Source organism: Metopolophium dirhodum, chromosome 1 (genome assembly GCF_019925205.1).
Source record: "Metopolophium dirhodum isolate CAU chromosome 1, ASM1992520v1, whole genome shotgun sequence".
Taxonomy (NCBI): Eukaryota; Metazoa; Arthropoda; class Insecta; order Hemiptera; family Aphididae; genus Metopolophium; species Metopolophium dirhodum.
The window spans coordinates 42989149-43061237 of record NC_083560.1 but is presented as its reverse complement, the minus strand read 5'-3'; the positions used below and the strand labels follow the sequence as shown (position 1 = coordinate 43061237).

The 72089-nt window shown below is 28.9% G+C and overlaps 4 protein-coding genes and 2 pseudogenes across 4 annotated transcripts; 4 read left to right on the top strand and 2 right to left on the bottom strand.

The window, feature by feature from the left end:
• Positions 1 to 5386: 5386 nt before the first annotated feature.
• Positions 5387 to 6825, bottom strand: LOC132939103 (uncharacterized; annotated as a pseudogene).
• A 1507-nt stretch (positions 6826 to 8332) lies between these two features.
• Positions 8333 to 9571, top strand: LOC132939094 (E3 SUMO-protein ligase PIAS4-like; annotated as a pseudogene).
• A 16027-nt stretch (positions 9572 to 25598) lies between these two features.
• LOC132932739 (COP9 signalosome complex subunit 4-like) lies at positions 25599 to 33788 on the top strand. Its single transcript, XM_060999106.1, has 9 exons — positions 25599 to 25783; positions 27370 to 27449; positions 27572 to 27693; positions 27769 to 27905; positions 28008 to 28119; positions 29557 to 29746; positions 33087 to 33257; positions 33314 to 33514; positions 33585 to 33788. The coding sequence occupies exons 1-9, from the start codon at positions 25701 to 25703 to the stop codon at positions 33716 to 33718; spliced, it is 1230 nt and encodes a 409-aa protein (XP_060855089.1). The 5' UTR covers positions 25599 to 25700; the 3' UTR covers positions 33719 to 33788.
• A 12087-nt stretch (positions 33789 to 45875) lies between these two features.
• LOC132939085 (uncharacterized) lies at positions 45876 to 47110 on the top strand. The gene is made up of 2 exons (XM_061006107.1): positions 45876 to 46132; positions 46245 to 47110. Exons 1-2 carry the CDS (start codon positions 45876 to 45878, stop codon positions 46936 to 46938), a joined length of 951 nt encoding a protein of 316 aa, XP_060862090.1. The 3' UTR covers positions 46939 to 47110.
• Positions 47111 to 53557: 6447 nt separating this feature from the next.
• LOC132936332 (signal peptidase complex catalytic subunit SEC11A-like) lies at positions 53558 to 55620 on the top strand. The gene is made up of 5 exons (XM_061003042.1): positions 53558 to 53605; positions 53660 to 53769; positions 53930 to 54079; positions 54143 to 54314; positions 55570 to 55620. The coding sequence occupies exons 1-5, from the start codon at positions 53558 to 53560 to the stop codon at positions 55618 to 55620; spliced, it is 531 nt and encodes a 176-aa protein (XP_060859025.1).
• A 1298-nt stretch (positions 55621 to 56918) lies between these two features.
• Positions 56919 to 64694, bottom strand: LOC132936218 (COP9 signalosome complex subunit 4-like). Its single transcript, XM_061002908.1, has 9 exons — positions 64506 to 64694; positions 64264 to 64343; positions 64000 to 64121; positions 63784 to 63920; positions 63572 to 63683; positions 62567 to 62756; positions 57982 to 58152; positions 57722 to 57922; positions 56919 to 57655 (listed from the first exon to the last, which is right to left on the bottom strand). Exons 1-9 carry the CDS (start codon positions 64586 to 64588, stop codon positions 57519 to 57521), a joined length of 1233 nt encoding a protein of 410 aa, XP_060858891.1. The 5' UTR covers positions 64589 to 64694; the 3' UTR covers positions 56919 to 57518.
• Positions 64695 to 72089: the final 7395 nt, after the last annotated feature.

The following is a 72089-nucleotide window of genomic DNA, read 5'->3' as shown; positions in this document are numbered from 1 at the left end:
AACACTTTCGTCGTGACCTATGAGCCGCACCGCGTGATGACCCGAGGGCCAAGTCGGTGGAGCTCATAGGCTATGTTACGCTCAACGGCAAGCTGAATGCCGAGGATTTATTTAGGGGAAAAGATTATGTTAAATAATAATATGGGAGTTTTAGGTAATCATGTGGATTTATTTTACATGTTTATAAGTTAAATAGTAATAAGTTTTGACATTATAATAATAACAATTTCGGCATTAAGGTATAATAATAGTTTTTTGGCATCATAATAATATATAATACGGGGTTGGCACATAGCAATTATAATAATTTTCACACATTTTTTCTCGGCCCACTGGAGGTGGCATTCCATGTTATTTATGGTGTGCCCTCGCAGGGTTACCGGGGAAAATGTTATGAAAAAGGGGGGGACAGGGTGGAAAAATTAATAACATATTACGACGGTTGACTGGTGGTGACGTTGACTGGATCAGTCTGGCCCGTAGTCAGGACCCTCGTGGTTTACTTAGCCCATCATGCTGGTGATGAGTGGGTACTGGTTGTCGGACGGCGTAATGTGGACACGTGGTTGACTTAGAAAACCCAAATCAAGGGTCAGAACGTCGACCAGGTAGGTGAAGCGTCGTTGGTAAGACGTCGACCAGACCGGTGAAGCGTCGTTGAAAAAGATCGACCAGGTAGGTGGCTCGTCGTTGGTAAAAGATCAAACAGATGTGTGGCTCGTCGTTGGTAAATGATCGAACAGGTAGGTGGCTCGTCGTTGGTAAAAGATCGAATGAATTCCGCTGTAGAGACCCGACGACGGCGATGGTGCCGAGCCGGCGACGGAGCTTTTTGTTGAAGTGGGGCAGGTCAGTGTCGTATCGTAACGGGAATTTTCACAATGATCGGGGATGTTCACAGTTTTTGCTATGCCGGTGCGGTACCGCCGGACTCGACGGAGGCGCCGACAGCACCGGCGGCCGTGAGCTGCGACGCGCAGACACCGATCACTGCGGGTTGTGGGGGCCGGGGGACGATTGTTACATAATACTGCGGTAATTTCTGCATTAGCGCGCGATAACCATAACAATAGAACAATAAGGTATGCTCGTAAACGATAATATGGGTATGGGTATATTCATTATTTTTATAATAATAAGGCAAAAAATGCTGTGATGTTACAGAACCCCCCCAACAAATTGTTGAAGGTGTTCTGCAAGGATACCTGAGAACTATTTGTTGTAACGGAAGAGCGCAGAATTTGTTGGGGAAGACCATAGACTAGCAATTCGAGGGAACATAATATTTTAATTAGGGACATCATAATAATAATATCAATTACATAATAAAGTTGGGTTAGGGAGTATAAGTGGTAAGGGCACTAGCATCACAATAATAATATAATAAAACCTACACATCTGTGCGCACACAGTAAATACAATAAAAAAAACAGCACGATAGTGCGAACACGTTATAATAATAAAAACCTACCAATTATAATTTTCTGACTAGTCCAGGGAGCGATGATGATACCACTGGCCACTATATTCCTAACGGGGAATAATATAATAAAGAGAAAACTTGTTTAGGTCCCACCATGCCTTGCCATGTGTGTAAAATTAAAATGTCCAGAGTTATCTACGCAGTGCAAGGTCCATGTTATCTTGCCTGTACACAATAGTCTTATTTTTATTTTTTTGCCTTCTCTCTTCCATATTAAGTCCCCTTTAATATGGTCGTACCTGTTACAGTCGTGATCCCAGTAAAGGCATAGACTGTCTCAGAGTCCCTTCTCCCTTCCCCGATTAGGAATATAGTGGCCAGTGGTATCATCATCGCTCCCTGGACTAGTCAGAAAATTATAATTGGTAGGTTTTTATTATTATAACGTGTTCGCACTATCGTGCTGTTTTTTTTATTGTATTTACTGTGAATGCCACCTCCAGTGGGCCGAGAAAAATGTGTGAAAATTATTATAATTGCTATGTGCCAACCCGTATTATATATTATTATGATGCCAAAAAACTATTATTATACCTTAATGCCGAAATTGTTATTATTATAATGTCAAAACTTATTACTATTTAACTTATAAACATGTAAAATAAATCCACATGATTACCTAAAACTCCCATATTATTATTTAACATAATCTTTTCCCCTAAATAAATCCTCGGCATTCAGCTTGCCGTTGAGCGTAACATAGCCTATGAGCTCCACCGACTTGGCCCTCGGGTCATCACGCGGTGCGGCTCATAGGTCACGACGAAAGTGTTCCCCTTTGGTCGTGGGTGGTTTTTGGTAGTCTCACAAACTACCAGATTCTCATAAAGTGAACAGAGAATTTGATGGTTTGTGGTCGGTGAGCAGCGAGTTGTTCCTCGGTCACGTATAGAAAGTGACGTGTACATTGTATGCGGCGAGCAGCTCGCGATCGTATGTTCTGTTACTTTTTTTACAGTTTCTTAGAGTAAAATCCCAGTGGCTACTAGCCTTTGTTGGACAACTGCTCGAGTACGGCTCCTACGGCCGTATTGGAAGCGTCAGTACTTAGGCAGAGTGAGACGTTCATTAGCGAGTGAGCCAGTTCTTTCGTATCCACCAATGCGGTGCGACAAGACTCGAAAACTGTTCGCATCTCATCTGCCCGTGACAACGGTTCACCGGTCAAGTGTCTATAAAAATTTAAGGAACCCAAACATCTTTATAAACTTTATTTTGTCGCTGGCAGCGGCCATTCGTGGATTGCCGTAATGTGTACTGACGTCGAGCGGCACGTATCCTTATTTATGTTGTGGCCCTAAAAAAATAATGAGCCGACTGTGAAAACACATTTTACGGAATGGATAGCTATGCCGTAATCTTGACAACTTCCAAGGACCATGTGAACGTGTTTTCCGTGTTCATCGAGGTTGCGTGGCGCGATTAGAACGTCGTCGATGCAGGAGAACGAATAATTTAGCCCGCTTAACATATCGTTAATTACGCGTTGGAACGTCTGGACGACGTTGCGAAGGCCAAAATTAAAATAATCCGAACGGTGTTATTAAGGCTGTCTTCGGTATGTCCTGCTTGGCGATCTGATGGTATGCCCAGACCAGATCAAGCTTGGTAAATACTGTGCTCCCTGTCAGATTTGCGGTAAAGTAGTGGAGGTAACGGGTAACGATCCGCACTTGTTACTTTGTTTAGGCACCGGTAATGTCCGCAGTGGTCGAAAGGTTTTTTTTTTTGTTACAAGTAGCAATAGAAGTATAGCAATGGAACGCGTTAAGTCCTCGGGATTGGCGTTCGTCATTGCGGCGCCTGCGTTCGCACTCACGACGTTCGCATTCGCACTGTCAGCGATTGTTTTTAGGACGTTTGTACTTCCGGTACTTGCGTCAATGGTTCCAAGAGACCAATTGTCTCTCCAATTTTGCTTAACGCGTAAAAATAATTGCTGTACAGACGTAGAAGGTTTTAAAAAGGAAGGTCACCAATTTGGTTTTAGTATGAAGCAGTATCGTCGTTTTCACGGCTTTAAAGTCCTCGCAATAATGATTTACCAGGTTACCAAGTACGAATTTAAATTCTCGCAAACACAATTTAATAATAATATTTTTTGTTTATTGAATATAAACGAGTGTGCGAAAAATTAGTTAAAAAATATATTATGCACAATAATTCAGCAAATAAATTTACATGTATGACAAAAGTACCTATAGCAAAATATAAAATGTACGACACGAATATAATGGTTATCGACAAACAAGCGTCGGCACTTTACAAAGTAGGAAAAACGTGGTTTTTGCGTGTCTTTACAACTCGGCGGTGTCGATGCGAGTTTGACGACGTTCGTCCGGGTAAACAATCGTGAGTTCAGCAGCAGCTGCATCGGTTGGAGGTGACGTCGTGGAGGCGATCGGGTGGCTGGCGTCCCGATACCGCGGTTACTGCGACGATGCTGATATCGTGTTGTGGGACGCCACAGGTGATTATAGGCCATCTGTTATAGGTTATGTGTCATAGTCCATATTGCTTAACCTTTATTTTATCTTAAATCGTGTTTATAAACGTAAAGTAAACTACTTTTATAAGTATAATTTTTATTGTGTACCTACTTCCGTTTTTGAATCGTTTTAACATAAACAGTATTTACTATTTGTTTACCTAGTCCTAGTGATGGTTTGGACGAAAAACCACTTGATGATTGTTTATTGAACATGTTTCAACGTGAAATTTCACTCAATCAAGTCTTGTCGGTCGTTCATGAAAGTAAAATTGCGAAATCGATTAGGTAGACATTCAATAAATTGTAAGTATTACCTATCAGTTTAATATTATTATAATAACATAGTAAATCAACTGAGCATAGGTATTGTATAGATTATCTAACAGACCCCAACCAAAATTGTAGATTACAATGGCACGTAGATTTTTATTCGAGAAGAACCTGAACACTGAATTTTATTTCGTTTAATCCATACTTCCAGTTATTCAGGTGGGGCCAAGTGCAGATTAGTGAGACTTTTATGGTATAGGCTAATTTGTTATTAAATTTAAAGATATCAATAATTTTTACCAAAAATTAAAAAAATTGTAAGAGTATCAATACTTGTTATAAATAAACAAAAAATAATGTACATACGCAGGTATATTTATGAATAAACGTTGATCTTATTTATAGTACCTACTACAAATGAGTATGAAATGTATTATAAATAACTTAATAGCCCACACAGCACATAAATATTTTCTATGTTTCTTAAAAATATTTTGCTCTTAATAATATGCATCCTATATATGTTTTTAGATCATCGAATTATATTTTACCTATATCATAAAAATATTTTTTGGCCACCTTTTAAGTCCTACAAAATAATTATGGGTTATTTTCAAAATATCTTGGTATATCTTATAAATATTTTGTTTAAATATCTTAAATATATCTATGTAAATATTTTTTAAATACATATTTATAATATCTTATTTTCTTTTGATTTATTATTATACCATGTGATTTAAAGGAATAATATAGGTGGTGGTTGAAAATATTATTATATTATATACCAGCTGCATAATTACAGTAAATTGTAAATATATCGGCATAATCTATTGTGCTTCTTATTTTAAAAATATTTTAATACCTAATAAATTAATCATTGATTATATTGTCTGTCTTGGTGATCCTCATATTTTTTAACTATCTATATATAATAATATCTTATAGTTACTATATTTTAGTTAATAACAATATTTATTTATGAATATCACTGTTTATTCAAATATAAAATTGCATACATTCATTATAATGTAACTATATTATTATGTATAAAATAATATTTTTATACAATAACTTATTAAAAACTTAATTCAAAAATACCTAATACAAAAGTTAAACATTTTAAAAAACATATTATATTATTAGTCTTTTCTTTTTGGTTTTCCACGAGCAGTTAGCATTCGCCAAGTAAGGTTTTAATGGTTTTATTATGTCAATGTCAGTACAGCTCTTATAATTTTAGACACTTCTAACAGCAGCTAAATAAACATATAATATATAATGTTTTGTATAATCTTTAACTTATTATACATTTTAATGCTTACCAAATAAGATAAATGTATATTAAATATATATTGACATAACATCATATTTAAATACATTTTTTAATAGTAATTAATAATATCTTTTTTTTACCAATTTAATTTTATAGCCATCATCCAACAACTTTTGTTCAAAGCCATCCAATTCTCCAAAAGAGGTAAGAGGGAAATTCCAAGTTTCATCAATACAATTGGTATGTAAAACATTACCATTACTATTATATGGATAATCATTACTGGCTGCGTAGAGCATCATATTTGTTTGTCTTTCCTCAAGCCTATTCATTTTTGTTGTCATATCTTTTTAATTCATACTTAATGTTGGTAACAGATCTTATAATAGATTTATTCACTTATGATATTATTATCATTTAAATGTAAATAGAACGAGTTGGTTAACTTCTTTTTTTCTGTTAGATGAATTCTTCAAAATCAGCTGTAACAATAAATATTAAAAAAAAATTTAAAAAAAACATTAGTTAGACAACTGTTATAATATTATTATATTGTTGTTTAATTATTTTTGTTTTATTATTATAATTACATTTTTGTGTTTCATTGTCATCGACTAATACATTTGAATAAGTCATTATATCTTTTCCTGGCCACGGATGTAAATGTTTTATTAACATTTTGATGTGCCATATTGTTATTCATTATTTTATAATTCAAATCTGGATCAATATTACCTGGACATACAGTTTAAAAATGTCATTCAATTGACTTTTAATCAAAGTATTAAGAATGTGTATTCACTTAAACAAATCTAATATGCTTAAGTAATTTCTGTGATATAAGGAAATGTCAAACATCTACATTACAAAAATGTATATGTGATAGTTATACATTTAGGTATAATTTTTTATATTATTTTTAAAACTAATATACTATAGACTATAATAGATACAACAACAATAATTGACATACTATATAGTATATATGAAAAGGTTTTATATAGTACATACTCAATAATACATCTGGAGAATGATTTCTTACAAATGGTTTATATGTTTCATATGTTTAATATATCACTGATGCTACTGCTGATTTCTACAAATATATATTTCTAACATTATAAAGTTTATAAAATTAATATTTAACCATTAAAATATTTTAGCTTTATCAAGCTCTTTACCATCAGGTTTATTTTAAGTTTGATTATTATCAGCATAATATGTGTCAATACTTTTGATATTATTTACAATAGTTTCTGAAATATAGAAGAAACATTAAGATATGATAAATTATCAACCACCCATGTTTAAACTTAAAATCAAATACCTGTACAATATAGGTAAATTTTACATATATCATAATTATATTATATCGGCATCTACATTCTATATTTCAACATATTATTTACCTTTGCTATTTTTAAATAATTTTTTTACAATACAAATTTCCTGAATTTAGATTAATCAAAACTAGTTCGCTCATTAAAGATAAAAAAACTTCAGTTATATGAATATTCTCTCAACATGCTAAGCGATAAATGGTTAAAGTAAAATTTATTCAAGGAAACCAATTTGAACGATTTATTATGAATACACTTTATCAGTTTTTCAACGAAGAATTTATTCTTCTTAAGAATCTAAACGAGTATACTTCTTCTTCATAAAAAAAAATAAATGTGGAAGGGCAAACGATTTTAGTGAATGTTCCAAATACTGATTTTATACTTTGTATACCTCGGATTAATTTAACAAAAGATAATAGATGATAGAAACTATAAGTGATATAGGTATCCTGTATACCTAGATAATACATAATAATAATAACACGTAAAATTATTAAAATATCACATACCGATACGAAATCAATAAAAAACATGGAAGAATTAAAAAAAAATGTGCCTGCACTATATTATTGTATTTATTATATAAGTTATAATAATGGTGAGTATTCACGTTTTCAAAACATTTATTAATTTAATTAATACACGGGAAGGGAACGTATATATATTATAATAAGCAGACCATAATATTATATTATAGGCAATAGCATATTATGCCATATTACATTATAGATTATATACAAATATGTTATTTATGAAACTAATATAGCTGATACATATTAAGATTTTTTACAACTTAATATATGATATATTAAATATTCCACAATCACTTTCTGTAAGCATTTCACAATAAAAAATGAATCTAAAATATTGATATTATTGAGACCTAGTTGAATTTAAAATGTAAAAAATAACAATATATTTATATAAATATATATATATATATATATATTATTGGGCCGCATTGTATATGTTACCTACTAAATACCCACCTGCAGCTACAATGCCTAAATTATAGCATACATTTTTTTTTAAGTCATATATAATATGACATATATTATGCATTAAAATGTAATAAAAATATAGTTAGGATGAAATTACTAGAATAAAAATCTAGAACAGTTACGCAATTTTATAATAGACTAATGTTAAACTATATTGTTTAACACATTTTTCTTTTATGATACTTAGAAAATATATTAAATACATTTAATATACTATATTTTTGATAATAAAATCATAAAATATTTTTAAAATATAATCATCTTACAAATGTTGTGTGAGAGGTGTAGGTGTGTATATAATATGTACATGAAATTTCGAAGTAATTTTTTAAACTATTATTATATATAGGTATGTACTTGTTAAACTATAATTTGTTTTTGTTTTTTTGATTTAAGGCTAGAAGAACTTTAACAAATTTTAAAAACTGGTTATCTGGGGAAATCTGATACCAAACAATCCCCAATCATACCCAAAAAACAAAAGTTACGAAATAAGAAACTGTAGAAGTCTATAACTCAAGACCACAGAAAAACCAACAAGACAGGCGCCGGTTGTACAACATCCAAATATTTTACGAGACCATGCATTACCAATCTTCTACACCGCTTGGACCAAATCCAATAGAACCTATTGTTGAAACCACAAGTTCAGCTATACAATTTGAAAAGTTACCATTCTTTAAGACAGTAAAACAATTGACAAAGCCTATGCACCTCAAGTCTGATTCTAACAAATTGATTTGTAAATTTAAGCTACAAGATCGTGTTAAAAGTTCTATTCTTAAATCATGGAATTTTGAAAGAAATGAATATAAATTTCAAATAATTTTAAGATTGCAACAAATTGGACTTAATGAAAATGTTAAGGAACGTTTACCTTACAATATTAGAGTTTCTGTGAATGGACATCAATGTAGTTTACCTGAATTAAACGACCAACTAAACCCTGAAATCGTTCAGTGGCGAAACAATGATCCTATAGATATAACTGATCAAACAGATTTAAGAAAATATGGTTTACCGAACAAATTAGAAATTACATGGTCACAAGAACCACACAGTTATATAGGTTGTATTTATGTTGCCCAAAAATTGACTTGGAATGATCTGCTTGTAGAACTTGTAAAAAGACCCAAACGTGACTCTGATAAAATTAAAGAACTCTTTACAGAATCTATGGAAAATGATGACGATATGCTTGAAGATTTCCTGATTGCTTCTGTTCAGGATCCTTTTACTAACCTAAGAATGAATCTTCCTGCTCTGGGTGTAGACTGTAGACACTTACAATGTTTTGATGCAATACAATTCTTACAATTGAATGAACAAAAGCAAACATGGAAATGCCCAATATGTAAAAACAAAATTAAATTTGAAAACATTGTAATATGTGAATTTTTTTTAAACATACTTCAAAGTAATGATCTAACAGAAGAATGTGATAATGTTGTTTTTTTCAAAGATGGCACATGGTCTGAGAGAATAACAAATTCCAGTCAATCTACAGACAATATAGAAGACCTTACATTTTCAGATCCTGATGCTGAAGAAAATAGTAATAGGAACCTAGACAATGTTGATAGTGATGAGATTACTCTAAAACCAAAACGTTTTAAATATAATCCGCCTGAAGTAGTAGAAATAAATAACAGACTTGAAAACATGGATAAATCAAGAAAGTCTTTAATTGTTATAACGTTAGGTTAAACTAATGTATTTCAATTCTTACTGATCTTATATGGTATACAATTTGTTATGCTAATAACTAGTTTTTAAAAACATAGTACAACTGGTAATGATTTGTATTTTATCAAAACTGAGTTATTGTAAATAGTTAGTACTCTTAATAATGTATATAATAACTTTTAAATGCCATGAATAATATAATTTGAATACAGTAATTATTGTAAATAAATCATATTTTTCCATGTTAATATATTTATGCATCATTTAAAATATAAGGGTACCACATTACAACCTACTACTGAATATGATTGTGGCTGTAAATATGGTAGCTATTGAGATTCTTTCTCATCAGTATATAATAGGTTTAATTATTATTTTCAATAACATTAAAAAACAATTCATAGTTATAAGTTCCTATAAAATAACTTAAGTTAAAATGATTTTATTATAGAAACATCATTTGTATTTTAATAAAACTAATTGTATGATGACTTGTATTTACAGTATTTTTAATTTCTATATAATAATGTTGTATTGTTGCTTCACAATATAATTATTTTTAATTTATGTTACTATTTTTTATTTACCTACTTTTTATCAAATCCATTTGTGAGCCATTTTTTAATTTTTAAGTTAAAACAAATAGCTAACCCTTATTACAAGTTTAAATAGTATAGGCGGGCATTAACCTAACCTTACCCAGACAACTTAAACAAATGTTGAATCTAACTTAATTCAAAGTCAAAAGTACAAAACTACAGTTAAAAAATAAAATACTTAGGTATGATTGACGTAAATAAAATTATATATAAGTTAAACTAAATTACAACACTCTCAATGAATGCTTACTACAAACTGAAATAAAATAAAACGGCATGTAACAAAATCTTTATACCTAATTTATACATGCAATTCAATTAGAAAAGTTATCCAATAATTTTAAATAAAGCTTCAGTTAAATAAATATTTTAAAATGGCAAAATAGACAAAATAGAAAAATCAGCAAATAAAAAATTGAACAAAAAAATATTAAAAATTATTAAAAGTTTTAATCGTTACACAATATAATATTCTCAATTGTTAGTCATTAAATGAAAATTGAGCCCTTCTAGGCTCCATGCAGAATGATTTTATTGTTTCCTCTATAACCATGGATTTTTGGTTTTTATGTACCTACATCATTATGAATACTCATCCATTTAAGCGGTGCCGGTAATAATATTAAAAACTATGTTTTTAGTTTTATTAGTGAGCTAATAAAAAGGAAAAATCAAATAATTAATGCGATGCTGTATTAATACAATTATAAAAATATGAGGTTCAATTCCGAATGATCTTTCAACACTACACAGTACACATAGTAGATGGGGGCGTTATTGCTATTAAAATACAAATCTTTATTGAAGGTAAGAATGTCGTTTCTTTTAGTAAGTTTATTAAATCCATATTGTGTTTAATTTCTTTTTCTTTTAAAATATCATACCACACAAGACCATATTCTTCAACCATGTCAACTAATTCTCCCTAAAATGATTTAGTATTTTTTAGTTTAATTATAATGTATTTTTTATTAATTTGTTTTATATATTTCATATGAATTGAATACTTTCAAATTTTTCACTCTCCACTGTAAATCTATCATTTAGGGATAAAATTTATGAATCTAAATGTGTTTATATATTAAATATATATTTATTTTTCAACCGATAAAAATATAAAACAATTAATATTTAATATAAACTAAAAGATCATGGGGGAGGAAAAATAATATCTTTAATTTCATAACATCGCCTTTGCAGTTTAATATAACACTACATACGATTATTATTATTATTATTATGGTCAACTACGTGTATAGCAAATTTATTATTATCTTTGTTGATATACGGGAATGAATTAAATGTCAGCAAACATAACAAAGCTATTTCTGAGCCTTCGTAAAGGTTTATAGACTGAAAATAAGGGAAGAATTCGTGGACAAAAAATTATTATACATAACGTCATATACACATATTAATTGGTGCCGCAATCGTGTTGTAATTAGTCGGATAAAAAAAGAAAATGTGTGCAATTGTGCTTTAAGATAGGTAGTGCCCCAAGTTAGTTTAAGTAATAGATTAAGGGGATTCGATACCGTGATTTTCTGTTTTTGTCTAACACACGCATGACATAGTATTTTAGACGTGTTTTTTACCAAACATACCAATTGATCTAATGAAACGATAAAAATTCTGAAAACAGATTTGAATTTGTCGTCAAGTCTACTTGAAATTGACTTTCCCAAATTTTTGATATTAACCCCAAAATTCCTAAAAATGCTATATTAAAAACGAGTATATAAAAATTGTTGTATTTCAATTTTCTGAGAAGTTAAAATCAAAAAACAAAAAAAGTGGGGAAATTGATTTCAAGTAGTCTGACGACAAATTCAAATCTGTTTTTAGAATTCTTATCACTTCATTAGATCAATTGGTATGTTTGTCAAAAAACACATCTAAAATACTACGTCACGCTCGTGTGAGACAAAAACAGAAAATCACGGTATCGAATACCCTTAATCTATTACTTAAACTAACTTGGGCCACTACCTATGTTAATTTTTTTTAAAAATACTAGACAACTTTCTGAATGAAGTAGGTATATATTAGCATATGAAAAAAAATAAAAACATCTTGATGACCAATTAAATAAATATTATAATATTTAAATAACATTAAAAAATAAAAAAAATAATAACATATACATTTTCAGGTATTAAATCATAGGTACCTATGTAACTTATTTGTAATGACATAAGTAGCCGGGTAAGTATTATAATGCGTAAATAACATGAAAAAATTACGTTGAATAACAGAGACCCAAGTTGGACTAAATAAGTAAAACGTAATTTACAGAAATGTATGCAGGATTATAATACAGTCGAGTCGCGATAACTCGAACCTCGATAACTCGAATAACTTGACAACTCGATTTTTTTTTATTCCCTCAGAAATTCTCATAACACTCAATGTATTATGTAACGAACCCAATAATACACATAATATAATATTATTGTGATCGTTCCGCCTTCAGCTACATTTGGCAACATAAAAACTAGATAAACAATGGCACATTAATTCGACTAGATAAATCAAAGTCGTATATGCGAATAGAAAACCTATGGAAAGATACCGAGAGGGCAATGCGAATCTTGTTATCTCATTACAGTAGGTACTACAATCTCACCTTAAATTATTATAAATGTATGAATATAACAATTAAATGTTATCTTGTTATCTCATTGCAATAGGTACTACAATCTCACCTTAAATTTTAAATGCATGAATATAACAATTAAATATTGTTATGGAATATGCATATGTATATGTATATATATATATATATGTATGTAGTGCATAGTATCTAGAATGTAACGGACGGCGTAAAACATATATTGCAAACACGATAACAGGATACGATTCTCGGAATAACCAGACGTGGAAATGTATCAATGATTAATTGAACAACGTCCTGTGAAATCCGCAGATAAGTCGATAGACTAGGGGGGAAGTAGGAGAGCAGGAGGCCCTATAAAACCAGACCAGAAACGGCCTGTAGATTAGACGTGTAACACCACAGTACAGGCGAGCACCTTCACGAATGACAACGCAACAACTTGTCAATTGTACTTAGAGTATTTTCAATAAACAACTAACTTTCAACCAGTCTAAATTATTTATCAACTCTACCTGAAGAAATCCTCTACAATCGGTCTTGCTACCTGCAACTTTATGAACTAAGCAGTTAACCCAATTGCTAGTTCATAACAATTATAAGTCTTGTTAACTCGAATATAAAATTGTAATGAATATCTTAGTCGAAGTATATGATTTATATCTGTGATATATGGGTATCTGGGTATTTCGTAATATTTTGTTTTATCTACTTTAAGATAAAATGAGTAGATATAGAAACTGATTATTACCGCATACACAATAACAGTAAGTATGTATGTATGGTTAATAATGTTAGTATGTGTCTACCTGTCGTGTCGACAGTGTTGTGTCGATCGTGTCGTGTCGATTGTGCGTATTTTTGTATGTTTTTAAACATGTCTCAAAAACGAAAATTAAATCATTTAACTACAGCTGACAAAGTGCATGTGATACAATTGGTGGAAAAAGGTAACCGGAAAAAACAAGACATCGCGAAAGAATTTAATATTTCACCAAATACGCTGTCAACATTTTTAAAAAATAAGGCGGATATTTTAAAAAAATTTGAAGACAATAAAGGTGATAATAAAAGGTCAAAACAAGCCGAATATCCAAATGTAGAGTTATGTTTATTCAAATGGTTTACTCAATGTAGAGATAAAAATATACCTATAAGTGGACCAATACTAAAAGAAAAAGCAGAATATTTTGCAACTCAATTTGGTTATTCTAATTTTAAAGCAAGTCAAGGCTGGTTAGGGAATTGGAAAAATCGTCATAACATAATTTTTCATAAAATATGTGGCGAAAGTGCTTCTGTAAATGACTCTTAATGTAATGAATGGTTATGAAAGTTATCATCATCAAAGAATATTCTCCCGATGATGTATTTAATGTGGATGAGACAGCATTGATTTTTAAATGCCTACCCGATCGCACTTTTATATTGAAAGGGGAAACTTGTTCGGGTGGCAAACAAAGTAAGGAACGGATAACAATTCTTTTAGGATCAAATATGTCAGGTTCCGAAAAAATAAGGCCACTTATAATTGGGAAATCAAAAAAACCACGATGTTTTAAAGGAGTTAAGAGTTTACCATTAGATTATGAGTCAAACAAAAAGGCATGGATGACTGGTGATTTATTTAAAAGTTGGCTTGTAAAATTTGATCAAAAAATGCGACTAAATCAAAGAAATGTTTTATTATTTATTGATAACTGTACAGCTCATGGTACTATTAATTTAAAATCTGCAAAAATCGAATTTTTGCCTCCAAATACTACATCTAAGCTACAACCAATGGATCAGGAAATAATACGAAATTTCAAAACATTATACAGCAAAGAAATAAATTATTCGAAAAATTGTTTACGATATTGATGAAGGCAGACCATGCTCAATAAATTTATTACAATCTATGCGCATGTGTGAAAAAGCATGGCGTAATGTACAACCGAATACAATTATCAATTGTTTCAAAAAAGCTGGATTTTATTTTAATGAAGAGCAGTGTGGTGGTGATATATGTTTAGAAAACAATGATGATGATGATGGTGGATATGATTGGCAAATTATAGCAGATAAGCTTAATATCGATCAACAGACTACATTTCAATTACGGCAGAACTGGCTCACTCGCTAATGAACGTCCCGCTCTGCCTAAGTTAGTTATGTTTCTATACTCAAGCGTAATCGAAGTGTAATCGACTATTATAAAAACCAGCCCTTAGTCGCATAACTTAAACCAGAGGACTGGACACTTAAAGATTTTATCAGTGTAAATAAATTTAGGTTAGGTAATTTAGCTGTATAAAAAAATTAACATATTAAGAACCTCTATTTAATGCCAGGTATTATTTGTAATTAATTGTACCTATTTCGGAGTTTAGGTAATATAATATCAACTACACTAAAATTATAAAAGATATTCAATAATTTACTGACTGTTTATGGAAGTTTCACTATACCATTGAATTATAAACATTGTGAGTTGTAAAAAAACATAACTGACATATAATACGCATAGTGTATATGACTAGGAAAACATAAGCTATGGCATAATATTTGAAATATAAAAAGGTATTCCCTATACCAAATAGGTATTTTTGTTTTTTAGGAATACGAATACATTACAAACCTTTACAAACGACTTACAAACAAATGGAATAACCAAAAATTCGAAATTCCAATTTAGGGGGCTGGGAAAATGGACCTCGTATTGACGCATTTATATGTTTTTATGTAATCTTTGAGTAAAATCACCCATCACAATAACGATAGAAAATAATATTTTTGAGGGTATAACTTATCGATTTGTCTAAATATTGTCTCAAACAATTTAAACATCATTTAAATAAAATATAAAATCGATATGTCAACGCTCGAAAATATTATCTTTTATAATTTTAGGAACGGTTGATTTTACCCTAAGATTACTCAATACCGTTTTATTTATGTTGTGCGTGTGTCTGAGAGAGAAAACAAATATTGCGCTCACATTTTTTCAAGTTGCCTCATAAATGCGCGTTTTCTTTACCAAAAACTATAGTTTCTAATTCCAATAATACGTGTCGATAACTATCACTATTTTCATTCTGAAAAAAAAATATTCAGCTTCTCCGTAATATGTACGAGGGATCACCGGATCGATCGAGCCACATTTTTAATTTTTATATTTTAGATTGCAAGATCTACATGTAATTGTACAAAACTTGAAACTTAAAAATGTAATCAACTGAACAAAATTATAAAAATGTTGCTCGATCGATCCATCGTTACTTGTTGTGGAAAATTAGAATATTTTATCAGAATGCAAATCTAGGTAATCGTAGTGACGTGTTGTTGGAATTAGAGTTGTCTGATTGAGTGGAAAATAAATATTTTTTTGGCGATCACAAAATTATTATCTGACATGTGTCGATATTCTGAGTGCGTGCGTGATCCCTCAGTACCGCTACTGCAAATATCAAATAATTAACTATACCCGCTAAGCGTTTCTTGAAAAATCAGATACGGGTCACTGCTACCTACTTTCATTTCCGACAAATTTAACGACAAGAATGCATAAGAAATTGCCTATAAAATGTTCCTTAAAATACAATAGTATAATATCCATCGCCGACATGATATATTTTACTATTTTAGATTCACAATCAGGGCCGAACTTGATACAGTAAAACTCGCTTAAGACGCTCTTTAAGGGACCAGCTCTCTAGAACGTCTTAAGCGGGAAAGCGTCTTATGCGGGAATGAAACATAATGATGTGGTTGAAATATCGAGTTTATTTTTTTATTATTAAACATAATTTAATGAGAAATACACTTATAAATTAATTATAATTACAATATACATACATACTTATATTTTTGTGCTACTGAATTTAATTTTAAAAAATATTATTATTACATACATATTTTATTATTGTTTATTAAAAAAATTATCTATTTTTGATTGTTTAAGGTTCTGACAATGCGTTTCAGCAAGAAAGTTTTCAATTTTAATAAGACAACCTAACATTTCTTCGGAATGTTCAACACAGGATAATACTTGCCGAATTCCCGATAAATGTTGCAAACCAGTAGTTATTGTAGGAGTAGTTACTGGAAAGTCTTGATCTTCTTCTTCGTGATCGTCGTCTTCTTTCTCATTGTCCACTAAGTTCGTATCAGTTTTACCCGATTAGACAGAGAAAAACTGAGCTTCTTAACAGGTGATTTTTACATTGACTAGTAAAGGAAATGTCTAGAGACCGACTAAAAACAGCGTCTTATGCGGGAAAGCGTCCTAAGCGAGTTTTACTGTATATGATATTTTTCGTTTAACGTTATTTAAAATATATTTTATTGTTAGTTTTCACATAATAAATTGGAATCAAATATGAAGTTTTTTTTTTTTTAATTGATCTTGAGCCCGGCAGCTGAGGCCATTAGCTATTTTTAGTTTTACAGTAGGTTATTAAGTCGGTAGGGGGAGGAACACGTGTGTGTTGTGTTTGGCAGAATTTTTGATTGGGCACCCGTAGGTATCTGCCATTCCCGGGTGGGGGATGGCGGCACTTGTTCTCCGGACACCGTGACTTGCACGGAGAAAAATGCCGCCCGGTGGTCGAGAATCGAACTCGGACCGGCTGTGCCGAATCCGTCGCGTTAGACCGCTCGGCCACCTCGTCCCCCATGAAGTTTTTACTAAGTGTTTGTTGACAATTTTAAATTTTATGATAGTTCAATCTTTTCATTTTTAAGCATTTTAATGTTTCTTTTAATGATTATATTATTGTGTTGTTTATTTTATACCTATTCATTTTTAAGTTAAATTTGTACACTTCATTTTATAGATAGGTATTTAATACACAACTTTCTTTTCCATTTCAAATTTAACTGTAATATCATAATATGCCACAAAACAAATGTTTTGATATTACATAGAATAATCAAATGGATTTTATAGAGTATGATAAATACAGTAACTTGTAAGTTGACCAAATTCAGTTAATGTTGAAATTTTATTTTGAAACATTTTGGAGGGAGTAACATTATAATTGTGGGTGCTAATACGCCCTTAGCCCCCCAGGGGCGGACTGGGAGTTGAACGGTATTCTATAAAAATAAACAGCCCAAACCCATTTATACCTGCTTCTTTATGAATATCAACTTTTTTGGTTAGCTTATAATATATATAATATAGGTTACGTACTCGTTCGTCTAGTACCTAGTCTGTAGCACTTGTAAAAATATGTTAAATATGTTAAATTTATTGCAGCGGTTCTTAACCTTTTGTAGATCACGGTCCCCTGATGAAAAATGTATAGAAACCGCGGACCCCCTGAACAATTTTCTTTCGAATACCTATTTTTTTTACAAAACATCTCATGTTATCATAACCAAAATTATAATAATTATTTTATATAACAAATTACATAATTAGACTCATATCACTTAAAAAATAAGTACTTTCTTACTATAAACATTAACATTCAGCCCGGGATTACTTAAAATTCACGACTTTGAGAACTCAATGTAAATCATTAAGAGCCAAAAATTATTCAGATTATTTATATAGTATTCAAAAATCTATAAAATATAATCCAAAACTTTTTGGAAATTTTGCAATGATAAAAACCAAATAACTCCTTTCCGAATATAATGTAGGTGTCTTGATAATGTTCAAATTGATAATGTCCAAGATATGGTCGATTTATTTGCGAATATGTTTGTATACTCAACCTCTCCAAAATATTCCTACAAATCTCAAACCACTTAATTCATATATTTCTCTTTGTAACATTAATATTACACTCTCCGATATTTTTAAGAACTCAATACTTTATATTTAAATTTAAAATTAAATGAGAACATTTTTCTTATTGTCCAGCCATGTAAGACTTTTGTTTAAATGTATTAAAAAATATTTTTTGTTTCAAAACTTGTTTAAGATAAATTAAATTAAGTGCATATTTTATGTGTGTATTTTAGGGTTTCCTTAGGGCATAAAATTCTGAGCTTTAGTTACGATATTATGTTGTTAGTAGGTACCGACATACTTATTATAAGCGTAGCCGCGTAGGTACCTACTACCTTGTGAAAGTTAATTTTTAAAAAAACATTGATGGGGGCGTATTAGCAACAACAATTTTAAAGTTAGCCCCCTCCAAAATTTTCCAAAATAAAATTCAACAATAGCCGATATGTCTATAATGTGTTTATGTGTAGATAATAATAAATACCTAAATAATATTTCGTGTTCTTGGGTCAATGACACATCCGTCCGCCCGAACGATGACTTTTCTACAATATTTATTGGATGAATATATAAAATATTAGTTTGAATATAATCAATGAATATATCCAACTCCGATTTTACCAAACGTACAGTGATAGTGTTGATATGATAAATTAGTACCATGATGTATGTTAGATATATTATAACTGTAAATATATAAATCATTAAAGACATTTTAATAGTTTGATAATGTAAATAAATGTAGAGTTGACTATAAATATATTATATAAAATTAACATTCCGTTTAAAGATGGACTTAGATTTCTAGATAATTATATAGAGAATAAAGCAATTTATGTTTAGCGGTACTGAGGGATCACGCACGCACTCAGAATATCGACACATGTCAGATAATAATTTTGTGATCCCAAAAAAAATATTTATTTTCCACTCAATCAGACAACTCTAATTCCAACAACACGTCACTACGATTACCTAGATTTGCATTCTGATAAAATATTCTAATTTTCTACAACAAGTAACGATGGATCGATCGAGCACGTAATATTGGAATTAGAAACTATAGTTTTTGGTAAAGAAAACGCGCATTTATGAGGCAACTTGAAAAAATGTCAGCGCAATATTTGTTTTCTCTCTCAGACACACGCACATCATAAATAAAACGGTATTGAGTAATCTTAGAGTAAAATCAACCGTTCCTAAAATTATAAATATTAGATAATATTTTCGAGCGTTGGCATATCGATTTTATATTTCATTTAAATGATGTTTAAATTGTTTGAGACAATGTTTAGACAAATCGATAAGTTATACCCTCAAAAATCTTTTTTTCTATCGTTATTGTGATAGATCGCAGACCCCCTGAACAATTTTCTTTCGAATACCTATTTTTTTTACAAAACATCTCATGTTATCATAACCAAAATTATAATAATTATTTTATATAACAAATTACATAAGTAGACTCATATCACTTAAAAAATAAGTATTTTCTTCCTATAAACATTAACATTCAGCCCGGGATTACTTAAAATTCACTACTTTGAGAACTCAATGTAAATCATTAAGAGCCAAAAATTATTCAGATTATTTATATAATATTCAAAAATCTTTAAAATATAATCCCAAACTTTTTGGAAATTTTGCAATAATAAAAACCAAATAACTCATTTCCAAAGATTATGTATCTTGATAATGTTCAAATTGATAATACCTATTCAAGATATGGTCGATTTATTTGCAAATATGTTTGTCAAAAAACGCAAAATACAAACTTCTTATTCTTATTCCATAGTACAAGAAACTTATAAAACCACTACGAAAAATGTCCCACCCTCGCCAGAGCTGCGTTATTGTAGGTGGATATTTAAACTTGTGTATCTGTAGATAACTATATTGCCTCTAGGTCATATCAGTATTGTTATCGTATATCGAGATAGATTATATTGAATGTACATAATTATACAATATTAGTTTGAATATAATCAATGGCTAACTCCAATTTTACCAATCGTATGGTAATAGTGTTGATATGATAAATTAGTAGTATGATGTATTTTAGATATATTATAACTGCAAATAGATGAATCATATTAGAAATTTTAATTGTTTGATAACGTAAATAAATGTAGAGTCGCTGTGTGACTATTTATATATAATTAACATTCCGATTAGAAATTGGACTTAGGTTTCTAGATAATTATATAGAAAATAAAGCAAATAATAATTATACATCAACCCATACTAAAACTAAAAATATTTTTATATAAAAAAATTACAACATTTCAGTTCTTATAATATTTATTATATTATTTTATAATTGTAACCGTCGATTCTAAATTGGAAATTTATAAAAAAAAAAAACACTCCTATCGAGTATCGACTATATTCTAGACTGATTGAAATGTACTTATTAGTAATATATTGAAATTAATAATTAATAATACTAATATTAAACCTAAATTATGTCCTGTGGGTGGATCCGGTTATCTACTATGAAAAACATGTGAATAATGAATCGTTCTTTAGTGTGACCGCACTCCCTGAGTACATTTTTAAAATAAAACTATATTCGTAATTATACTTCTGTTAGTAACTAAATAGGAATCACGATGGTTTTTTTTTATTGTTATTTTATAAAACAGTGGGGTCCATTGGTAACCTACTGTACAGCAGAACGATATGTACTTAACTGTTTTTTTTTTAATAATGAAATTGTGCTTATGAATATTACGGGACACTTAATGCGTTTTTAATTTTTAGTTTAATTAGATAGATACTATTAATACTTGACCAAATCTAAATTTTCATATTTTCAATTATAGTCTAAAATTAATAAATTGTTTCAAAGACGTGTTCGCAACAAACCATAAACAGTTTTCTGCTCAATTCAAATCTTTTTTTCAAAATTAAAATCGGGCAGCGTAAACTACATTTAATTTTGTCAAAACTTAAGGTCTTTTGAACTAAAATTGACGGTAAATGATCGAGGCATCATAAAATTTAAAATCTACTTACTAAATAGCCTAGATATGTTTTCAAAGAATTTGTACATAATATACATTAACAATTGAAATCGGACACTGCGATTTTTAAGTATCATAGGCATGTGTAAATTTACCATCGCGTATCGGTCTATAATGTATGAGAATACGTCTGCTAATATTCACTTAAAAAAATGATAAGATTGATTGTGTAGCGTCATACATTTTGGAAAAGAGGAGATTTATTTAATAATACAAAAAAAAAAACGGTTTATTTGTATACAATGTTTTTTTTTTTTTTTGTAAATGGGTTTTTGTAAAATGTTAAATAATTTCTAAAATAAATATAAAAAAATATATAAATCAGTTTTGGTGTGGGTGAGAGTTCGAAATTTGTATGCCTTAGTATTTAAAAAATGCAACTAAAAAACTATAACGGTTGTCCAACCGGCTCTACTAACAAAATGTATATATTATGTATCATCAAAAAAAAATTATGACACAATTTTATGTATTTTAAACGTCGATTGAAAACATCGATTAATACTTGTAAATGTTATGCATAAAATATTTTAAATAAAACCTTTTTTTTAAGACGTTTTTAACACATGTTTAAAACTCATTTCAACCCTGACTATTACAATGTCGATATATTATAGTGTTATAGAAGATCATATAATAAATTATAGGGTGGTATATAATTTTATAGGTGAGTAACGATACCGAACACTAAGCAGTTTGCCCTTTTGATAAAGACGCATTCGAAGACGAAATTTGTATCACAGTATGAAGTTCACATGACACACACACACATAACTATATTGTTCATATACTATTTTATGACAAATTATCTTTTCATTTTGTACCCAGATGTTTTTATTTTTTTTTTCCAAATAAATTACATGAGTGTCTAAATAATATTATCCGTACAGACCAAACTACAATACCTATATTATATATATTATTATCATAACGCGTGTATCATATAAATATTATTATATCGCAATCATTTTGTATCGTCATTTTAAGAAAAAAAAATTGTATTAAAATTTAAAATATCTATAAATAGTTTAAAAAATTTAAAAAAATAATATCTTATGGGAAATGGTAGATAATATAAACATTTGGAAAATATTTAAAGTAACTATTGTTGATCGTTTTTGAACCACTATAAAATAAGCAAAATTCTTGACAGTAAATATTGTTGTTTAAAGCGAGAATAGCAGTTTCGTCAAAATTCAAATGTCAGACACTAAAATAAATAGTTGTGGAATTATACAATATATATTCAACTTCACAGTAATAACAACTCATGAAGAACCTTGTATTAAATCTTTCAAATCATGTTTTTTTTTAAGAGCGATAAATATTTTGTTGACATTATAATAAAAAAAAAATGTCTAATGTCTATAATTATATTATATAGGTGTTATTCTAAGAGGGTCAAAATATTTTGAGAATGTGTGTTTAATCAAACAGTGACGATTCAGCGTTTTTAGGGACCTACTACGCATCCTACTACCTACACTCTGACTAAGCTCACAGGTTTTTTATACAATACATTCATGCAATGATGGTGATTCTATAGTCCATGTGTGGCTTCAGGAACACATACAAATGTTTACTTGAGTGAGTGGTTGAGTGACTATTTACTATAGGTACAATGATTAATAAATTATTAGTGTAACATAATTAAACACAAAACAATACTAAATAAAATTTTTAAAATAAATCATTCTTAGAAGAAAACCTAGCATTTATAATGTTATTTATATTTATTCAACTAGTACATTATAATCAAAACAATATTTACAGCATGCGTGGACTTCGATTCTTGCTATTGATTTTACAATGATGTGAGTTTTTTTTTGTCTAATCTTGTGAATTTGTATTTTACATGACACAAATAATAAATAATAAGTTTAGTTTTTGTGGAAAGATCTGTGTTACAATTATGCAGACAATTAGGCATTGATGATAATACAATAAAATAACCAACAATTAATACAGTTTAATATTCCGAAAATATCGGACATTATTTACTGTTAAGAATAACTTTCTAAGATGCAAAATGGTTTTCGTCTTAAACTGGTTATGCATAAAACTCCGTTGTTCCTACAGAACGATATAAAATATCATATTATAGACTTTCACAGTTTATGCAAAACGTATTGTCCAGTAGTGAGTGGCAAATGTACTACTCTTTTTTGAGTCGTTAACAGAACCAAAAAACCTGTACTTATAAGCACAATTTTATAGTTCGTCTAATGTCTATACAGTGAAACATTATACAGTTATTTTAGGTATAAACATCCATGTGGAATTATTTCAAGACATGATATTTTGGGGTTCCTATTATTTGTATGGTACTGTTGTAACTAATGTACGATAATATCTTAATAAGTTAACAAATCTTTACATAAATAATTTGATGCCAATTGATTGCTCAATTAAAATCATTATTACTTATTTATATTTTTTTGAATTTTTTTTTTCCATAATTCATGATAAATATAAAAATATTATTTCATTAAATACTATGAAATTTTTGTAGTAGCTTTTAACCTAAAAAAATACGAAGAACTATATAAGATATAATTATTAATTGCATAATATACATAAAAATATCTTTTATTATTATGTAAATAATACAATACACATTATTATAGTAGGTAAGGTACACCTACGAATCTATGATTGAAATTTATAAGTGATTGTTATATCATTATTTTATTCGTGTAGCCCAGACAAAAATAATCACAAAATATTAAAATTATAGAAAGATAGGAAAACTTAAAAGAAATCTTGTATTACATTTTTAAATCTTAGATGTAAATAGAATGTTTCTTATAAGTTTCTAACTCAAAGTAATTTGTTTTTAAATTGTCACAATCTTAGCTTCAGTTACTCATGAACAATATTGTGGATTTATGCTTACTTTTTTTTTAATTTCCACTACCAACAACTTCAAATTTTTTAACCTATCAAAATATGTTTTGTTTTAATACTTTCTGAACAATTATTATTGTACAAATGGTACTACGAGGTTTTAAGAACTTATAGTTGTAGTATTGTGCATTAATTGTTTCTTATTGCGGCCGTATTTTGTCCTATTCGTATTCATTGAAACTAAAATATATAACCTAAACTAACCTATACCCTCCCGAGTGATTTTATGAATAAAAACAATTTCTTTTAACATTTTTGTAGATCGGTCCGTTATACTTTCGACGTACAAATCTGGCGTAAAGGGATTCGTATCCAAATAAAATAGTACAAATGTCATCAAATTCATCAAATGCAAAAACAGCAAAATAATTAATAAAAGTGTCAACATTGAATTCACTTGGACCTAATAGAAGCTACGTTTTACAGTTGTAAGTGAGCTAGAAATAATATTGTATTTTTCTACAAATCCACAGCCCTATAGTACCTAAATATTACTAAACATTATGTCTATTGAAAAACCGAACTGGACCGGGTCTCCGCAGCAGAATCGTACCAGCTGTGGACGTCGTCGGTGGTCGGTATGTACCCAGAAACCAGATAAACACGCAGCGCCTTGGCCTTTGACCGGTCGGTCGCCGCCGTAGATAAGTACAATAATATAATATTAAGTATAGTAATATAACGACTGTATAACGTTTGATATATTACACTATATTATAATATACACTGTCGTATAACAGCTTCATGGAGACGGCCGTATCGGTTAGAACCATGATAAAATTACGTGATTAATTATTAGGTATTAAACATTATTATATTTTTATCATCGACAGTACAGTTCCATCGTTCGTCTATAGGAGGAGGAGGAGGAGGAGGAGGAGTTCGGATATCGAAATCCCGATTTCCCATTCCCGGTCACGCACTCTCAGTCTCATAGTCGCACGGTTACCATACTTACTGCAGATAGTCGCCGATCACGTCAAATCATCGTTCAATCCGTTTATGTAATTTTGAATTTAATCGGTTCGTCAAATTAATTTAAGTTCTAGTCTACTTCGCCTGTTAACCTAACACCACCTGTTCACAGTACGCGTGTTTCTAGTTTGGGCGTTACCGCTGCAGTCGGGTTATCCGTCACAAACGCGCCAGCGCCCCTAAAAAAAAACATCACATCTCAACAAATTGTCACGGAAAATTTCGTAAAGTTGACGTCGTCGTCGTCAATTCGTCCAAATCTCGTGTTCTCGTCCGTTATTGCACCTTGTACGTGTTCAGATAAATTATGACGATCTCCGTCGACGAAGTCAGTTATGAGTTGCATCTCATCTTTGACTCGTCTTTGTCCGACATTCAACGAATTGAAAGGTAAGATAATATTTTTTCATACGTAGTTGGGAGTATTTGATGATTGCTCGTTTAAATCATCATGACTTCTGCAGATACACTTAAAAAAAAAATATATCTTTATGAAAAATTTTCTTATTTTGTTCTAATTCAAAAACGAATAACTATAAACAAAAAACGTGAAAAATAATATAAGGCTCCTGATATATTGTTACAATAGTAGTTGAAAAATACTAAAAATACATAGGCACAATTTTATTTTATAAGCATTTAAAGTTCAATTTTTAACAACATTTATCAAATTTAAAATTTAAAAATGTATAAAAGTGTTCAACTTTTTTAGCTAACGATTGGAGATATAAATCAAGGTTCCACGTAAGTAGGTTATTATGTAACCAAAACATCTCAAACAAATAAAAACATAGTTTTTGTTATAATTATTTTATGTTCAAATTTGGACGAAATTACATATTAATTAATAACCAAGAATAAAGATTTTAGTTATTTTTTTGTAATTTAATAATATTAATTCAACTTACCGGCTACTGTCTAATAATAAGTTATTAATAGGTAATAACAATACAATATAGGTATATATTATATTAATATCCACACTGACAAACCGTCTCCGTTCAGAATCGTTTTTCGTATACAATGATATCGTATCATTGAATTAAAATGTATTACTATCTATTATACAGTGACCCACTTATAACCTACTGTACAGCAGAGCGATATCCACTTACCCACCTTTTTTACTTAAATGTACGTAAAATTTTCTGCAAAATCATATATTTTTTGAAAACATTCAAAAATATTTTTTATAAAGATTATGTTTGGGTAGGTACAATAGGCACAATATCTCAGTATGAGATTTAGGGAGGCTGAAGCCTGAAACTATTATAAAATTGAATAAGCTTAAAAAAAAATTAGAAAATGTTTGGGAGGGCTGTTATAGTTGTTTATGGAGGCTTTGTCCCTACGTCCCTACAAGTTGCGCATATGATACGTAAGATTGTATGAGTCTCTTTGTGACAAAACTGTGTTAACACTATAATAATTGACATCTAGATTCTAGATGATACGAAAAAATGAAAATCAGTATCTACGTGTTCGTTTATCAAAGTGTTCGCAATTTCTCATATCAAGATATTCTCTATCACTTATTAATCAACCCAGTATTTTTAAAACTGAAGTTGTATTATTTCAAGATAGTTATAAAAATGGCCAAAACAAGCAATTGTGTCCACTGTCTATCGTATTAATCAATATACCTATATATTTGAATTAATAAAATAGTGTATAAATTATTTTTATCATGTTTATATACCTACTTATTTTTTAGTTTTTTGTTTCCAAAATCTTAATATGTTTTATGAATTTTCACAATTTTTCAAAATACTATAAACATTTAGCTGCATATATTTAAGCATATTTTGACAACTTTTAGTACAACAAGTACCGAAATCTAAATTCATTTATTTATGAAAACTGTAAAAACTTGGTGTTATTTATTCTTAACCCTATCCCCCATTTTATAATCATGACTACGCTACTTAATGTCAATAATGATAAATAATAATAACACTGTCGATCGACTGTTGTAGGTGTAGGAATCTGGTGAACACCATAATTACAACATGGTCGCCCAATTTGGTAGAAACGTTGAAAGAAGTCGTCGAATTCTGTAAGTGATTTACATAATATGTCGGTCTATAGCTCGTTAACACAACGTCTGAGCCGATCCAACTATTGTACCTATTCACTTTTTACTTTATCAACACAACTATTTAATGCGTTCGATTTCAGTTGCTCAGGATGACGTCCACTTGTTCGTATCCCGACAGATGCTTTCCGATTTCTGTTTGCGGATCTTACCCTGGTTGTCGGATTCACAGTCTAAAATAATGGCTCAATTCATGCGGAAAGAAGTAAAGATGACACTGCCATACTATAGATAACTGTACGTTGCAAACAAAATTATATATTATTTGATTTTATTTTAGATGCAACCGAGGGCGGTTCATTTTGAGTTTCATTTGTCCATTGTCTGTAATCATTTATCGTGCATTTACGAGAAAGAGGAAAATTGGAAAGAAGCAGCAAATTTGTTGGCCAGCATCCCAGCAGAATCGTATTACAGGTGACTATCTAAATGTTTATCTTATTGATTTATCATAGTAGGTAGGTACTTCTACTTAAAATTATTGTATTGTCGTATTACATGCTTAAAATATTTTTGAAGATTTTCAGTTGATTTTGAATTGGAATTATATATGAAAATTGCACGTTTGTACATGGAAGATGACGAGCCATTGCTAGCAGAACCTTACGTCAAAAAAGCTTCAGTGTTGCAAGTATGGTTTATACTCAATACAAATACAATTATAGTTTAATGCCCATTTCAGGTCTAAATTGCTTTAACAATAACAACAGAACGGTACAACTGTAGACTAAAATTATTAAAATTTTTTTTAAACAAAAATGATATTTTGTTCGATTCACATTATTTCAGTGATTGAACTAAGATTTAAAGATAGGTAGGTAGTTAAAACTATAAATTAAGATCAAGATAACGTTTCATTTCAATTATTATTTTGTGATATCAATATTTAATATTATTTCTGTTATATCTATAGACTGAGTACTTACTATCAAAAGCTAAAATATATTTTTTTTCATACTACACACTTTATATTAAACTTGGAGTTACCACAAATGGCTTTCCCTCCCACCCCCCCCCCCAAAAAAAAAAAATAATATGTATTTAATCCATTAAAAAAATAAACTGATGAAAATGTCAACAATTTAAATTTATATTATTATTAATCCTTGGATAATATTTCCAATAAATGGTTTATTTTTATTCTATAAACAATTATTTTTAGTCTGAGTAACTTTTTCAAAACAAGCATTAATTTTTTTTTGTAATATTATTTTCAACACCATGCACTCTACAGGCATCATTGGTATGGTTGTTATGAGCTGTAACAGTAGATGTAGCTGGGTCAATTGTCTTTTCTTTTTTTAATAGCCACTTATGAATTATTAATATTTAATATTTCAATACTTAATTTTTCAAAACCAATAATTAATAAAATATAAACGTAAATTGAGTGAGTATTAATTAAAATAAAATATTGAGTCATAGATCGTAATTAACTGATAGTTATTAGTTTTATTATAGATTTATACACTCTACATAATATTACGTAATACTATATACTGTATAATTAATCAATGGTTTCATTTAATAACAATTCTAAAAATAGTAATATTCATAAAAAATTTAAGAAAAGAAATAAAAAAATTAAATTAAATAATAATTAAATTCTTCTCTATCTATTTCCCAATAGAAATTTTTCAAATACTTAATGAAGAAAAAATTTAAAAAAAGTTACTAGTTATCACTGGCCATCACTCACTTTTTAATTTGGTATTCCACACTTAGCATTTCGTACTACACACAATGTTAGTCCCTGCATATTATACTAAAATTATATTATCATATCTGCAGACCAAAAGATGTTACATTAGTGTAAGGCGTACCCAGTAAACATTTATACGAATATAAAACGTATAATATACGTATACATTAAACTAACCCTACGTATATTATATTAACTGCTACGAAACTAATTTTAAATATAAGTACTATGCAATTTAAAATATAGGCATCTATAATATAATATAAGTATCTAAATAATGTTTTTTAGAAGAACCACTCCATTAGTTGAATACAAATAGAGAGATATAATTCTAATTAAAAAATTATTTTAAATATTATTTTTCAGTTTGAAACAACAAATAATGATCTTCATTTAAATTATAAAGTTTGTTATGCACGAATGTTGAATTTCCGTTTGAAATTTATTGAGGCAGCACTAGAATATCATGAATTGTCGAACTGCCAATCATTCGGAGAAAGTGAACGTTTGATCGCATTGAAGAATGCACTTGTCTGTACGATATTATCATTTACTGGTAAGATATAAAAGATAATTTTGATAAAATCTTGTAGGTACAAGTGTTATAAAATCATTTGTTATTAAAAATAATAAGATGTAGTTTAAAATGTATTTATTAGAAATATCTAGGTAATGACTAATTGTGTTATTGGTCAACCATATTTTTTGGGGGAACAGACTAGATAGTTTACCATAGGTTGGTGCAAACATTTTTTTTATTATTAAATACAATTATACAAATTCGTTTTTTTTTTATGAAAGTATAGGTAATTATTTGATTTGTCCCGTCTCATTAAGATATTATATACATTTTGTTATTGATTTTCGTTATTTTGCATTCTATGAACATATTGTATGTTTAATTTCTTGAATACTACGAGTCACATTTCTTATCATTTATCATATACTTTTTTTCAATGAGGGCCCATAGGTGAAATTTGTGTGGTTTGTTTTGCCTATTTTGGCCTTTATGTTGCGTGTTGCCGGTTTGAAACATTTTTGAAGTATTTTTAATTGGTCTTAAGAGGCCGCTATACCCGCATGCGTTGTCACCGTCTGACAAATGCACGACATAGCAAAAACAGTTTTTTGTGGTACAACTATGCTCCCTCTGTATTTATAGTAGAGTTACCTAAAGTTCACAACACATGCGGATGAACTTTATCTGTGCTGTAACGTTATTGTTTTTTTTGATAGCACTAAAAAATAATTTTAGATTCTGAGTGAAACGATTAATGTATTGATTTTACAATGGTGTGTCTGCCATCACCTTCTAGGACAGTAAAAATGCTTAGTTTTTCTTCAACAGTATCTTTTCTGATAGGAATGTGAATCTAGTTGGTACTTTGGGGGGGTCAAAAGTAAAAATTTCTAAGTAGTTTTCAAAAGCGCCGTGAAAAACAAAAGAAAAATATAACGAAAAACGGGAATTTTTACGCAAAATCTGTTTTCGAGAAAATTGATTTTGGTGTTTGGTGTAACTCTAAAACAAATGAACGTATATATTATATGAAATTTTCACTGGTTGTTTATATTAGCATTTACTATACACGATAAAATTTTTTTTGAACTGTTTAGGAACATTTTCTAATAATTTTTTTTCTATGCATGTCAATAAAACTTTATTCGTTTGGTAAAAAAGCTTGAAAATTTAATACAAGACTCCTACTACATTGTTACAATAATATTTGAAAAATATTAAAAATCCTTAGTCACAGTTTTTATTTATAAGCATTTAGAGTTCAAATCTTGACAAAATATGAAAAATCACGAAAATTAGCAAATTATATTAAGTTGAGAATTCATATAAATTTTCTTTTTTAATCTGAGATTTTAAAATGTAATACAAGATTATCTATAAGTTTGTCTACTTTTATCAAAAAAAAAAATGTCTACGAGAAATTCAAATTCAAACTTTATGAGCGTTTGAAATTAATATTTTTACAACATTTGACATTCACTCGATTTCTCATGTAACAATTTTCTTATTTTATTGTAATTAAAAAACGAAAGACTGTAGATACTTGTAAATTCACTGAATGTTTATATTAGCATTTTCTATACACCATACAATTTTGAAAATAATTTGACTCTTTTTGAACTGTTTACGGACATTGTCATTTTTAAATTTTTTTAGTGTTTATTCTATAAATATCAATCAAATTTTATTTATTGGATAAAATAGCGTGAAAATGTAATGCAAGACTCCTGATATATTGTTACAATAGCAGTTGAAAAATATTATAAATACATACGCACAACTTTATTTATAACCATTTAAAGTTTAAATGTTGACAAAATTTAGCAAATTTAAAATTTAATAATTATTTTGTAGTTAAAACTTTATAAAATGTTCAACTTTTATAGATAAGGATTGAAAATGTAAAACAATATTCCACGTAAATAGGTTATATATAAATTACTTTATTCACAATAATATCCTCAAATATACTTTGAATATCATAGGCTGACTGACCGTTTTCGCTCTGAATCGTTTTTCTTATATAATGATATTATATCATTGAATTCAAATTTAACACCATCCATTACAGGGTAACTCACTTGTAACCTACTGTACAGAATAGCGACATCTACGTACCCACCTTTTTAATAATTAAACGAAAAAAAAAACCTACAGTTCCTAAACTGATTGTATTTTAATTTTATTTATGCTATCCAAATAATAAAAACGGTACAACAGAGATAAAGTTCTTCCCTATGCGTTATAGAGTTTTGTTAATTATACTATAAATACAAAGGGAGCGTAATTGTCCAGCATAAAATAAGTTTTGCTACGTTGTGCATTTGTAAAATAGAGAAAACGCATGCGGTTATACCGTCCTCTTAATCTGTTTTATTTGATATTATTACTCAGGTTATTTTAAATTAACTATGAATGAGTTTATTGATGCCATTGTTTCATTATATAACCCATTTACATATTTCATCAAAGTGTATTCCTTATCTTTAGCAAACCCATCCGCCCTTTACAGTGTCCATAGCAGAAACCTCCGGGGGCCCAAATAGAAATTCAATCAAATATGCGTCCGAACTAGGACTTCTGGCTTACCTCAGCAGCATACGAAAAAAAAGTGTACTGGTATTCATGTCATTATTTTCAATAGTATTGTTACTATTTCTATCATTAAGCTTTGTAATAGCACTCAGCTAGTGAATTCATGCAATTCATAGTTTATTTATGTTGGATTTTGATGTATATTATATAATATGTTATGACTAGGGCTCGGTTGTTAATGACTAAAATTGCATTAAAATATGCATTTAAAAATGTCAAAATATGCAATTATATACCTTAAACAATATTAAATATAGGTTTGTTTTAACAAATTATATGCAAAAAAGGTTGATATTAATTTTTAAAAAAATTATGAACTCTTTTGAATTTTTTTCTAACTTTTTAATAATTAAATGTTTTACATCAGCACTGTAATGGTATAAATAATAGGTATCCAATTTGCTAACATTGGAAAAGAACTCAATGTGAGATGAAAATTATTGGAATAATGTTTATTGATTAAAAAAAGATATATATCAAGTTATTAACAATCAAGTTAGGAATTTAAAATATTCTCAAATGTATCATATTATATAAATATTAATCTATATAGGTAGATATAAGATTATTTGGATACAATAAAAGTAGGTAATTGTTTAGAATTTTAATTTACGTTAATAAGTCAACAACTGCTCTTTAGCACAATATCTGGTCTTTCTAACATTAATATTTTAATAATGGTTTTATAATATTCTGTATTATAAGACTGTCTTATAAGTTATAACACCCCTATCCAGGTTTATGTACTCCAAGTTTTTTTAACCTACGCACTTTGTGGTAGGTAACTATCGAACTCAGTTGCTGAAATTATTCTTCAATGATGAAAGATGTAAACTCTTGATAAGACTAAAAATTCTGAAAAATCTATACATGGTTCGTTTTATTAAACCTAACGAAATAAATGAAATCGAAACAATGTTGATGCCACATCAAAAAGCCAAAACAATTTATGGTAATTTTTTTCAATATTTAACATTAAATCCATTATAATATTTAAACGTCTTGTAGGCACCACTCTATTGATTGAAGCCATAGCGGAACATAACATTCAATCGATCAGAATACTTCATCAAAATATAAAAATTGAATCATTTGCCAATTTATTGGGATTTCATCCATATGAAGCTAAATTAATAGCAGCAAGAATGATATTCGAAGGGCGCATAGAAGGTTCAATTGATGAGGCAAATGGTTTAATAACATTTAATCGTAAGTCTCATTTTTGTTAATTTCATGTACCTACTGTAATTTATGTAAGTAATAATTCTTTTGTACACAGCCCAAAAACCAGACCAATTACAATCTTGGCATAAGAAAATTGAATCTATGAAAACTCAGTTAAATCGTATGAATGAACTCTTATTGGAAAACAGTTCGGTACAGAAAGTTGAGGAAGATCAAACAGATGTTTAAAAGTCGTTATTAATGTACAATTAAGGGGATTGTAAATCGGAATGGATGAATCTTTTGTCAATCAATTAAACTTTTGAAACTGATATGAATTGTTTTTTGTATGAACGTTTTTAAACCTTATGAAATTTAAAATGTAGATTATTCAAAATTTAAATTTAAAATCTTGTAATGAGCCGAATGGTCTGCGTCTAAAAAAATGCCAATATTTAACTATTAATAATTGTCTGTTTGCAATCCAATCCCTTTAAGTATATTATTTTATGTTTACAAATATAATGTTTTTATAATCAAATTGTATGACTAGAGTTTTTTTTTTATCAATTTGTATTAACGTTTAATGTTGTACAAAACGTATGCATTTAAATCATAATATTTTAACAAAATACATTCATAATATAAACGTATAATTAATAACTAACCTAAATCTTATCAGTTATTTTTAGTTTTTATTACAATCTATGCAACAACCATTAACAATTGTTGTCTTCATTTTTCAGCTGTTTACTCTATTTATTCACTTATAATTGTATTTTTATTCTATATGATGTCGATATTTCATTACTTGGCCAACCTCTCGACTACTTATTAACACTTTGGGAGCTCTTTGTATTAAATCATCAGTAGGACTCAGATTTTAAAGCACAATTTATAATAAAAAGCATATTTATTTTTAAAAAAGCATTAAAATAATCCGAAAAAATCAAAAATTAATTGGTTTATTTGGAATTAGAATGACAATGAAAAAATTTTAAATTAAGTATTAAGTATTAAAAAAAAAAACTCATATCTTTTATGCTAAATTAATATCATATGTGTATGTACCTAAAATCTACATCATAATATTATGTATATGGTATATTTCATAGGTGCACTTTGTCATTGAGTAATGGATGTTTTAATGTGTTCAATATAAATTCAATGATTATAAATCATTGTATACAATTAATGATGATTCTTAAAAGAGAGTCTGTCAGCTTGTCACTTGTTAGGTAATCTGGTCCTGGACGTAGGTCATCATCAAATCTCAGTGGATAATGTAATTTCTATCACGCAATGTTATGACAACGTTGGATAATATCAATAATGGACTTACTGGCACAACCACATAGTTGTATTCCATAGCCCATAGTTAATACCATATTCCATATTGGTATTAATTATCGCTAGTTTGCTTGTTGTCTAGTTAGTTTGTCTAGTTCGAAGTGTCTACCGATCAGCCAATAAAGTTTCCTTAATTTCTCTTTAATATGCAGTTTTTTTCTGGCGAACGTGATGTTTCCAATTTAATCGTGAATCGAGGTGCATTCCTGGTTATTTTGCATAATCGTTCTGTGGGATGATCTGATGTTGATCCAACAATACTGGGAAATATACACTTTTACACAAAGTATAAAAGGGTGTACTAATGAAATAAAACATATTTTATATCATAAAATACCATTAACACGAATGTGATTGTAAGCCGTTTACATTTTGTTATTATTAAAATAAGGAATTTACAAATACTCAGTGGAATGATAGTTTGGCGGAGTTGATACGCGTTGAAATCGATAGATTTCTTACAAGTAATAAGATCATTTCGGCGTAATTGGTAAACACCCCTCCATAATCACAACCGTGTCTCACGGGAAACGCCAGGAGGGATGGCAATAATATAATATAATCGAACGTGTCCTGACTGACTCACTGATTGATCGACGTAGATAACGCCTAAATAATAAACTATTGAGGATTGCAATTTTCCCGGTACCTATATTATAATAATCTCATAAGTCTAAGATATTTTTCGGCAAGATATTATAGACGGGAGTGGGTAGGTGTATGGTATACAGATATTCTTCACTTGGGTGCAGTACAATAACTAATAGTATATATTTTTATAAAATAACTCTTATATGTTCTCTATAAATGTTTAGGGACTGTTCGAACACTGAAGTACGCGTGATCAATTGTTCGATCAAGATTGAACATAGATACCTAGATAATCGTATTCAATAACACACAAAATACACATTGAAGAATTTTTATTAGATAAAAATAATTTAATTTATAATATAATCACTAAATTGTATATAATATATTTAATTCAATTCAATATAACACCACTCTCTTCAATGGATATACAAAAGAGAAAATAATAAGAATACATAAATACTACCTCAAGTCACGTTGTGTAAGCTGAGCGTCATTTAATTTATTACATACGTGACGTACAATAGTTATTATTTTTTATTAGTAATCACTACAACAATAATATTTATTTATTTTATTATTAATGTTATTTTACGAATAACTCAAAAACAAAAACACAAAGTCGTAATTTATTATTTTTTACACCTCATCTCGTCTCAATCGACCACGCGTGGTCTACAAACAAAAATAATGAAATAGCATAACAATATAAATAATAATATAATAATATAATACAACATAATATTATAGCGCATAGTATTGACGACTAGATGGTTTAGGAAACATCGGCTTGGCATCAGGCCGTGGTATTGGTGGCACACTCGCAATCTGAGGTGTATGTTTGGACTTCTTTTTCTTGTGCGACTTGCGTTTGCCCATCGCGTCTTGAGGGTCCTTTGACAGCCGTTTACGATCTTTAGAAGAAGAATGAGAAGGATACGTAGAAGACGTCTTAGAAGAAGACTCCTTAGGAGAAGTCGCCTTAGAAGAAGACGCTGAAGGAGACGCATAAGAAGGTTTTGAAGACGACTTTGAAGAAGACTTAGATGAAGACATGTCGTTGGTAATCTATAACACAATGATAAGACCGTAACAATTATGTTTATTTATTATAAACATCAACTTTTTTTTATTTTTGGTAAAATATTAATTATTGATGTACTTATAGGTAATAATATAACGTAACAAAAACACTCCTCCAAACCCCGTGTAGAAAACGCTAATTATAAAAAAAGGCTCTAAAAGTTATGATATCATTTTATAGCTGAGATTTTTAACTATAGGTATAATTTATGTTAAAAAAATCTGTTAAATAATTGATCTTAGTTTGGTGACTATAAAACATTTAATAAGTATTGTGGTATCACCTGTATTAGACAATACGCGGTAAACCAACTATCGCCTTACCCACGTATTCTCTAGTTAATGACACTCTCTAAAGTTAATTAGAATGGCACTGTTAACTCATTGAGGTACGATGGTATGCGCTTGTCAATTCTTAGTTCGTTCCTATCTAGTTGAAATGACTCAAAGATTACATATACCTTGGCACTATTCAGTTTAATAAAACTTCATTTACACATAGTACGTATATCCCGGCGCTGTTCCTATAAAAGGTAAGAACGTGTAACGAACTGTGACTACGTATATAATAATAATAATAATGATATATTCAATAATAGACATAAATGCTGCAGGGAGCACGTAACCCCGGGCGGCATACATCGATAAAACTAATAGTAGTAATATCAGTAATCCCGGAAAGCCTACATCGATAGGAGTACAGGACTAATAGTAATAACATCAACGGTACCGCGCAACACGTGATAAGTATATGCACGCATTATCCATATTCTAGGAAAAACGAATAATATAATAAGCGTGAAAGATCATGACTTTGTACAAAATATATACTCCTAAAATAACATAATTATACGAATGACGCCTAAAGGTGACCTCAGGAGTACGCAGAGATATACCGTTTTTATACTAAAATGCCATAGAAGGGAGCTATTAGGAATACCCGACGAGGTACGTCGATGGACAAGTGTCCATCAGACGAGCACCAGCAGAGAAACCACCAAGTCAATTATTAAGTCACATCTCGTTTACCAAAGTTATTAGTTAATTATTTTGGACTTAGAATATTTACGTTAAATTACAAATAAATATACATAACTCATACATTCAACTTGTTAATTATTTCAAAATACTTCCATTATTGAGCTGGAGTAGTTGGTTCGTTACAAAATTGGCGCTGTGGACAGGGTGTCTCAAAAGATACTAAGAAGAAAAGAAAAACAATTAAAAAAAAATTTTTTGAAAATCTTCTTAATTCAATCAAGGAGGAAAATTCTTCACTGGATCACCGTTGAGAGAATTGATCACCTTCCAGCAACTCCGAGAAAGAATCCTGTACAACTACGTAATATAGCCAACTACAATCAACCGTAACCAAATGGAAGCACCCGCTGTACCAGCTGCGTTGTTGTGAGTATGTAGCATAATTAATATCGGTGTTCGTCTCCTATGGTATAGTACTTACATACTTACACCATAGTATATAATAATAAGTGAATAAAAATTAGTCGTGTTATATTAAATAGGAATTTTAGGAACTTTGAATTTTCGTTTCAATAAAACAAATTGTGTGAAAATTTACAATTGTTTAAATAAAATAAATCAATAGTTTTTCGAAGATTAAATTAAAATTATTTTTGAATAAAATAATAATTTATTTTGAAATAACGTAAATAATTATTTTAAACAAATTAAAAGTTATTCAAACCTTTAAATTAAATAAAATAATAATTTTATTTTCAGGAATTTTATGTTTCAATCAGTTTTAATAGTTAATAGAGTAAGCTATAGATATTGTTCAGTACTTTAAGTTAATCCAAATAAAATAAAATAATAAGTTTATTTTACAATAAAATTATTCAATCATTTAAATAATTTAAAATAATAATTTAATTTAATTCAATATTTTTCATTCTAATAAAATAAAATAAAAATTTTTATTTTACAATAAAATTATTCAACAGTTAAATAAAATTAAAATACATTTTCAATCATTTGAATAAATTAAATTAATAATTTAATTTAAAATAATTTTAATCATTTAAGTAAATTAAAATAATAATTTAAATTTACAATAGATTTTCAATCGATTTAATTCAAACAATTTAACTGTTCGGAATTTTAATTTTCATATTCAAATACAAATTTTTCTGATCGATTAATTATTGAACATTTATACCAAATAGTTAAAATTATTTAAGCTGAACAATTTCTATTTTACGTATCAATTAATCGAATTCAATTGTGTTGTGCATTATAATAATTTGAGTTAAATAATAATTTTATAGATTAAATGAAATACTTAAAAAAAAAAATAGATATTGAAGTACAACGGAAATTCAAATTAATTATTTAGTGAACAAATAATGAAAGGAATTGTTTTATTTTATTAATTATTTCAGAGAATAATTATTTTGAGAAACATTTTTATTTTTATTTTACTAAATTAATTAATGTTTATGAATAAATAGTTGAATTTATTTAAGAAGTTTATTAGGTAACAATTTCCAATTTTAGAGGTAATTAATTGAAATAATTCGTGCTAGTCATTATAATAACTTTAAGAATTATTATTACATTTTATTTTAATAAAAGGGGGTTAAGTATTATTGTTGAATATATTGGGGAATATATTGAGAATTTATTTGGAATTTTTATTTAAAGGCCGTGAAGTAAGTCCTTATATTTTGTGATTTTTATTAAGACAATTGATGTCTGTAATTGGAAATTTTATTTAAAGGCCGTGTAGTAAATCCTTATATTTTATGATTTTATTAAGACAATTGATGTCTGTATTTGGAAGTTTATTTAAAGGCCGTGAAGTAAGTCCTTGTATTTTGTGAATTTATTTAGACAATTGTTGTCTGTGTTGAGATTTTATTGATTTTATAAAGGCCGTGTTGTAAGTCCTTCTGTGTTATTTGAATTTTACGACAATTGATGTCGAGTTATTTTATTGATTTTATATAGGCCGTGTTGTAAGTCCTTACGTGTTTTTGAGTTATTACGACAATTGAAGTCGATATTATTGAATTTTATAGGCCGTGCAGTAAGTCCTGATATTTGTGAATTATTTGAAGACAGTGAGTCTATATTTTGAATTTTATTTTACAAGGCCGAAATAAGTCCTTACGTGTTGAAAAGAGTAGGTTAAATTATAAAAAGAAATAAAAATAATTAATTCAATTAATACAGTTAATAAGAGTTACTATTTTTGAATAGATGTCGTATTGGCTGATTAATCTGAATTAATGCAAAAAAAATTAAGAGTAACTATTTAAATTAAAGTTAATTTTAAATCGTATTAATTAATTTAATTAAATTAATTGTAAGTTAGACAAGTTAAGTCAAAATTCTTATTAATAATTAATTTACTTTAAATAAATCATTAAATAAGTAAATTTGAGTTGAATTATTGAAGCGGTCGGGTTGATTGTGGATAACTAATAACAATTGTTGTTAATTATCTATAGTTAATCGTTTGCTGATTTGTTTATTTATTTAATAACTTAATTGTTATTATACGTACTGTAGATGTTGTTATTTGATTAAATTTCATTAGCGAGTTAATTATTACGTACGATTTAAATAATTTTATACTAGCGTGTCAATTACATTTCAATTCTGTTTTCGTTTAAGTTTGTTTAATTAAATGATTATGACTATTGATTAATGAGTCAAAAGGATAATAATACTAGTTTAACTGATAGTGAAACTGAAAGTGTACAATTAATAAATCAGGAAAGTAGAGAAGTCGTATAAATTAAATCAACGAGTTCTGAGACAATTAATAATAAAGATAGTGAATTAAGTAACCCAACATCTAGCCCTAAGGAAACCAAGAACGATACAAATAACGATATAACTATTATAGCTGATAATAAGGAACTATTAATTGACTTAAGTACAGAAGAAGGTTATCAATATTCCATAGATTTTGATAGGGAAAAATATTTAGGGGCTATCAGGGAAAAGAATTTATTGAATACAAGTATACGACCGATAATAGTCAGTGAAACTGAACTAAGACAAATAGGTACTCGTACTCAGAAAGGAATTATACACACACAGTTAGAACCAGTTAAACGAACTAGAAAAACCAAAATGCCTACCAAAATTCCGTTAGACAAAGCCACCCTTATGATCCCCACCTGTACCGGTGAAAGGGACGTGTACCAATTTATTAAAGCTTGCGATTTGGCTTGTTCAGCCGTGGAAAAAGATGACCTACCCATACTTATGACATTTATTAACACCAAGTTATTCGATCAGGCGTTAAATGTATGTCGATATAGGGACACCAGTGATTGGGAAGGTATTAAGTTAATTCTGTTAGATGCATTTGAACCACAACAATCGACATCTTCATTGCAAGTAGCATTAAATTCCGTACGAATGAGAAACAATTAGGACGTAGGTGCATACGCGCGTAGAGTAGAACAATTATATTTCAATCTATGTGTAGCAAGCACTAAGGGAAAAACTACAGACTAAGCTGATACAATTCACGATCAATTAAAAGAACAGACACTGGTAGTTTTTATTAAAGGGTTAATACCTAGCTTAAAGACCATCGTAAAATCCCAAAAACCACCCACTTTGGAGTTAGCAATCCCGGTTGCTAAGGACGAAGAGACCGAGATTAAGTCTGAGACCGATGCATATCAATATTATGGAGGCAATAGTTCAGGTAGACAAGTAAACAACTCCACCGCGAATACCAGAAATCCTAACAGGCAAAATAATAATTACAACGCTCCGAATAATAATAGATCTAATTATAACAGTATTAATTTATCTAGACAAAATTACAATCCGAGAGGAATTTTTAATCCAAATCCAAATTTTAATCGATCACAATATAATGGAAATACGAATTTTAATAGACCTGATATAAATCACGGTAATAGGAATAATGATAATAGTAGTAATCAATATCAGCCTCGAGGTAATAATAACTTTAATCGCAATAATAATTATACACGTAATTATCAGAATAATAACCACGCAATGGCCACTATACAATGTTACTAATGCGGAGGAAATCAATTCGCTCGAGACTGTGTTCAAAATCGTCATACTAATAACAATAGTAATTCGCGTCCAACTAACAACAATTTCACGCGACAGCCTACTAATTACAACGCTCCGGTAGACGTTATATGCACGTATTGTAAAAAATCTGGACATGACGTCACTAAGTGTTTCAGGAAACAGAATAATGATAGGTATAATAATAATTCGGGAAACTCGCAAAGATCGGGAGACATGAGTCGCGCTCGCCCGATAAATTTAATAGCCACAGTCGAGGAAGATTTCGACGATGTTTACACATCGTATCAGTCTTAAACAACAATCACGTCACTTGTCAGTCTGTCAATATAAGAAAAGAATTTATAGAATTACTCCTAGATACTGGAAGCGATGTTAACTTAATAAAATTTAGTGCTTTGACAGGTGACACATTAGTTCAAGAAAATGGAAAAATATATTTAAAAGGAATTAATGATAAGATAGTGTCAACAATAGGACAAATTAAGATAACTTTAAGATTTAATGATGTTAATAAAATAGTCAATAAGGTAATTAAGGATGATTTATGTTTTAAGTTGAACCCACGGACGGAAACAGTAGTCTCCGTACCAATTGCCGATCCGGCTATGGAGAATAAAAATATTATAGTATATAAACAGGAATTAATTAAGGATGTTTACTGTGCCAATGTGGTAGGAACAGTAAAATCAGGAAATGTTATAGTTAGTATACTAAATGTTTCTGAAGTAACCAAGGAAATAAATGAAAGTGTTATGAATCGAATATTATATGATGCCGTGACAAGTTATGATATACATACGGTACATACTGAAATTAACAACGATAATCGTGTAAATAGGATATTTAATTTAATACGAAGTGACCATATGAGCATTGATGAGAAACAATCCATCTTTGAAATATGTGAACAATATTCTGAAATATTCCATTTAGAAGGCGTAGGGGAAATTGAATTGCTGATAAACTATTAAATATATATATATTATTACTATAGACACATATTGTTTCATTTATTGAATTCTAATGACCCAATTACCTTAGGTAAAACAGAGGAATCTGTTATTGCACGATTCTAACATGATATGACCGACAATAGGGAATGGTTAGGCGAATGTTTTTGTGAAATATTGTTAGTTTCCATGGAGTTTATACCAGAACTATAAGACCTACTGGAATACAAAGAATAACCAGTTAATTATATTATTGATTATTCGGTATACTGGCGATTCATGGACAAGCAGGGGTTACAGATGATGCGACAAAGGATAATAGAATATTACTTAATGAAAAAACACCACTAGGAGACCTTGTGGTACAAAGCATAACTAGTATTCAGAACAACGTGATAAGGTTACCAGACATATATAAACAAAATTGTAATTTACAATACATACGTATAAAATGCAATGGAATAATTGACGGTGACAAACTATATCAGCAAAATGAGATATATCTATCCGTGTACATAGGCAAACATTGTTCAATGCACTTACTGGGAGCAGGAGTAGAAGAAAACGAAGGAACAGCTGTAATACAATTCGGGTTGACAGGAGAAAGGATAGTAATTAAACAAACACTATTTTTAGAACCCACCAGAAATCAAGAATATCAAATCAATAACCATTCAGTAAATACGGAAAATTTAGAAAAGGAGACTAAGAAACGATCGCTACCCGACATTTTAGAAACAACCACCCAGTTGAACACTGCTGAACAAACAATGAAACAACCACCGAAACAATTGAAATCAAATGCAATTATCACTACGTCTACTACAGTCACCCAGTTACAAGATGAAGAAATTACCACGGAACAATTGAGTACAACAACAACCGAATCCAATCTTGTCACCACTGTAAGTGAATCACGCGTAACTACCACAACTATAGAAGAACTCACCGAAACCAATAATCTAAGGGATGTAACCGAATCCAGTGAATCAATAAGGTCTACTACAATATGCAAGGAACTAGCTAACAAAAACGGGTCAGAATCAAAATATATACATGTGTTAAGTTTTACAATGGGGATAATAATAATTGCAATAATTATATCAGTAATTATGGTAGCACGTTATTACAAATTGGTAGAAAGAAATCGATTAAATTATTTAAATACAATGAATCTTACTTCATATAATCTTATGATGATGTAGACCTCGCAGATACCCAATCATAATTAAGAATATTCTACAATATCCAGTGCTTCGAAGTTAATGTGAATCATGGTACACGACCTTTAGTAAGACTGTAACCATGTGACACAGAAATGGAGAATGAACTGGGGAATTATAATATTAAATATAGAAAAAGAAAACGAGTATAGGTATGAGAATAATTATAAATATAGTAAAATTCGTACTCACCAGAGGTACATGTAGCTAATTAAGATAGAGCTATTGAATTAAGTATATCAAACAATTATTGGAACATAAATATATATAATAGCAATAGATATTACGATTTATTATTATTGATTTGATACATTGAAGTTGACATGAAACATGGTTACATGACCTTTAGTAAGACTGTAATCATGTAACATGAAAACGGAGATTAAAACAAACATTTAGCATAATTATAGGAAGTTCATAACAATATATATTGTTATGATGATTTTGAATTATTTTCTTATATAGGTTGTTATGCATCCCTATCATTCAAGGGCAACTACCGTACATTAATGAAGAATTTAAAAATGAGACAGCTATATTTTTCGAAAATCAGGGCGAATTAAGAATTGTAGGAGCACATTGGGAACTTGTAACTTATGTACCTTTAATTAATTACGATACACGTTATGATCAATTATCAAATGAAATTACTAATATGTCCCGCCATTGTAAAGATATAATATCTGAATAAGAAGTATGCACAAGACTCGCACATGTAGTAAAAACCTTGTTTAAGGAAATAGCGACACAACGAGAACAAATGTATGAATCCATTGATAGATATGTAGGTACTGACAACAAAATGTCTGCAGTTGACAGAAATAGGAGAGGGCTCATAAACATTATAGGTAGTGCTATGAAAACACTATTTGGAGTATGCGACGATGATTGCACCAAAGAAACTAATAATAATATTGAAAAATTGAAAATATGTTACACATTTTAAAAAGTCAGACCACTGTTGTAAAAGCAGCAGTACAAGGAATAGGGAACACAACCACTGAAATGAATAAACTACATGAGGAATTAGTAAAAAAACAAGGTGAAATTTATAAGAACTTAAAGGCAGCGGTTAATCATACATATACTATGGAAACAATGATACTTAGTAATAGGATACATAACATTTTTACTGCACTAATCACACAATTTTCTTATGAAACTACGACTATAAGTGCCATAATAACAGCTGCTAGAACAGGGATCTTACACCCAAGTTTAGTAACTCCTAGAGAGCTGGCTAGACAATTAACCCAAATCAAATTAAATTTACCCGTTAATCTAAATTTACCCATGGGGTCAAAACCAAATGAAATTTATGAATTAAGTAAGATAACTAAAATGGCCGTATATTATAGTAGAAACCAAATCGTTTTCCTAATTAAAATACCTTTAGTAATCGAACTAGAGCTAACATTATTCAAAATAATACCTATTCCACACAAATTTGATTTCCATCATAGAACCTAACCTGTAGGAATAACCAGAAATAGAAAACAGTTTACAACTTTCACTGAAACCCAATTACTAAGTTGTACAGAGACTGAAATTTTCAATATATGTCCAGAATTTCAACCCGTACAACATGAATCAATTATGCAACCTTGTGAAGTTTCATTATTCAAAAATCCGGATGAGCTACCCAGTAACTGCGAAGCAGGAATTATAATAATTACCAAAAATATTTATCATAAACTAAAGTATGCCAATACATGGATTTATACCACTACTAGTGACACATTAACTATAACGTGTCAAGGTGAACAAGAACCATACATAGTAAAATTACAAAATCAAGGGTTAATCAATTTAAAGCAGGAGTGTAGAGCTTACGCCAACGATATAGTTTTAAATCCCACCAGAGAGGTTAAGTCAAAATATTATGTAAATTTCATACCCAAATTAGGAATAGGAAGCTTGACATTAAGAATTCCACAACTCGAAGCCATAACAATACCAAAATACACACAGAAACATGATTTATTAAAATTAGATAATGTACATGAGTTAGCCCATTCTTTGAGTGACATCCAATCAATGATAGATTAGGAAACGGATAGGCAGAGTGGAAATGCAGAAGATACTAAATATTATATGTCTTATGCTTTGTTAGGATTGATTTTATTTATATTAATTTTAATATTAGTAATATATATAATGTATCGTTACACTAATGTGTTGAAAAAACCCCGTACTAGTAGGGCAATGCAAATAAATGAATCTATTAGTAAAAGTAAATTTTATACACAACAAATGTATGAAACAATAAACAAAGATAACCCACATTCATACGAGTTACAAGGACCGGTAATGCAATGTAAGTCGTATGAAGATAACGAGATAATTGAAAACAAAATTATGCTAAGTAAAGAAATAGCAGGTACAAGTAAATTAAATACAGGTACTAAATTGCCGTCAATAATAAATAATTGAAATTATTGATTTGAACAAGTATAACAAGTTATAGTGTAATTAGTAAATAATTAATTAATGTAATTAATATAAAAATGTTCATGTTATATATAGAAAAAATACTCACAAATTCGTAATCATAGATTTCGAATTCACCAACATCCACAAGACTAGTATGGTACTGATATCAGGTGCTATCTCAAATAGTCTGGACCGTTTTAAAATAAGAAAATTGGAAGGAAGACCGTTATATTTACCAAAAGACCAGGAAATAAGACCAATGAGAGACAAGGAAATATTAGTGGCCCGAACAGCCTTAGCACGAATCTTTAGGACAAAAACGGAGATGAGAGACATCTGTATAGATCAACTCAATCAAAGTTTGAAAGCACCAGTAAATAGCCTAAATGTAACATACATAAGGAACTATATAATGCGAGACAACAAGATTAATATAATAGTAGCATGGGGCGGGAGTTCGGACAAAATCATACTAAAAAGGTTAGGATTAACAGAATTTCCATTATTAAATTTGCGTTGTTACTACAAACATTTAAATCAACAATTCTATTTACAACTAGAAAGAGTAGAACCTAAGGAACTAATTTTCGAAGTAGAAGTATGGTATTATGATAAATCGGGAAGGATACTTAACCTTACCGAAGGTCATAATTTAATATGTAAAAAGAAACATAAAGTAACTCATGCCCACGATCCACGCACAGATGTCATATACACAAAATGTATTTTCGACTATGTGGTTAGGATATACAAATATGAAAATCTAATTAGTCATTTTCCTGGTTAACAAAAGGAATTATTTTACAGTTTTTAACATAAGTACATTTGAAGTTTGATTGAAGCATGGTTACTCGACCTTTAGTAAAACGGTAACCATGTGACATAAAAATGAATATTACTTATTGTTGTTATAGTAATTTAACTAAGCACACTTATTATTATATTGGTCAATAATGCTATAAGAGATTTTAAATATTATATCATATGTGAAATGTTATGATTAACAAACATTTATTGTAATTAATGAGTATCTAATCATAAACAATTTACTAATCATATATTATTGTATTAATTTATAAAAAAAAAAAAAAATTATTAAAGAAAATTTTATATTATATAAAATGAAAATTATTATACTATGAAAAATGAAAATTACTATATTATATTATAAATGAAACAGTTATATTATATAAGATGAAATATATATATATTGTTATGTAAATGAAAATTGTTATGTTATGAAAAACAAAATATTGTTATGTAATGAAAATTAATATGTTAAAAAAAAAAAAACAAAAATATGTAAAATGGAAACCATTATGTCATGAAAAGAAATTATGTAAATTGTCGTTATGACAATAATCAATAATTTATATATAATATTATTGTAAACTTATGAACTATGTAATTATGTATGTTGTCCATTGTTTTATTTAAACTTTCTTTCATGTACACATTTAAAGATTTTTGTAGTTCTACAAATTGTAGCCCTACAAAAACCTTTGAAAGGGCGATGAGGTGTAACAAGCTGTGACTACGTATATAATAATAATTATGATATATTCAATAATAGCCATAAATGCTGCAGGGAGCACGTAACCCCGGGCGGCATACATCGATAAAACTAATAGTAGTAATATCAGTAATCCCGGAAAGCCTACATCGATAGGAGTACAGGACTAATAGTAATAATATCAACGGTACCGCGCAACACGTGATAAGTATATGCACGCATTATCCATATTCTAGGAAAAACGAATAATATAATAAGCGTAAACGATCATGACTTTGTACAAAATATATACTCCTAAAATAACATAATTATACGAATGACGCCTAAAGGTGACCTCAGGAGTACGCAGAGATATACCGTTTTTATACTAAAATGCCATAGGAGGGAGCTATTAGGAATACCCGACGAGGTACGTCGATGGACAAGTGTCCATCAGACGAGCACCAGCAGAGAAACCACCAAGTCAATTATTAAGTCACATCTCGTTTACCAAAGTTATTAGTTAATTATTTTGGACTTAGAATATTTACGTTAAATTACAAATAAATATACATAACTCATACATTCAACTTGTTAATTATTTCAAAATACTTCCATTATTGAGCTGAAGTAGTTGGTTCGGTACAAACGTAAGAATGACTAAAATAATGTTTAACTCGGGTTTTCAGGTCGGAAACACTTTTATTGTATTAAAACAAACATAAATAAAACACTTAGCAAATTCAGATCGCCTAGCCCGTACTACGATCGGCGTTTCACACGCACGTCGTAGCTACGTCTTCGCCGAATCACTCAGCGACAACGAGTGGTCGTGCCTGCGAGTACGGCGGTGTTATATAGAAAATATTATTGTCGCCTCAGCACATTATTGCTTCGCTGGCTTGACCTATATCAATAATTTACAATTTAAAATATTCCCACCTATATTACATATATATTAAATAATATTATTTTGACGACTGTCTGCTATATACGACAGTATCTAATACACTACCTATGTCAATTATTGTAGACTGTATTATTAATTGTACTCATTATGCTATATTATTTTTACATTTTGAATATAAGTCACCAAGCTAAGTTCTATTATTTAGCAGACTATTTTAATATAAATGATATCTATAGTTCAAAGAATTAGTTATAAAATTATATCACAACTTTTAGAGCATTTTTTTTTTATACTTGGCATTTTTTTACACGGAATTTGGTGTAGTGTTTTGTTGAGATATCACTCATTATTAACACCTTATTATTTTATTATTTCAGGAACATATTGATTTTACAATAATTGTTTTGTTTCTTTTCTTTTTAAATTATTTCTAAACATTTTGATTTGTTTTAAATTGTTTACGGACATTTTTAGTTTAAAATTGTCCGTTAGTCTCTCTCTGAAACTCAAAAACAGCTCTACTGATTTGAATATTTTTTTTGTTCTGTTCGTAATAACGTTATAATTGTATACAATAACATTTTTGACAGCTGTATATTTTCGCCTAAAATCGACCTTTTGGTTTTCGACAAAATGACCTTTTTACCCTAACTCAAAAAAGAGTGATTTGGTTTTCACCCAAAGAAATATTATTCATGGTAAATGAAGAAAAAATTTTGAACTACTGTCCACTGATATCGTACCTAATACAAAAATGTACATAAAAATATTATTACATAACTTTAATGAAAATGCCAATAGAAAATCACCGTTTATCATGTCATGGTTGAATATAATTTTTAATGAGGTTTAAACCGAAAAATATGTTAAAACTAGTTGAAATCAGTTAAAAAATGTTTTGATTATTTCAAAAGAATCGACCAGATTGAAGTAATAAGAAATAAATTAATTTAAAATTACACAATACAAATTTAGTCTGCTCACACGGTACAAATGTATCAAATCCATGAGTTATATCTTTGGACAAATAATTAAATTAAATTTTCAATAAATATAATAAAGTTATAAATTGGACGAAAACCTAAAGGTCGATTTTGGGCGAAAACAGGTCCACCTTACCTAAATAAAATCAATATTTATTAAGCTTATAAAAATGGTGCAAAAATCAATTGTTGTCTTTAATATATACACAAGAGAATAACAAATAACAATACAAAACACGGAAATAATTTAAAGTTCCACAAGTATGAACTGAGTTTAGATTAAACGTTTTTTTTTCTTTATGGGATTTTAAAAAGCTTCTTATCGATGATTAATCGTGTCACGGTCGGCGCTACGGCACCGATCGCTTCGGCCTTCTTCGTCAACCGTGCGTCGTCCGTCGGGTGACCGAGGTGGGGGCTCCGGCTGCAGCACCGCCGCCGGACCCACATCGACGGCTGCCCGGCTGTCTCGTCTCGCACACCATAGCGCACTGATTAAGATATAAATTGTATTCGTTGTCAACCTAATAAACAACTTAATCTTTACGGCGTTTGTGTTCCACTTGTCAGTATAAAACCTACCATTGTTGGCGACAACCACCTACGACTAACTACTACCTGACGCAGATTCTGTCAATCGATTGCTGATTTAGATATTTTATTAATAATGGATCATATCTATTTGATTAACATTTATTATTCTCATATTTTAATGACACCGATTTGATAAAATATTTTAGTTTTCTTAAATCTAAATAGGTACTATATTATGATAAAATAAAATGTCCCTAATGATTTAAAATTGATTGAATTTGTATTAATAATTTATATAGATTAAATCCTATAATTTGACAAAAAAAATTGTTTGGACGATTATTTTTCCAGTCATAATTTTAATACAATAATGATTATATAGCCCTTTTGTGCAATAGCTTCGTCTAGTTTCCGTCTTCATTAAACTAAATACCTATCAATTATAATTTATAATTATTATAATTATAGATAATAATGACGAGTTACATGAAAATTAATTAATTTAATGGTTCGTTAAAATTTATTTTGACACTAAATATTTTAGTTTTCTTAAATCTAAATAGGTACTATATTATGATAAAATAAAATGTCCCTAATGATTTAAAATTGATTGAATTTGTATTAATAATTTATATAGATTAAATCCTATAATTTGACAAAAAAAATTGTTTGGACGATTATTTTTCCAGTCATAATTTTAATACAATAATGATTATATAGCCCTTTTGTGCAATAGCTTCGTCTAGTTTCCGTCTTCATTAAACTAAATACCTATCAATTATAATTTATAATTATTATAATTATAGATAATAATGACGAGTTACATGAAAATTAATTAATTTAATGGTTCGTTAAAATTTATTTTGACACTAAATTACGTTTACTAAACCATATATTATTAGCTCACTATTGATTCAATAAATGTTTAGTGATTGAATGCCACCCAGAATAAGTATAATAAAATAATTTTAATAGTTAAAATAAATAATAGATATCCATTTAATTTTATCGTAATATAGTACATATTTAGATTTAACATAACTATAGTTTATCAAACGGATGACATTTAAATATAAAAATTATAAATGTCATAAAATAGATATGATTAAATCTTAAATAGCAGAACTATACTTTACGAAACAGTTATTGATTGCACCGAACTTTTATATTTTAATTCCGCCGGAACTTTTACTAAAATATGATGACCAGAGGCTAAAAAAGTCTGTATTTACATTGATGAAACATCTAAATTTAGTCCAAAAATATTGGCGTCATTTTCAATATCATCGGAAAGAACAACTAATAGTTCTGAATCGATTCATTTAAACTCAACTCACAATTCAATATATTTTTGTTTTTGGTATTGAATTGAAAAATACAAACTAATTCATATAAGAATAAACTCGATATAAGAATAAAAAAAGCAAAAACAAAAATTATTAGATTGAAAATGTTTATAACATTAACTGTTTACTATAATTAAAATCAAATATTGATAGATTCACCAATATTAAACTGACACGGAATCACAACTAATTCAAAAAATTACAATTATATTACATTTTGTAAAATAGTGAACCCCGTCAGTATTTGAGCTATTGTACCAATGTATTGTAGTAATTGTATTTATTTTTTAATATTTTACTGTTTTCCACCATACTATGTATCTCTATCGGGCTGTATGTTATATGGAATCGATAGCCGGCCAGCCGGGGCCCATTTTATATTAAAACAGCGGAATTGATATTGTTTGAGACGTAAATAACCAGTCAATAAATACGATAGGTTGCGTTTACGATTTAACTATTTAAGATATACCCCTCAAATATTTTAAGAGTAAAACAATTTTACCTGTGAATAGGGGAAACCTGGATAAGATGGGACACCTAACTTTCATTGTAACTATTTAAGAGAGTTAATATTTTATTTTATTTAAAAAACAAAGATTTTTTTATGTAAAATTATCTGTAGTTACTAAATTTCTAATCAGTTTTGTTATATAATTATGAATTATGGGCACATACATTTTAACGAAGTATAAAAATTGATTTTCGTCCCATCATGGACCATGGCTGAGATAATATGGGATGTAGGTCATTATAATCCTTATTCGTAACAAATACAATTAATTTCATATTATGTAGGTGATTAAATGTTATTCAAGCTTAATCTTTGCTTTTGTATATTGTATAAATATATACATTAAAGACATACAATTGATGTACATAAGGTAACATTTATCAGGAAAATGTGAGGGAAAATGATAGTTATAATATTATGTTTTATTTCTAATGTCTAAATTATAATAACTTACTATAGGTATAGTTATATTTGCTAGTATAACATTTACTTTAATATACTAGCCACTAGGTATATTCATACAACAGGATAAACATAAAGCCAAATTTAAAACTTTAAGCAAAAAAAAATAATAACATATGACCTGGCTCATCTTGCCCCATTGTATTTTTTCCGTCTTACCCCAAACAGTAATATTTTAATTTAACGTGGCTATAATTCTTAAAATAAGAATAGACTCTATAAAGTAGCATTAATCGAAACCTAACAAGACTAGCAGGAGGATTAAAAGTTATACGAGAGTAATTAAGAATAAACAATTATTTAATTACTTATTTATTATTTGATGTTCGCAAAAAATATTACATCGCATATTGCCGTTAAATTCAAAGCACCCGTGCACCTGCGTGCACTCCGTATCACCTAAATTATTTGTTAATATACAATAATATTATTATAGTGTGACCAACATACTACATTTTTTATCAAACATTTTTTCAAAAATTAAATAGTTTCCGAGATACAACGATGTCTCATCTTACCTCTATTCCTCGTCTTACCCAGGTTTCCCCTATTGTCTATTAACTATTATATTAAGAAACATTTTATATTTTCGTAAAAGCAGTAATAATGTGAATACTGAATAAGTGTTTTTATAATTTGAACGAAAAACTTATGGATGTTCAGTATCAATATTAAAAAAATGCAATACTATATTTTTTTTTTTATTACCATTTTTATTGTACACATATCTTAAACTGTGGTTGCGTGTTGCGTACAAGCATGTTGGACGCAACCTACATGACAAAGTATTAGAAATGTGTTATTGTCAACAATATTATGATTTATGGAATGCAAGTAGGTAACTTAGTGAAATAGTAACAAGCAGCCCGAGTGCAGACGTCTGATTCCGACTCCCCGAATCCCGGGCTGTGAAAGTGAGAACTACTGTAGTTATATATCTACTACGTGAACATTAATAACATCGAAACGAGATAACGTGATATATTCGACACAATTTCGAAGCTAACTTCAAGCTATTAAATAATCTAAGAGTGGCGTGGTTACGCGGTGTTCAACTAATATTTTAAATTAATTGTCTGTTCGTTCTGTATACACTATACAGAATTCTTTTTCATATTTTAAATTATATTATTTTGTATTTTAAGTTTCTTTACCAACAGTCACGATGATTGACGGATTTCTAGATGATTTGCAACGCATGAATAAAAGACAAGTAATGGAAAACAATTATGTTATATTATTTATTTTAAATATCTCATGATTTTAGTTTCTTTATCAAGTATTGTATTTTGGAATGATTATTTCATCTACAACAATGATATGGAAAGGTTCGAAGGTTTTAACTGGTTGCGAGAGTCCAATTGTTATTGTTTCAAGGTAAAATAGACATAATTTTTTCAAACATTTAAGATTTTTATTTAACATTATCTTAAAAAATAATTACTTTATTAAAGATTTTAAATATTGTTAGTTATTTCTCGTTTTTAGTAACATGAATTTAAAAACCTCGTCTTTAAACATAATTAATATTTTACAGTGGTAGTATGGAACCAGCCTTTCATCGTGGTGATATATTATTCCTAACAAACTATGAAGAAGAACCAGTCAGAGTTGGTGAAATAGTCGTATTTAAAATTAAAGGACGTGATGTTCCTATAGTGCACAGAGTTTTAAAACTACACGAGAAGTTGGTTTGATTTAAAAATTGTTATTTAAAAATATATTGTTATATCAATGTTTTTTTTTCTAGAAGCAATGGCACAGTTAAATTTTTGACCAAAGGTGACAACAATAGTGTAGATGATAGAGGATTGTATGCTCCTGGCCAACAGTGGCTAGAAAAATCCGATATTGTAGGCAGAGCTAGAGGATTTTTACCATATGTTGGAATGGTTAAAATTTTAATGCATCCTATAGTCAAAGTATGTATTGGGTTTTATTTAATTTAAATTAATTGTAAATTTATTGATTTTTTAACAATTCTATTAAACGATGCATGAATTCATAATTTTCTATTTGATGATATTGTTAAAAAAAAAACTAAGATCTCCTTTACTATATAATAGGTTTTGTGTATACCTCCTTGTTAAGTAAATCACCATAGTGGACTTGTTAAATTTGAATTTATGATAAATCATTGAAAACCAATTCTGAGCAGGATATTTTATATCATTAATAGATAATTAATTATTTTAACATGGTAGGTTAAATTAATTTTTTCCAAAAGATTAGCATATATTATTAACTTATATGTCATTACTGAGTAATGATGTACCTACTAAGTAATGGTAAGAATAAGTAAATAAATATGGAAATAGCTTGAAATTAGATTAATTATTTTGAAAATGTAATTTAAAATAACAGTTTCAAATCACTACACTCAATTATTAATGGATGACAGTAAAATTACTTAAATTGTTGGAGAAAACGTTGTTTCTTTTTTATTTAAATATATAATTTTGTCAACATTTGAACGTCAAATGTCTAAAAAAAAATTGTTCATATATACTTTTGATATTATAAGAATGCTGTAAGAACAACTTTTGAGGAAAATTGTATTCAATTTCAAGCCTTAGTTAATAAAATAAAACTGCACATTTTATGAGTTCTTAGTGCTAAAAACAAAATGTTTTAAATTGTATCATGTTTAGAAAATGTTAATATAAATATTTTGTGAATAGTTCAACAAAATTTATTTGTCAAATATGGTGTTGAGAATTGTGTAAATTACCAATTGTTTATGTTAGTTTTTAATCATCTTGAAAATCTCAAGTATGAAAATTATTGGATTTTGTTACTGGTAAATCAAATAACTATAGTCCGTTCACCGAGAGAATGTTACTTGGCCGTGCATCCAAATGAATGCGCTCTACCGTCTTGAGATCTAATTTCACGAACTAAGTAAGACTGCCGTGAACCATCACACGCCGTCGTTAACCATTGCGTGATCATCACTGATCGCCCGATGGTGAGAGATGCGCAGACTACGACGAGTTTTGATCGCCGCCGAGAGGCGTTTTCTCGGTGACCGGACTAGAAGTATTTCCTACTAAATTGATCACTATATTATAATCATCTGATTAAGAATAGTTAGAATATAGGCATATTATAATGAATTAATAAATGCACATAATTGTTTATTTTTTATATATCACTTAATTAAGTTTTGTTTTTCAGTTTGCTGTTTTAGTATATCTTGGACTAAATGTACTTGTTCATCGTGAATAAACCTTAAATCAATTTGAGCTGAGCCAAAGAAAATTTGGAACTTTTTAAATTGTTAATTTAATTTTGTGTTGTGTGTTAAATATTGATTAAGGGCTGCTAAGCTTTTCTTATTCTTAAATATTTTGTGTTATTCAATTATTAAAAGCAAATTATGACATTTTTTTTCAATCAAGCCAAATTTAGAAAAACTTTGTATAAATTTTGAAATATATTATTATTTAAATTTCACATGAATTTCAAATATTAAAATTAAAATAATTTATTGTTGTACATAATTATTTTTATAAATTGCAATTGATTATTAGGAAACATTAAATATTTTCATTTTTAAACTACTATGTTAACATGTATAATTTTACTATAGTATTAATATTAAATTATAATTATCATTAATATTTTAAAAATAGTCCTCTATTCGTTCAAAATAGATTAGTCATAACTAATAATAAATACTACATGTATTATAATAATAAGTAATATAAATATTGTATTTATTTAACTATTTTAATTTTCTGTTACTGTACATTATTTATTTCGAAACAATTATTGGTATTTGATGCGTTCAACTCTAAAGAATTAATTTTATCAACGACAAGGTTGTTATTCTTAAATTTGTATCTATTTTTAAAAATTTTCTCCTGCCTTATGTTTTTAAATAATAAATCATTAATGTTTGATCATTTATTTTTATTATTGAAATTGTTTTTATTTTATTTATTTTTGATTAATATTGTCTTATTAGTTGAAAACCCTTTGTATTAAATACTCCTAAGTGATAGATAACTGATCAAATGATTATGCTGTGTAAATTATAAGCTAATTGTTTAACACTGTAAGGCTTAGAGGAATTATAGTAAGCTGCAGTTTTCCTAAAGAGTAGAAATAAGGTTAGGGACCCCATTCTCAATTTAGCAAAGAAAATGGGAACAATGATAAGTTTTAATGACTTGTTTGAATAGAAATTAATCTTTCATCACTGTGTTTTGCTTAATTTCCTCACTACACTGTTTGGATCTCTCCACACAAATTATACATTTTACCGATTTTCCAAATATAATAAACAATTTAAAGTTTGGCTTTACCTGAACTCTTTGTGGTTATTAGTCATCATACTAACCTACTTATATTGTTTTTCTATTTGAATGGGTTGGCCAAGTGAAGAGAGATTGACATAATATAGATTATAGGTGAATAAATAGGGTACAGAAACCACGATGGTTGTGTCATAGACTGTAATAAAAATAACTTAAAAGATTTATGTTAATTATTATTTATACCTTTAATATTATGACCAATAATGTTAAAATTTAACAACTTAAATACATACATTTTTTAAAACATTGAATGTCAATAAAAATTGATAAAAATTAAACTTCAGATACAACATTTCATAATAAAAATATTATACATATATATAATTCTATATAAATATAAATAAATCAATGTACTTAGGTGGATTGCAAACAGACAATCTTTTAGGGTTAAATATTGGAATTTTTTAAGTGTGTGCATGAGGGTCTTGTAAATGTATGTGTAGTAACCATTAGTGTGTGTGACTGTAATATAAAATTAATAACAGAGTGTTCTAGCACGCATACATACAAGTCACCAACTTCATGTCTTGCGTGTGAATAATAATGGATGTATTATGCTCATATATATGTACTTTTAGTCAATCCTACCGATAGACGTCTTCAAACTGATTGGAATTCGTTAATATATATAGTTGAGCTCAAATAGGCTGCATTTAAGATTTGCATTTTAATTTAAATTTTTAAGTCAACATTTTAAATTTCAAGAGTATAATGTTCATGGGTATGATTGACCAAAGATTTGTTCGTTTTGATTTAAATAAATGACCGTTTGCAAACCTCTTAATTGTATTCCAACAATGACATTTAAACATCTGTATGATCTTTCTTATCTTTCTGTAATGAACTGTTTGTCAATAAGATTTCATTCATACGATTAAACTGATTGTTCAAGGATTCAATAATTTCAGTCCAAGATTCTAACAATTCGTTTGGGTTTCGGACTGTGTACAAAAAGTTATCATTGTAACAAATTATAGAAAATAAAATAGCATAAAAATAAGACTTACGTTTAAATGTTATAAAACCGTTTTTCTGATTAATTGAACCTTCTATGCGTCCTTCGGATATCATTCTTCCTACCATTAATTCGGCTTTACATGGTTCAAATCCCAACAAGCGGGCAAGTGACTCAATTTTGATATTTTCATAAAGTTTTTCGATTGATTGAATATTATGTTGCGCTATAGCTTCAACCAATATAGATGTGCCTACAAAATGTTTAAATATTATATAAATGCATTTAATATGTGCTATTGTAAAAAATTACCATAATTTGTTTCGGCCTTCTGATGTGGCAACAACAAATTTGCTATCTCATCAATTTCATGAGATTTAATAATACGAACCGAACACAGTTTTTCAAGAGTTGATGATCTGATAAAGATTTTACATCTTTCATCATCAAACAATGATTTTAACAACTGAGTTCGAATGTCGCCTGTGTTAGATCATAAATAAAAAAATTGTAGGATATTAACTGGTTAAGGGACATATAATACAGAATGTTATAAAACCATTGTTAAAATATAAATGTTAAAAAAAGGACTATTTGTAATAGGTATTTGAAATGAGTAAGTATTATTTAACTAAAAAAACTAAATCTAATATTGTTTTTATTGTTTGTATATAAATCAAAATTTTAAATATGAACAGTGAAACCCCCAATAACAGACACCTCTTATAAGTAGCGGAACCAACTACACAACCTACAAACTGAGAAATCTGAATAGCAAACAAAATATTAGCGACAAAGAGTGTCAGGTATTTAGAGGTTTCATTGTAATATCAAACTGCTTTTAGAATATATTTTGTGTGTTCTAGGTCAAGGAATTGCGCACATAGTCAATGCATTAGAAATAAAGTAGTATAATAAGTAGCCCATGATTATAAAACCAGAAACTCATTATAACATTTTTACATTTAAGCCTGATGGAATTTACTTTTAATTCAAGGCCAAAATAGTTTTCTATTCGTCAGGTGTTAAAAAACGCTGATTTAAGTATTTTACAGTAGGTATAATATTTAAATTCAAATGTTGTTGATATTATAAGATTAAATACTACAGTATCTTTAATTATTCAACTACTTGAACATATATTATTGTAAACAGTGGTGTACCAAAAATGTTGATTAAGGGGGTTCGAATCTGGACCACACCATAGAAATTTCAGAGTTAAATTTGTTTTCCCAAATAAAAGTTTTAAAAATATTATTTGATGTTTTAAAAATAGTTGGGCAACCAAAAAAAAAAATTATAATAATAAAACAAATCACAAAAATTATGAGTACCAAATAAAAATGATTTTAGATATATCTTCCTCAGGGTGTCTAGCAGAATAAACAGAGGGCAGTCCCCTAGAAATCTAATAAAATATAATGATATATATTAAATATTACAATAATAAAGCTTCAATATTTTAAAATTATTATATTAATAACTTTAAATCTAATAATAGGTCAAAAAACTTATTAGTATTAAAAACAACAGTTAAATGGATTATTCTAAACATACAATTTGCAATTATCTGCATTAGTAAGACAGACACAACACGTCATGTTGGTTGTCTTCTTGAACATGTTTTAATATAATATTTTAAGACCTAGCATACATAATTGAATAGATAGATGTCTTAACTTGGCCCAAAGCATTCAAGTTGGAAATTGTTCGAACAAAGTTGGTTGCAGCTGCAAGTAACTGGCTCTTGACTGCTCTGGATCTAGCATATTTCAACGATTTGTTAATAGTGTTTTTAAGAATCTAATTAAGAAAAAACGTATTATAGTATATTTTGATGACATTGCTATAGCAACAGCGACCATTGACTAACACTTGAGTATTCTTTCTGACGCTTTGAAATTGATGAGTGCTCATCAACTTCAAATACAGTTTAATAAAAGTCAGTTCATTAAAATTGAAATAATATATTTGAGATACCAAGTTGGTGTTGAAGGGATCCGTCCAAATCCAAGAAATGTGTCTGTTACTCGTGATTATCCAGTCCCAACTAATCCCAAAGCTCTTCATAGTTTTCTTAGTCTAGTGCAGTGGTTCTCAATCTTTTTTATATCTCGACCCAAATTTTCCCCGAAAAATCTTTCACGACCCACGTGGTTTAACTTTTCAAAAAGTAGTTATAAAAACAAAATTTGTTTATTTCTTTTATTAGGTATTTACGGGGGTATTTACTATTTTATAGGTTTATAATCAATATATTTTTACAAAATAATCTACTTTTAATAATATTAATACCCGTGGTAATAAATAAATATACGACAAATTATTATTTATTACCCACGTAATTTTTGGTACTATATTACTATAACAATATAAGTATATTTAATATTAATTTAACATAAATTTCTTGGAATCTATATAATTCAAAAAAATTTTCACGACCCACCAAAAATTGACTGACGACCCACCAATGGGTCGCGACCCACAGTTTGAGAAACGCTGGTCTAGTGTCATATTTTTGTAATTTTATACATAATTTCTCTGTTATGGCCAAACCATTATTTGATGTACTGCGAAAAAAAATGAACCATTCCATTTTGACATAGACAAATTTAATTCCTGTTGGAACAAGTAAGCTTATAGACAGCTCTATTTTATGTCTGTTAAATCCTAAAGCTAATACTCAATTGCACTGCGACGCTTCCAGTTTAGGTTTTGGTTCTATTTTACTCCAGAAGCAATCTGATAATACATTTCATCCAATTTCTTACTACAGTCAACGTATCACAGATGTAATCAAGGAACCATAGTTTCAAATTGGAAATGTTCTCAATTATAAACTCTATTAAAAGATTCTACGTATACTTGCAGGGCATTAAATTTAAAATTATAACTGATTATAATAGTATTACTTTAACTCTCAAAAAGAAGGACATTAACCCCAAATTGCTGGATTTGTTCTTACAGAGTTATGACTATAAAATTGAACATATAAATGGTAACTGCATGCAATATGTAGATGCCCTGGGTATACTTTTAGCCAGACCTTGTCTATTAAACAAACAACAGATGTAGAAATAAAATAAATTGCTGAGGACTTAGAGAATTGTGACACCCATTCAAAGTTTATTATTGAATTGAATTATTGATCCTGACTTAAGTTCAAACCCTTACTCCAACAAATCTATTTCATTTATTAATATTTACTCACATACAAATATATACATAGTAAGATCGTATTAATATGTAAAAAATAAATGATTTATTATACCATGTGTATCTTATGTCATTGTACGCGGTTTTTTTTAATGATTAATTTAATGGATCAATGATATGGAATTTCAAAAAAAAGGAAAAATCATGTTTTTTTATTTTTAGAAGGCAATATATTTATAACAATTTCAAAATTTTTAAACACGCAGTTGTATCAATAGCAAAAGCAACTTTATTTTTTCAAATGGTAACCTCCATATTTTTTAATGTATTCTAGTAAAGCTTTTTTTTCTGAAAATGTTGATAGTCAAATCATTGAATTTGATTCACAAGATTATTTTATGGTCACTTTGTATGTGATACCTACCATTATAGGGAATCTATGGTTCAAATTTCAAGTGTACACCATTACGAGAAAAGCACCAAAAACATTGCATTTTTTTTTTGTTACACAATTTTTTTCAACCTCCATACGTAAGACATATCAACAATCGGTTATAATATGATCCAAATAAATACATAATATTATCAAACATTTGCAATACAAAGGATCTCTGACCAAATAGGTAGTAAGTAATAGGTATGTACAGAATGCCGAAAATAAATATATTTAATATATATATAGTATTCCAAGTGACATCGCAGTTACAATTTTAAGTTCAAATTGACCAACAAACAATTGAATAATCACCAGAAAAAAGAAACTACAACACATGTATACAAAAATCTAATCAAAAATCTGATAAACATGATTTATTATCACATAGAAATTAACACGGATAATTCAATAAAATTAAATATTAGAAATATGATTAACACATTATAGTACAATATCACTGGCTATATATAATGTCATACTCATAATATAATTCCAAATCTAAGATAAATAAACTATAAACTACACAAAATTCACACTCACTGAGTGTTATTACAAATCATAATGAAAGAAATAGTAATGATAGTATTGAAAATAATAAAAACACAACATTTGAATGGATGCCAGAACACTGTAAGATTGGATCAGCTTGCTAAAGATAAGAAATAAACTTAGATGAAATATATAAATGGTGTGTAAAATGAAATAAAGGCATTAATAAATTAATTTACAGGTAGTACATTTTAAATTAAATTGATAACAACATCTAATGAAACAAATTAAGACAAATTTAAAGTACTACAAAAATGGTTCAAACCGGCATCATGCAACAGAAAGGACAAATTAGGCAAAATAGACCACACACATTTCACCCATGGGCCCTCATTCAAAAAAATACTATATTTTTTTAGATAAGACAATTCCAACTTGTGGTGTTTAAGAAACTAAACATATAATAATATGTTTACAGAATGCAAAACTACTCAAGATACAATACAACATTTATTCATCTTAAACACCTATATCAATCATTGAGACCTAACTAATCAAATTAATTAATTAATTATACTTTTAACAAAAAAATTAATTTGTATTATTTTATTTAAAAAAAAAAAAAAATGTTAGCACCTACCTATGGTAAACTAATTAGGCTGTCCCCCCAAAAAAAATTATAGTCAGTCAATAACACAATTAGCTATTAAGTATAAACTAATAAATATATTTCAAACTATCTCATATTATTTATAATAACAAATGTTTTTATAACACTTGTACCAGATTCTATCAACATTATCTTTTATATCTTACCGGCAAATGATAATATCGTACAGACAAGCGTATTCTTCAATGCCATCAAACGTTCATCTACTTTTAATGATGGGCAGTTCGACAATTCATGATATTCTTGTGCAGCCTCAATAAATTTTAAACGGAAATCCAACATTCTTGCATAACAAACTTTATAAGTTAAATGAAGATCATTGTTTGATGTTAAAAACTGAAAAATAATATTTTTATTAGGCCATCTTTGTACTAATGCAGCATTTTCTGTAAAAAAATGCAGAAATGATAATATAATTAGTATAGTATTCAGTCTATCGATATAACTGTAATAATATTAAGGGTACATTCGACATGGGCACTTATTTACTTTCAGTGCTCATGCTTATTGTATTCGCGTTGAACTGTTCGTTTAAACATAAGCGATCTCAGGTAGAGAAGATCTAGAGGAACATGAATATTGATGACATGAGCGTTGCAATGTTATCACTACACAGTAATCAGAATTTTTTATTTTATTTAAACATTTTTATTTTTGTTCAAAATTGTACAATGTACAATTGTTAAATTGAGTAACAAAAAAAAATTATTTTAAGATGAAAGTTTGAAACTAGTTGTGAAACGGTCTACAGTTATTGTGATATCTCTTATCATATTAGATTTGAGCGTTCACTTTAGGAAATAGCACTCACACTTTTACTGTTCTACTCTGATGGAATAAGAGAGCGTGAGCGTCAACTCACGACTTAACACCTATTTTCCGTGACGTCCCGGTTGTAGTCTGAGCATTTCAATGACCCAAGACAAACAATGTGGCAGCGCTTATATGCGCTGAAATGAACCATGTTGAAGCACCCTTCATATCATCATAAAATAGAACGTTACCATGATTTAATTTATAGTATTAACAATTATTTTTAAAACTTAGTTCCATCACATAAATATGGATCGACCAAAATATAAATAAGTTTAGTTTACAGTTGTACCGTTCTATTATACTTTAATTGTACTTTTATTGAGTATAAACCATACTTTCAATACTGAAGCTTTTTTGACGTAAGGATCTGCTAGCAATGGATTATCATCTTCCATGTAAAGTTGTGCAATTTTCAAGTATAATTCCAATTCATAATCAACAGAAAATCTTTAAAAACATTTTAATCTTGTAATAGATAACATAACAATAGGTATATAATATATAGGTACTATGATAAATCAATATGAAAAACTAAATGTATATTCACCTGTAATACGATTCTGCTGGGATGCTGGCTAGAAAATTGGCTGCTTCCTTCCAATTTTCCTCTTTCTCGTAAATGTACGATAAATGGTGACAGATAATTGACATATGATATTCAAAATTAACCTCCCTCGGTTGCATCTAAAATAAAACCAAAGTATAAATAATTTTGTTTACAACATATAGGTAGGTACCAATAGTATAGCAATATTCTCCTTACTTCTTCCAGCATGAATTGAGCCAATAGTTTATACTGTGAATCCGGCAATACGGGTAAGAGTCGCATACAGAAGTCGGAGAAAATCTGACGAGATACGAACAGGTTGACATTATCCTGAGCAACTGAAATTGAATGCATAAAATAGTGGTGTTTCTAAGATCAAAAGTAAATACAATAGTTGGATAGGCTCGGACGTTTGGTTAGATGTGTGTTAACACATATCTACTAAAATAATATATTGACTGTAATATGTAAATCACTTACGGAATTTGATGACTTCTTTCAACATTTCCAACACATTGGTGGACCACGTTGAAATTACGTTATTCAACAGAATTCTACACCTGTAATGGTCCATCGACAATGTTATTGTTATTGTTGTTGTTATTATTATTATTATTATTATTATCGACATTGGTTGGGGTATATCCGCGGAGGACATGACAATTTAAACGAGCAATCGTCAAATTCCCCCCGATACCCACTTATGAAAAATATTAACTCACTTCGTAATTCGTTGAATGTCAGACGAACTCGAGTCGAAGATGCGATCCAACTCGTTGCGGACTTCCTCGATGGAGACGGTCATGATTAGATAGACCAAGTGCAACGTGCAACTGTGCAAGGTGCAATATTGAAATAATGGACGAGAACGCGGCTTACGAGATACGACTGATATGAGATATGAGATGGGAATATGGACAATGGACGAGTGGACAAAGACTGCAATTTTACGCGGCACCCCGTGACCACTTGTTGTGTTGTGATGTGTCGTAGGCGTGGTGGGGATTAGTGAGGGATGAGTGGCGCTAGTGTGTTTTTGGCGGAAAATTTGGCAACGGTGACGACGTCCAGAGTAGAGATGTGCGTATTGTAAACAGCTGGTTAATGGCGAAGTCGACTTGAAAATAAATTAATCTGACGAACCGATCAGGTTCAAAATATTACACTAACGGATAGAACGATCGTTCGACGGAATTATCGACTGTCGGTAAGCATGATAGTAGCCGTGTTACTGCGTGAGACTGCGAGTGTGGCAGTGTGCGACCGGCAACGGGAAATCGGAATTGCAACACCCGACCTGACCTATAGACGAACGGCTGACCCATACTGGCGATGATAAACATTTAATAATATTATACGTAATAATATAGTAAAATTATATTTTATTATGACGTTATTTTATCATGTCCGTTCTGTGCGATACGCCAGTCTCTACGCAGATGTTAAGCCACAGCACTCATATCATAATAATTATATTATATTATATATATATTATGTTATACTGTGGTTATACTTAGTTATACTTATATAAATTATACTTATCTACGGCGGCGACTGACCGGTCAAAGGCTAAGAACCGACCTACCGAGCGCGCTTATCTGGATTCTACATGGTACATCGACCATCGACGATGTTCAGCTGGTACGATCCTTACGCAGCTGCCGGATCGCGTTCTGCTTTTCCATTGACGTAATATTTAATAAATAATAACAATTTTTGGGACTGTGAATTTGTAGAAAAATACAATATTATTTCTAGCTTAGGTAGGTAATGTAAAACGTAGCTTCGTTGACCAAAAGATTAAGAAAATTAAGCCCTACTGTTCTTATTGAATTCAATTTTGAAAGTTTTATACCGCTATTTAATCGTTTTTTGAAATTTTTTTTATTCATCAGGTAATGTGTTTGGCGTTTTTAGAACATTTTTTAAATACCTACCTATTTTTAATTATTTCCGACAATTAACACTTTGTAGACACGTTTTAAGAGTTATTATTTAATTTAATAATAATTTATAATAAGATTTCACAATATAACGAGAACGTCTTAAATATATACCTCTATACCTACTCTCTTCCCCGCAAGTTGACCCTCATTTTATTTTTGCACACGCGGAGTATGGTGAAAATTTTGTGACAATACAGTTCAATATACGTATACACTGAGGTGTTTTGTAACGTGAAACAGTAGAACTACAATGAACTGTATTGTCACAACGTTTTCACCATATATACTCTGCGTGCGCAAAAATAAAGTGGGTAAACTTACGGGGAATAGAGTATAGTGCTTAGTACCTACTATTTATGTAGTTCCTATCTCGAATAAGACACGACTGAAATAAGTATCAATTAACTCGTATCTCCATTTTTACAATAATTATTGTTCAGAAGAGATAAATAAAACAATAGATATATAATACTATGTTATAATTAATTTTCAATAAAAATACTTGAATATTTAATTTAAAAATAATATATTTTAACAAAACAGAGCCGCGGGGGGGGGGAGGGCAAAGCCAATTACTTTTTATTAAATAAATATACCATATTTATAAGACGATATAAGATTTTTGAGTCTTTAATTATTAAATAATAATACGCACAGAACAAATTTTAAAAAAAGCGGTTAAATGGATGTCATTCTGCTGTACAGTAGGTTACAAGTGGGTCAATGTATAATGGATTGTATTAAACTTGAATTCAATGATACAATATAATTATATATATATTAATATATATTGTATAAGAAAAACGATTCTGAGCGGAGATGGTCTGTCTGTCAAGATATTTTATATTGCTATTATTTATTATAGCCTGTAGGTTGAATTAATATTGAAAAAAAAAATTTTTATTAGTTTCTATTGTGATAAACAAAGCGTTAAAAATAAAATCCAATTTTTAGTGGTTTTTCGTAATTTGTTGGTGGTTTTTCCCGTTGCATTAAATAACTATTGAGAAAATCAAAAAATGACCTCCTTAAAGTAACATCTTGATCCAATTTTCTAAAGTATAAGGTACTATATATTGAAATCGAAGCACTTCTTCTGGTAGAAATTATATATACAGAATAAAAAAAAAATAATAAACACCATTGTAAAACCACTAGCTTCATCGCTCCGCTCAGAATCTAATATAGTTATGTTATAACTCCTAATACTATTAGAAATCCAGCTGTCATAGTAATCAAGCAAACTCATAAAGCTTCTACATACATATTTATTTTTGTTTCATTTGGTTATTCATTTGGTTATTCACCTTTCATACGCAAAATCCAATGTAATACAATCTATCTGGGTCGTCGATTTTGCTCCGAACTCCTTTGCGTTCCAAAGCGAGAAGATCACCCGAAAGAGTTCCCGTGAGGAATAAGGCTGTCTGAGCAGAGACGGTGCAGTACGCCCTTGTAATTAAGTAATGTATTTTTTTGTTTTACGATTTATATTCATTATACAATTTGATACTAATTCAGAAGAAGGATTGTCAACATTTTCTTCCACAATTGAGGATTGAATTGACTTTCACTTGGCATCGATTGTAATCCTAAATTTATAACCTGACCTAAGAAAAAATATAAATATAATAAGTTTCTGTTTAGACTTTACTGTCAACAAAATTAATAAAAAGAAAATTAATTTATATTTATGGGATTACTGTTGTGTAGTATTTAATGTAGGAACTATGTTGATTACTTTTAGAATCTGGACAGGTTCTAAATTTATTAAAAGTAATTTTATTTCAATATGGTCTTTTAAACTTAACATGATTTAGTGAGAAATTTTAATTTTACTTTAGGTTAGTAACCTAACTAATTTTTTACTATTTTATACGTATCAAATTTGACAAAAAAAAGAGTCAAAATAGTTTGAAAGTTATAGCGTGTACCTATAGAGAATGGTAATTTTAATGTTTGCTGAAAGTTTCGAGAGTCTACAGTAATTCGTTTTTGAATTAGGTATATAATTAGGTATACCTACAACAAAATATCAAAAATCTATACACAAAACTTCGTCTAGTTATCGGTAAAAATTCAATATCATAAAAATTTTAAATTAACACTTATAAAAAATAAATGTTTGATACTTTCGAGTAAACTTTATTTTTTTTTGTTTAAAGTAGACAAATATGTGGGGAAATTTTTATTTAAATGTCTAATATTAGCTAAGAAAAAAATACTTTTATGAATTTCTAACTGAAAAATTATTTGAACATTTTCGAAATTTCGTCAATATTTGAACTTTAAATTAATTTAAAAAATAATCGTGTTTATCTGTCTGTTTTTGAACTTCCATTTAAAACTTATAAGGAACCTTGCATTTTATTCTAAGTAGTGAAAAATTATTTATCAAAAAAAAGTTAAATATTAGATTCTGAGCGAAACGGAGCGAGGTATTGATTTTACAATGATTTGTGTTTTTTTGTGTATGTCATCACTTTGTAATAACGTAAAATAAGATAAAATAAAATCTAAATATATATACGGCTCCTGCCGATAGTTATATTAAAATAGTAAAAGTTAGAATTGTAAAATTACGCTATTACCTTCCTCCAGGTGTTCGGAGGGCTCTCGAGATCGTGTATTCGAGAATTATATCAAATACACCGTACAATATGATTTTATGGAAAAAAGCACATAGAACGTATTGACTGCAATCCACACAAAATATTATATCATATGCCTTACCTGATTCACAGTTGTTCGTAGACAATATTGTAAGAGTTTTAGGTTTTAGATAAGATAAAGTACTACTTCAAATACACAAATTGAATTAACGAACGCACTGATTATTGCTTGCATAAGAAGTCCAGTTGTCGCTCGTTGAAATCGGTTTTGATACTTGAGAGGTTGTCACTTGGTGGCTGGTGCTCATGCACTGATTTAAGGGACGGACGCGAGGATGCTGACCAGAGAGTGGTGGGTGGCTTTGTCACTAAATTATTGTGGGCCTGGGAACTAGATTATTCTTTGGCGTCAGCATAAAATAAGGTCACACACATCCTACGTAATATTGTGATGAGTGCGTGTCGGTATCTTAGTTGTCGTTGTTAATGGTTTTATTTGATGCGACCGATTTCTACAAGCGACAGTCTGGCCGTTGTTTATTATTCTGTAAAATTTTAGTTTATTATAATGGTGTGTGAGCATATCATTACATCCATCCTGCACTTTTTTGTGTTGTGCCCTCACAACACCACTCGTGGGCGAGAGTGAGAGCAATACAAATATTTAAGTAGAGAAGAGATAAAGTTAGAAAAAGTTGAAAGTTGAAAATTAAAAGTTGAAAGTTGAAAGTTGAAAAATGTTATACAATTTAAACTGGACATTTATATATATAAATATATATAAAGAAAACAAATTTTACTATACAATCTAAAAGGGGCAATGTAAATAATATTAAAGTTTACATATTACATTGGAAAACAAAATAATAGGAAGATAGAACTGAAGCTGAAAGTTCGTACTCCCCAAATTCCATTGATGTTTTTCTATTCTTATATATTTTATATTTTAAGTTCCCTATCTGGTGTTGTAATGATAGCTATACAGTTTTTTTTTTTTAAATTTAATATTTGTGTACAATATATTGTCATGTTGACATGTTATGAATTTTTACATATTTTGGTTTTTATCCTATATATTCTATATAGTTTTAACTTTTAACTAATCTAATTATACATTTTTCATATTTACTTTGCTTACAATGTATTTAGTTCATAGACATTTTTTGTTTTTATGATAACTTAAAAGTTAAATAAAGTTAATTTTTTTTTATATATATATTTTTTTTTTTTTGGTATTTCTTATGCTTAATATTTATTTTCTTATTAGTACCTACTAGCTTAAAATTAGGTTTATTTTTTGTATTCACTGCTTTAAATTGATCTTATACCTTATACTAACTTAAATTAAGTTAATCATTTTACATTTTTTTTTTTTTTTAATTTTGTTTGTTTTTTACATTTGTTTTCAAGCTTATGCTGACTTAAATAAGTTAGAAGAAATTTTACACATTCTTTGTACTTGACTTCCTTTAACATTTTTTTTATATCTTATACTAACTTAAATTAGGTTAATCATTTTACATTTTTTTTTTACATTTGTTTTCAAGCTTATGCTGACTTAAATAAGTTAGAAACAATTTTACACATTCTTTGTACTTGAATTGCTTAAACATTTTTTTTTTTAATTTCTTATACTAACTTAAATTGAGTTAATTTTTTTTTTACATTTTTTTTTTTTTTACATTTACTTGCTTTAACATTTATTTTTGTGCTTATGCTGACTTAAATTAGGTTTTAGTGCTTAGGTAAGTAACTTAAGGTATGTTATTTGTATTTGTTATTATTATTCTGTAACTCTTGTACAATAGTTATATAATAGTTATATAGGTAGTCTTAATAATTCGTGATTTTTTTTTTTAAAGTTATGTTAGTAAAACAAAACATTTATTTGGGGTTTTTATTATTAGTCCTGTAGGAGGTTGATAGTATGATTGAGTCTCCCATAAGATTTGGTATTAATATTTTTTTGTTTTCATAATATATAGTTTGGATACTTGTCAGGGTAGTATTTTTATTGTTAATTGGTTTATTTTACAAGTGTTGTGTGATTTGTGAATTAAAGATTAATGTTTTTTGTATTTTTAAGAGTGTTGGTTTGTTTGACCTTTTATTATTTATTTTTTTTGTTTGTATATCAATTGGTTTGTTAGGGTATTTTCTTAATTCTTTATTTCTTTTTGTATGATTTTCGATCGAAGTTATTTGTATTTTGTTTATTTTAATCGTTATGTTTTTACCATCGTTTATCGTATCTTTAAGTTTTATATTGTGTATCAATGAATCGAGTGTCTGTATTTCTTGTATGTGAATTTTATTATATTGTTGGGAATTTTATTGGACATTTTTGTTTTAACGGTAAACAATCCACGATTCCCATCGTCGAGGACGTTTTCTCCTGGTTTGAATATAGGACATATATTATTGGCTTGATTTTTAGGTTGTACCATGAGTTTTATTTTTATTATTGTCATTAAAAAATGTATGAGTGTTATTTATTATGTTAATGTGTTCTTTTGATTTCCAATTGTGTGTTATTTTTTATTCATCTTTATAGTATATATGTATTTTAATGTTAGTATTTTGAAATTTGGAGTATATTAATTGTCTTATTATAGACCAATTTAATTTGTCTATTCGTGAAACTAAGGTGCAGGGTATTGCAATTTTTGAAATATTTAGTTTTGTAGCTTCAAGTTTTAGATTGTGAATTGAAGATTTTAGATCCTTATATTTGGGCTTGTGATAGTGTAAATTTTTTGTTATTAAGTGAAATATAGTTTTATAGTTGTAGATTATAGGTATTGTGTTCCCCACATTTATTTCTTGTAATGCAAGTTGTGGTTTAGTATCACCGTATACTTTGGATAATAAATTTGTTATCCCCTTATTCATTTTGAGATATGCAGATATACAGTGTGCTATAGCGAAGTTATCTGGGCAATTAAATATGCTACCTGTTAATTCTATAATATTGTTGGTATTATCTATACTATTGAACGCGTTTATATTATTGTTGATTTTTAATTGGATATTTATATTATTATTTAAAATAATGTTACTGTCTTTGAAATCGATCAGGGCATTATTTTTGATCAAAAGTCATTTCCAAGTAAGATTGCGCTGCTTAATTTTTTTACTACGTGAGCGTCAATATTGAAATAGTTATTGTCGATTTTTATTTTAATTTTGGTTATACCTACCACGCATAGTAGCTTATTATCTGGTCCTGATAGCTGTAGTGTACTCGGCGTTATTGTATAATTACTGGGTAGTAGTTCTTGTCTAATACAACATATGTTTGCCCCCGTGTCAATTGTTATTGGTAAGGTAATATTATTAAATTGAGCTTCAATATAAATAGCATCGGGTGTACAGTTAATTTTATTTATGTTTTGTTTCCGTATTTCTGTATTTAAAGATGAGCAATTATCAGAAATTAACCATGTATTTAATTTTTTTGGCTTATTGTTAGTTGAACTTGAACGACAAGTGATCGCGGAATGTCCAAATTTATTGCATAATTGACATATTATATTAGTTTTGTTTTTAAAGTAACATTCATATTCAGTGTGGTTATTCTTCGAGCATATCGAGCATTGTTTTGTGTGTGCTGAATTATTATTATTATTGATATAATTACTGTTATTTTCGTTATATCTCAAAATTGGGTCGTATTTAGTAAAATTGTTTTGATAATTATTATCATTGTTTATCTGAGATAGTTTTAACTGACCTATAGTTTCTTTTA

Excerpts from the sequence above, each read along its gene's own strand:
- LOC132932739 (XM_060999106.1), top strand. The coding sequence starts at position 25,701 with ATGACGATCTCCGTCGACGAAGTCAGTTATGAGTTGCATCTCATCTTT. Across the intron at positions 25,784-27,369 it reads GACATTCAACGAATTGAAAG|GTGTAGGAATCTGGTGAACA; the intron begins GTAAGATAATAT and ends CGACTGTTGTAG. Across the intron at positions 33,515-33,584 it reads TGGTTTAATAACATTTAATC|CCCAAAAACCAGACCAATTA; the intron begins GTAAGTCTCATT and ends TTTTGTACACAG.
- LOC132939085 (XM_061006107.1), top strand. The coding sequence starts at position 45,876 with ATGTATCGTTACACTAATGTGTTGAAAAAACCCCGTACTAGTAGGGCA. Across the intron at positions 46,133-46,244 it reads AATACAGGTACTAAATTGCC|AAAAAATACTCACAAATTCG; the intron begins GTCAATAATAAA and ends TGTTATATATAG.
- LOC132936332 (XM_061003042.1), top strand. The coding sequence starts at position 53,558 with ATGATTGACGGATTTCTAGATGATTTGCAACGCATGAATAAAAGACAA. Across the intron at positions 53,770-53,929 it reads CCAATTGTTATTGTTTCAAG|TGGTAGTATGGAACCAGCCT; the intron begins GTAAAATAGACA and ends AATATTTTACAG. Across the intron at positions 54,080-54,142 it reads GTTTTAAAACTACACGAGAA|AAGCAATGGCACAGTTAAAT; the intron begins GTTGGTTTGATT and ends TTTTTTTTCTAG.
- LOC132936218 (XM_061002908.1), bottom strand. The coding sequence starts at position 64,588 with ATGACCGTCTCCATCGAGGAAGTCCGCAACGAGTTGGATCGCATCTTC. Across the intron at positions 58,153-62,566 it reads TACGATATTATCATTTGCCG|GCGACATTCGAACTCAGTTG; the intron begins GTAAGATATAAA and ends GATCTAACACAG. Across the intron at positions 57,923-57,981 it reads GAAGGCCGAAACAAATTATG|GCACATCTATATTGGTTGAA; the intron begins GTAATTTTTTAC and ends AACATTTTGTAG.